This window comes from Panthera pardus, unplaced genomic scaffold, assembly GCF_024362965.1.
Source record: "Panthera pardus isolate Hobbes unplaced genomic scaffold, ASM2436296v1 HiC_scaffold_6, whole genome shotgun sequence".
Lineage (NCBI taxonomy): Eukaryota > Metazoa > Chordata > Mammalia > Carnivora > Felidae > Panthera > Panthera pardus.
Window position 1 is genome coordinate 6,803,540 of NW_026526991.1, and position 53,977 is coordinate 6,857,516.

Here is a 53,977-nt window from a genome sequence, read left to right on the forward strand (position 1 = left end):
ACTGGGGCCACCCTAGGAGCTGTCCGCGCCCGAGTAGGAAGGAACGGGCTTGGGCTGCAAGTCCAGGGTGTTTTCCGTCGGCCTCCCAGTCTCCACGCCCCACAGGAACACGTCCTTCTCGGAAAGCCCACTTGGTGGCCTCTCCACTGGGATCCGGGGCCAGGGCCAGGCTCCGTGGGTGCCCTGGCGGGCACAGCGTGGAAGGGGCTTGTTTGGTCAGCGGTTCCGCCCGATGCCAGGCTGCTGGGACAGCGGGCAGCGGCCAAACCGGCCCCGCCGCATGCCTTCCGGCCCTCGGCAGGAATGCCATTCATCCCTCCGGTGCTCGCACGGTTACCGCAGTGTTGAGGCCCGGTGGCACCCGGGCCTCTAGGGAGAAGCAGCAGAGCCTGGTGGCCAGCCAGGGGCTGCCGGGGGCCTCGGGCCACCTGCCCGTGACCGGAGAGGGCGGGGAGCACCCCACGGGGGGCACCTGAACCAAACCCCACCAGACACAACTGACGCATCCATAGGGGTCCTGAGGCCGGCTGGGGTCAGAAGAAAAGACACACAGGGGGAGACACATGGGGCCAGGGCCTCCTGGCTGTGGGTCCTCCACTCCTAAGCGCCCACCCTCCCCCCCGGGGTTCTCCTAAGAACAGCCCCCACCCAGATCCATGAGTTGGCTCTGGCACCAGACCCATGGCCTCCTGACCTCACATCCTGAGCCCGGACTGTCCAGAGAGGCCTCGGGTCTATGTCCGGTCACCACCAGTGGCCCTTGCTGGGTGTGGTGGCCCCAAAGGTGCCCGGAGGCCGGCGCGACTCAAGGCCTCGCTTGGGACCTGGGCAAAGGTGTTGAGAATGGAGACACGTGGGCATCGTGCCAGCCCAGCCTGCAAAAAGGGGTAAGGAATCAGAAGGGTGGGGGCACCTGAGGGCCAAGGGGGCTTAAGGCTCAGGGCCGGTCCTCAATGGACAGCACACGCATCCCCACCCCCCGGGGACAAGAGCTGCAGGGGCGTCGCACGGGCTCCACGCACACTCACTTCTGATTCCAGCTTTATTAGAGCTGGGCGCTCCCCTCCAGGGAAGGCAAGACACAGCCCGTCGGAAACCCAGCAGCTCTCCCGAAGTGGGAGGCGCTACGGGGACACGCAGTGCCCAGACCGCCACCGCCCCACGCGGGCCGCGCCGACCCCCGTTCACCCAAGGGAAGGGTCGCTGCTGACAGTTAAGGAGGGCGGGGTCTCAGCGGAGGTGCCTGGACAGTGCGCGTGACTCAATGGCATCAGGAAGCCCCAAGAGTCTGTTTCAAGCAGGAGGAGGAGCCTGGCTCCGGGGAATGCTTGAGGCTGTCCCCTCCCTCCAGTACCCAGTGTAGGTCACAATAATTTAAAAGACATGATAGACACTTTAACGCTATATAACAATATAAGTTAACCAGGTTCCTTGGCAGAAGGTGCTGGGCCTGTGGACTCAGTGGTGTCCCGGGACCCGGGGAGGCAGGGCGGGGGAGGGGGTGCTGCGCAGGTCGGGGGCATTCACGGCAGCCTGGAAGTACCCAGAACAGCAGCCGATGGCGTGTCCTGGCATCATCAGGGGCACCACAGGGTAGACGCCAGGGCCCAGACAGTGTCACTCACCCCTGGCCAATGTCTCGCCCACTTGGCCGGGCAGCTGCCTGAGGACACATTTCCACAGGTTTCTACAAGTAAATACCCTATATTTGGGTGGGGGAGGGCACAGGAGCAGAGGTGGGCACACCGGGAGCCAGCTGCACTCCACCCTTGCTGGCAGGTTCACCTCCTCTGGGCTTCAGACTCCCCAGGGGAGGGTGGGAATGTTCGCAGAGGATGCATCGCCCCAAGTCCCGGGGTTTGGGCCCCTCCCCACCCTGCCCGTGGTTCAGAACTGAGCGGGACCCTTCTCGTCCTCCTCTCCCAGGTTTCAGGGAGAGTTGAACTTTAAGAGGAGGGTGTGCATGGGGGGACCCTGGGGGAGGTGTCTGGAGGGCAGCAGGTGGGGAGCTCCGGCCAAGTGTCCTCGTGGATCCAAGTTTTCTCAGCATTGGGATCAGGGCCAAAGGAGTAGGACTGGGCACGGGGCCACTAGAGAAATCCCAGCAGGCACCTCTGAGGGTGCAGGTCCCAGTGTGGCTGGCAGCAGGGGATGAGGGGAGCAGCCAGATTTCACAAAACATGGGGTCAGTCTCATGCCAACCTGGATGTCCCCAGAGTAGGTCTTCCAGGGTCAGGAGCCCTGGCCTGGGGGGTCAGGATGCCCGAGCCAAGGCAGGAGCCTCCACTCACGGCCTCGGGGCCTCTGGCTAATTCTTGAGCCGTTCTGGGCCTCAGTGTCCGCATCTGCCAAAGGCAGCACCCCACCCCCCCCTGCCCCGAACCACCCCCACCCCACCAGACCGCCACCAGCACACTGCTGTCCTAGGGTTTCAGCTGGCTCCAGGGGGGCAGGGGGCTCTGTAAACTGGGTGCCAGGCTGGAGGGGGGACCGGGAGGGTGACAGCATCGGGGAGGGAACACAGCACTCCTGGAACCTGACATAGGTGACAGTTTGATTTGTTTGATGTGATTTTTTAAAAAGAAGGATCCCTGCCGGTGGCTCCCCTCAGAGGCCCCCTCGGGGCAGGGCCAGGAGGGAGCTGGGCACGGAGATGCTCCCTGGGGTCTAGAGAGGCGGGGACAGGGAGCAGAGGGCCACAAGGGAATGCGCTAACACGGAGTACAGAGTTAGGACTGGCTATGCCTTAGTGCTAAGAATCCTTTTCTGATACTAAGAAAACATAAATAAAATGTGTCAGCATCTGCCCAGACCACCCGGGGGGTGGGGGGAAGCCCTGTGGCTGATGCGGCCAGGGAAAAAGTCCCGCGGGGAGGGGGCGGGGGTGGTCAGCCGGCATGGCACATCCATGTCCGTGCCACAAGGTGGGGGAGGGGGACACTCAGAGTCTTGTGGTCACTTCGCTTTCCAGGACGTGTGTCCTTGGGGTTCAATTCCCCAGAGAAAAGAGCAAGAATTCGCTGGGCGCCCCACCAGGGACACCGGTGCCATCGGCCTTGCCCTCTGGGCATCGCTCGACCACAGGAAGTGACGAGAAAGGCGGGAAGGAGCCCCTGAGGGCAGCGAGGGGGCGCCGGTGGGAGCAGCCCTCCCGCGCCCTGAGCTCCCCGCCGCCCCCGACCCCGCAGCCAGCAGGGCAGGGGGGGCGGGGGCGCGCGCGTGCCGGCGGCGGGGGGGGGGGGCGCGCGCGCGCGCGCGCTCACTTGCAGGTGAAGACCTCGGTGCGCTCGCTGCAGGTGTTGCACTTGACAAAGCAGCACCAGTGGAACTTGCAGTTGCACTGCCACACCTTGGTGTACTGGTGGGTGTTGTAGCCACGGCCGCAGCACATGGTGTCGCAGCCGTCCGCGCCCGGCGACGTGCGGTTGCACAGGCGGCCCTGAGTGCCCACGCTGCCCGTGGCCGCGTCCTCCTCGCAGTAGTTGGGCGACTTCTCGATGTACACCAGGTCCGTCTCCATGGGCTTCTGGTAGCTGCGCAGCTGCTTGATCCGCAGGAAGGTGGGCTGCCGCAGGCGGCTGGCCCGCACCACCTCCACCTGCACCGCGGCGTTGTACTTCTCCTTGAGCAGGTGGCCCACCTCGCGGAACTTGGGCAGCGTGGTCCAGCACGTCTTGGTGGTGCACGAGCCCGACACGCCGTGGCACTTGCACTCCAGCTTCATGCGCTCCTCCAGGACCTGCGGGCGACAGGGCGGGGCTCAGCGTGGGCGTGGCCGGGCCCGGGCGCCCCGCCCCCAGCCCTGCGGCACCTGCGGGCGACCGGGCGGGGCTTGGTGCGGGCGTGACCGGGAGCCCCGCCCCCAGCCCTGCGGCACCTGCGGGCGACCGGGCGGGGCTTGGTGTGGGCGTGGCCGGGAGCCCCGCCCCCAGCCCTCCCGGACCTGCGGGCGACGGGGCGGGGCTTGGTGCGGGCGTGGCCGGGAGCCCCGCCCCCAGCCCTCCCGGACCTGCGGGCGACCGGGCGGGGGCCCAGTGTGCTCACCCGCAGGGCCTGGGCGTCCCCGCTCCCACTTGCCCCCGTCCTCCAGGGCTCCCCCACTTCCCGCTGTACGACTACACCTAAGTGCCTCCCCTTCCTGAGCCTCCGTCTCCTCGTCCGTTTAATGGGGCTGCTGACCGTAGGTCCCTACTGCAGAGGACCTTATGAGGGTCCAGTGAGAGTGTCCAGAACGTGGCAGAACACGGCGGATGTTTATCAAACGTGGTTCACTAAAGCCTCACAACCCTTCAGGTCAACGCGCGGAGGAGGAAGCCGAGGCCCAGCCGCGCGGCCGGCCGCGTGCAGGTCACAGGGCAGCATGTGGCCAAGCTGGTATTGCACCCAGCCCGGCGGTGATCCAGGCCCAGCAACAGTAGGTGCTTATTAATTGCAGATCCCCACCCTTCCATCTCTCCACGCCCTGCCCTCATGCCTGGGGTAGGGCCTGGCACGTAGTTGGTGCTTAATAAATGGCTGGCTGTTCAACGAAAGCCTGGGGCTCGCACCCAGCTCTGCGCGTGTTTGCTGAAGGGCGGAGGGGGTGGACGAGCAGGAGGTGAGTGCACGGGTCAGCGAGGCCCAGGCGTGCCATCTGCTGGGAAGCCGGCCCCCGGCTGGTGTTGTTCTTTCTCCCCAGCTCCCCGAGGGCCCACAATGGGTGCAGGGTGTGTTTTCCTTGGGCCTCCCTCCGTGGTCCCGGAAGGCCGGTTCCCAGAGCCAGCCCTGACCCCAGGTACTCATTTACCTGGATCGAAAGGACCCTGCCAGCCGGCCTGATTAAAGATGGGGAATCATTAGCTGCCGCCCCACCGTTGCAGAAGGGCCATTTGTCAGCTGTCCGGGCTCTGGTGGCCTCACTTCAGCAGCCCAGCCCTGAAGGAACTTGGCCACTCTCTGCTTCCTGGGCTGGAACCCCAGCCCTGGCCCAGACCAGGAGACCCATAGTGAATGAATGAATGAATGAAACATCCCACAGGGCCAGCTACCATCCCACTTTCCCCACCCTGGCTACCTGGGGCTCCGGTCCTCGGCAAGGACCTGGGGGCTCCCAGCCCGGTGTGGGCGGGAAGAGGAAGCCGACACAAACGGGCGCTCTGAGAGCCTACCCCTGCCGTGGTAAGAGGGCTTCCTGGAGGAGGGGTGCCCGCATGGGGTGTGGATGCAGGAGCAGAAGCTCTTTAGGCGGAGGGGAAGGTGTTCCCGGAACGGGCAGCGCAAGGTCTGCAGAGGAAAAGCTCAGCCCACGTGAGCATCACGTGGTTGCTGGGTGGGCCCTGAGGCTGGTGTCTAGGACCTGGGGGTGGGTGGGATTCCCTCCTGTGGATGATGTCCGGGGGCTGGAGGCCCGGGAGGCTGGGAGGAGGAGGGGGCTAGGGGGAGGGGGAGGGGGAGGCTGATGTCCTACCAGGGGAGGGCTGAGTGGGGGAGGGCCCCGGCACGCGGGGGAAGGAATATTCAGAACTGGAATTGCGGGACAAGGGGTGTCTGGGTTGAGGGCACGAACCAGAAGTCAGCTCTGGGGGTCTAGGTGAAGGGCGGGTTGCCCCCCACCAAGGGAACGCATATCTGGACCTCCTGCCTGCCTCCTTTACCCTTCTCTCCACACTTCTGTTCATCCTGGCCAGACCTCTCTTTCCCCTCCCTCACCCTTACCCCGTGCTCATTTTTGCATCAATCCTCCCCCACTAACCTGCCCAGGAAGCCTCTCTTGCCCTGTCCACACCGCCCTGCCACGTATGCCCCTCGGCCTAAGAGTGGCCAGATGGATGCCTCTCTCAGAGTCCCCAGCCTGGGGGGCAGTGCCCCCTACCCCGGGCTGCGGGCCCAGGAGATGCCTCCTGAGGCCGTGATGGCCTGAGACCTGGCAGGGGTATCCAGGCCAGCCGGCCCAGCCTCATTGCCGCAGCCTGCGGGACGGCTGCCCCCTCCCTCCCCCTGCCCCCCCGCCCATCTCCCCGTCCTCTTCAAGGCCAGGCAGCCCAGCCTCCACCGCCTGCCCTCCTGCCCACCCGCCCAGGCACGTTCGGACCCTGCACGGCCAGGCCGGTGACGGTGGGCAGATGGAGCCGATTGGGCAGCTGTTTGCAAAGCAAGGAGACGCATCCTCGCTTGGCTGGGTCCCCGGGGCCTGAGCCTCTCCTGGGAAGTGATCACAGGATTCAAGAATGTGCCGTTTCCGTCTCCAGTGGCCTCAAGATAAGAGTCACAGGGATGGTGGCGCCAGCCCTGCTGCCCCAGGAGACCACCTGGGAGGGCGTGGGGTGACCTGGCCTCGCCCAGACGAGCGGGGCCTCGGTTTCCCCGGACCCAGGCCGTGTGTGGGTGGGGTGGGGGCCTCCGGGAAAAGGCCAGGCTGGTGTTCTTTCTGCAATAAGGGTGCGGCCTGTGCTCCGGGAACAGCTGTGGCCAGGCTGGGGGGGGGGGGGGGGGTCCCGGCATCCTAGCGAAGGCGCTTCAACTCCACTCTGGCAACAGCCGCGGGCAGGCGGCTCTGAGCCTGGGGCCACAGAGGGACGTGACACGTTTGTTTCTGGGCCCTCACTGGTGGCCTGACCCTCCGGGGGCCTGCGAGACCCCGGGGGACGAGGCCCACATCTGCTTCGCCCTCTGACCTGGGCGTAGGCATCAGGTGAAGCTGTCTGCTCAGTGCCCGGGCCGTGAAGGAGAGGGGTGGCCACACGGTCCGGCCAGCCTGGGGGCCTGGCGTGGCCGGCAGCTTCCCAGCTGGGGACTTCGCAGAAGTCACCCCTCCCTGGACCTGGGTTTTCACCCAGATGATGGGAAGGACGTGCCCCCTGGGGCAGGACCGGCATCGATCCTAGATGAGGTCGGGTAGGGGCTGTGCCCAGCTGACGGGGGTCCTGCCCCAGCTCCCGGTGCCATCACTGACTTCAGACCTCCGTCACCCACGAGAGGAGTCCAAAGCCATCCTGATAACAGTGCCCAGGACTGGCCCACTGAGGATGTGGTGAACTGAATAGTGTCTCCCCGAAATTTACGTCCACTCAGAACCTCAGTATGTGACCTATTTCCTTATTTGGAAAATAGGTCTTTCCAGGTGTAATTAAGGCTCGAGATGAGGCCATCCTGGACCAGGGTGGGCCCTAACTCCGAGGACACCTGTCCTTGTAAGGGACAGAAGGGAAAAAACAGACCCAGAGGTTGGGGACCATGTGCAGAGGGGGGCAGCCAAGATAATGAGGCCACAAGCCGAGGAGCGCCTGGGGCCGCAGGGAGAGGCAGGCAGGGTCCTACTCCAGAGCCATCACGGGGAACGGTGGCCCGGCTGGCACCTGGATTTAGGACTTCCGGCTCTAGAACTAGGAGAATAAATCTCTGTCGCTCTGAGCCACCCAGGCCGTGGGACTTCATGTGGTACCAGTCAGCTTGTTTCCCACCCGCCTTGCTGACCTCCGGGGCCCTGAGCAAGTGGGAGGGGGCGGGGTGGCCTGGACAAACTAGGGTGGGGACCAGGGCACCCCAGCACTGGGGGGGGGACCTGTGAAGATCCAGACCCAGTTGTTGTGGAAACCTCAAAAGCTACAGCTCCCCCTCACTGACACCCCCAAGCTCCGTGCTAGCGGGAGCAGGAGGATCCCCGCCCCCCAGGGTCACGGCCTTTGCCAAAGGCTCAGACCACACGTGTGCTCCCCAGCTCAGGGTCAGGGGCGGTTGGAAGGGCAGTGGGGGAGGGGCACAAGGTTCGCTGTGTCCGCTGCGCAGACGAGCAGACCGAGGCTCCAAGGAAGACTCACGCGAAGTCAGGGGCAGCACCGGCCGGCACCAGAATCCTGGCCGCTGAGCCCTGTGGAGCCCTTTCCTGTGACCGCCCTGCCCTGATGGGCCCTCCCCTCCTACTCCTCATCTCAGTTTACGGCTTCACGGTTCAAGACCCCACGCGCTGACCTGCCTCCACCCAGGCCCCTCGGCCCTCAGGCTGCTGGGATCACTGTCTCAGGGACCTGTCCCACGGCACCTGTCGCCCAGAGGCCAGAATCCGGCCCGGCCCTCGTGGCCCTGCACAAGGGGCCCGTCCCACACGCCGCCACCCTAAGCTGGCCCAGAGGCCTCACTGCCCCGCACCTGTGACCGGAATCCCACCCCCCCCCCCCACGTCCCGGCCTTGGTTGTGCTGGTCCCTGTGCCTGGAGTGCCCTTCCCTGCATCTCTGCTGCTTATTCGGACGCTTCTCCACCAAGCACTAACCAGGGCCCAGGCCTCCGGGGACGCCAGTGTCTCTGTTGCCCACCCGGGGCCTCACTGTCCTCGTGCAGAAAAGGGGGATATGGTGAGACCTTCCTCCCAGGGCTGTTGGAAAGCCCTTCCTCGGGACCTAAGAGGAACCTCCTCCTCCAGGGAGTCCTCCCCATGCCTCCAGGTAAACGAACCTTGCCTGCCTCTGCCTGCCAGGGCACAGGTGGGGATGTGTCCGTGCCTGAAGAATGGAGCCTCCGTGCCGTGTGTGAGCTCCTTGGAGGCAAAGACTGTGTCCCTCTTTCCTTCATTCGTCCACCCGTGCACTCATTGGACGCCAAGCTAATAACCACGTCTACAAGATCAAGTCAGTCCCTGGGCCTGGCATTCAAGGCCTGCTCCGGGCAGCCGGCCCCTGCTCCCAGTGTCACCTCCCTCTGCCTGTGCTCTTTTCTGGCCTGCTGGGACAGCACCTCCTCCGGAGAGCTTCTGCTCCGCCCCCCCATCCGCCCCCGCCCCATCTCCAAGCTCTCACTGCTCCTGGATCTGTCCTCTGCACCCCTGAGTGGACCCACTTGGCACCACGGGGGCTCCCATGACCACGGCCACTCTTACTCCTTGTCTCCCGTGCCCAGCCTAGCTAATGCCAGGCACAAAGAAGGGGCAGGGAATGTTCGTCGAGTGAGTGAGCAAGCAGCTGGTGGCCTTAGCTGTGGTCCCCGCGGCAGAGGGCGGGCAAGTCTGTCCCCGTGCCTGCAGAGACCCGCAGGCCCTGGTGCCCCGGGTGCAGCCCCTGGGGCCGGGGAACCAGACCTGGAGAGGCGTTCCGCTCGGCTGGCGCTCTATCTCGGGCCATCTCGCCGCCATGGTGGCCGCTCCTCCCGGCCCAGTATCTGGGGCCCTCATCTCCCTGAGGCGGGGCCGGGCTCACCCTGACTTCTGCCCCAGTGTGGCCCTGCCTGAACGTCCTCCATGATTGCCCCACACCGCTGCACCCGCCCCCTGTGTGAAGCTGGCTGCTCCTCAAGACCTCCCAACTTGCAGTCTCCACCCTTCCTCAGGCTGCTCTCTCAGGGCGATCTGAGCCAAAGGCCACCTCCTCCGGGAAGCGTTCCTGGTGTGCTGGTACGACCCCTCTGGGACCGGGGCAGGGACATGGGACCGTGGCCCCCACGCTGGGCCCTGGTCCCGGCCCTGCCATCCCCCAGCTGCTGGCCATGAGCACATCACTTCCTGACTCCCAGCCTCAGTCTTCATACCTCCCAAATGGGAACAGTAAGGCCTCTGGGAGGGTCAGAGGGGCCGACCAGGCCCAGCGCCACCCACCACACACCTTGGGGGTTCAGATCCCCAAGGACCCCCTCCACCCCACCCCAGGAGAGGCTCAGGGCCGGGGGTGGGGGCGGGGAGCCCCGGTGAGGCGGCAGCCACCCCGCCCGCCCCCTCCCCGGACGCGCCCGCCTTACCTTCCTGCCGGCCTCGTTGTTGTGCAGGTTCATGAGGCGCCGCGCGTTTTTCTTGATCTCACGGGCGTCCACGAAGCGCCGGGAGAAGTCGATGCCGTAGCGCACGTCGGCGGAGCAGCCGCCCCACTTCCAGCCCTCCGCCTGGTTGTAGTAGCCCTGCTTCTCTCGGTCGCACCCGCAGTTGCTCAGGTTCCCCTGGCTGCAGGCGGCCGTGACCGCGTGGGCCACCCCGGCCGCGGTGATGGCGTAGGTGAAGGCGGCCTCCCGGCTCCCTGCGGGGGTGGGGGGATGGGGTGCGCGCGGTGAGGACCCGCGCGCGGTGAGGACCCGCGCGCGTCTCCGCCCGCCCTGCACCGGGCCACCCTGGCCTCTGCGCTCGCCCTCTCTGAGTTCCGGGCTCAGCAAAGTGGGGCGGGCGGAACCCCTCTAGCAGGGCTGTGGTGAGGACAGTGGCAGGCACGTGGCAGTCGAGACCACTGTCACCTCCTTTCCCTGTCCCAAGCGCCCCAACCCTGGGGGGGAGCAGGGGCGGGCTCTGCGAGGGGGCACGTGGGGTCTGTGCCCCGCCCCCTCCACTCGGCCAGCCTCCCAGCACCCACCCACCACCCTGTTCCAGGCTCTTTGCTGCTGCCTCCCTGTCTTTGACCACCCCCTGTCCCCTCATCACCAGGCCCCGGCTTCCTGGGGCTCTCCTCTCTCTCAACACCCCTGCCTGGCTCAGATGCCCCCCTGAACTGCGCAGACTTTGGATGCCCGTCCTCCTTGCCTCCCCCACCCCCAGCCACCAACCAAGGGGCCCACGGTACAGTCTGGGCACCTCTACCCTGCACCCTCACTGGGTCTCCTCTGCCCGAGCAGGAAAGGCCCTCAGTCCGAGCCCAGCTGGCTTCCCCATCCTCCTTTTTCCATCCCCTGCCCAAAACAACGTCTCTTTCCTTCCGGAAAGAGCTGCTCCTGTGCTCCTGGGGTTTCCTGGTCTTTCCAGGGGAATGTCCTTGCCCTCCTTGTCCAAAGCCTCATGATTTTCCAAGACCGGTTCCAATGCCTCTTCTTCCAGGCAGCCTTTCCAGACTGCCAGCCAGAAGGGGGCCTGGGCTACCTACCACCCCCAGTCACGGATCTGACTCTCATCGCACCTGATGCTGTCTACCCAGTTAGCCCTGTAGCTGAGCCATCCCGGCTCCACGGGGGCCCACAGCCCCCTGGATGGAAGGGTCCAGAGCCGATTCATCTTTCTTTTCCACAGGCTCCGGCTGGGCCCTGGGCATCCCGCCATCCTGGCCCGGCCTCTCCTGCCCCTGAGCCCCGAGGCTCGCTGCAGGCCACGGCCCGGTCTGTGAGGTCCTCAGCAGCTGGCACTGTGGGCCTGGAGCTCGGTGACGCCCCTGTAGTTGCACAGAGCCTGTGCCTGTGATCGGAAAGGCCCCTCAGGGTGCCTGACCGCTGTCCCTGCGAGTGGGGGCTAGAGTGATGGCCCCAGAGGGTCGAAGGTCAAGTCCTTTCCATGAACATCCACTAAGCACCACCCCGCATGCCAGCTGTGTGATCGGCCTTGAATGTGTGCTCTGGGGTCCCCTCCTCACCTACCAACCTGCTGGGGGGAGCTCGCCTCGGTGGGCTTCCTGTTCCCTGGGGGTCCTCCCATCGGGGCTGAGGACCTGTTGGTCTTAGAGACCCAGTGCCGAGGAAGCTTTGGTCGACCTCTGCCACCAAGGAGGAGGCACAGCTTCCTGAAAACGTCCGTCCTCTGAGAAGAGCTAAGGGAGGGTGGTGTTGGGCAAGACCGAGGTCTGCAAAGGACACAGGGCCGCCTCTGCCTTCCCGTCCAGCCCCTGCTCCTCTCCGGGCCCTTCCTGCCCACACCGCTCCCCCCACCACACCTGCCACCACCTGGGACCTGCCAACCAGCGGCATAGGGCGCTGTCCCCAGCACCACTCCTGTGGGAAGCGTCTGTCAGCACAGTTGCCCTTCGAGGGGCACCGAGGAGCCCCCAGCCCTGCAGCGTCGAGGCGGGCCAGCTGGGGGCTCCCAGGCAGACGCAGGGTCAAGGGAGAATATGGGGCTCTCCCTCCCCAGCTCTAAATCAGGTCGAGGCTACCTGAAGGGAAGGGTGTCAGGTACGAACTGGTTACCAAACTCCCTGCTATTGGTGATAGTGTTGCCCAAGCCCAGCAGGCCTGCCGACGAGGTCACGCGCACGGGCACACAGGTGCACGCCGCGGGGGAGGGTGCACGAAAGCATTTCGGGGGCTCCGTGAGGGGAGGTGACCGTAGAGCTTTGTAAGAAAGGGCACGGGGGGGGGGGGGATCACGGAACCTCAGAGGACGTCCCCACCTGCCTCTGTGAGGGGTGGAGTCAAGGAAGGCTTCCTGGAGGAGGGGACACCTTAAGTAAGGTGTGTGTTGTGTGTGGATATGAGCGGATGTGTGCACGTGGGTGTGTGTGCTCCTGGCGGTGGGCACAGCAGGAGCAAAGGTCCAAGGTGCAAAACAGTTTGCTGAGGGCGCCTGGGTGACTCGGTCAGTTGAGGTCTGACTCTTGAGTTCAGCTCAGGCCATGATCTCTCAATCATGAGACCAAGCCTCCTGTCAGGCTCCAATCTGAGCATGCAGCCTGCCTAGAATTCTCTCTCTCTCCTTCTGCCCCTCCCCCACCAAAAATAGATAAATAAACATTAAAAAAAAAAGGAGGGGGGGAAACCTGGGCGGCTCAGTCGGTTAAGCATCCAGCTTCGGCTCAGGTCGTGATCTCATGGTTTGTGAGTTGGAGCCCCGAGTGTCGCCGGGATGGAACCTGTTTGGGATTCTCTCTCTCCCTCTCTCTCTGCCCCTCTCCTCCTCTCTCTCTCTCTCTCTCTCTCCAAATAAACAAATAAAAACTTAAAAAAAGAAGAAATCGTTTGCTGGTCTGATGCTAGAAGTGTGAGCTCAAGAGTAAGGAGAAAAGAGGCCGTCGAGGCCCGGGGGAGCCAGGTGAGGGCGGCCAGAGCCTGCTCTGGCTACTGGAACCGTTCAGCAAAGCGGGTCAGCGGAGCCAGGCCTCCTTCATCCCCGCTGTCACCTGCCAGCTCCCGCCGCCTACCAAACACCCTCACCCCCACGTATGTCCTCCCTGAGCTCCCAGACAGTCGTGCGAGGCAGGCTCGTCACGGGCCCATCCCACGGGTGAGCAGACCGAGGCACAGAGAGGCTGTTGAACTAGGGCTTAGCGGCCGGAGCAGGGTCTGAACGCAGGCAGTAGCATCAAAGCCCCGAGGGGCAGAGGGAGGGACGTGGGGCCTGGGGCTCAGCCTGGTCTCTTTGCCGCTGAGGGACTTGGGGCGGAAGAGGCACACGCAGCCCCCGGGGCGAGGCGTTTGGACCCTCCGTGGCCCTTGGGACTCAGCGTGTGGCCGGCAGGTGAACGCGGGGCGGGAGCTGGCCTCGCAGAGGGCACGTCGAGAGCGAGGCGCCCAGGAGGTGGGGGTGAAAGGACTGTTCAGTCGCACCAGGAGGCCTGCGGATGGAGTCCCAAGTCCCACAGCCAGGCCTTGCCCGAGCCAGGATGGCGTGGGCGCTCCCCGCCGAGGCCCCGGAACCTGCCACCCGGCCCTCCCCTGCGCAAAATGCGACACGTCCTGCTGTCCTGAAGTCCCCAAGCAGGCAAGCAGGCATGGAGGCCGGGCCCGTGCACCTGGAGGACATTTCTCGAAAGCCTCCCTTCCGTCCTTTGTGCCAGCTCCTGGCGTCACCTGCTTTAGGCCCCTCGGGGCGGCCACTCCCGCTAATTCCTTTTTTATTTGGTTCTAATGGGCCAAACCCTGTCTCGCCACGAAGGCAAGGGGAGGCGATCGGGGGCGGGGCGGGGGGGCCAGGCGAGGGGTAGTTTGGGGAGAATCGCGGAGGGTGACGTTGGGTCTTGGATCGGGGGCTTTGTGGCACCCGTGTTCTGCACGCACACACCTCGTGTCATTCCCACGCGGCCCCACGGGGGTGGGGGCATCACCGCGCTATTCTGCAGACCCGGATGGGGGGGCAGCCCCCTCCCGAGGTCACTCCCGGGGCCATCCCGCGAGCCCCAGGGGCACTGCCTGCAGTCCTCCTTCAGGGTGAGAACAGGTGGGGGACAAGCCCCTCAAACCTGTGGGCCCAGCTCAGGTACCACTGGTGGCTCCCCAGACTTGTGAGATGACCTCAAGCCCCCGGGGCCTGACCCCACCCATCCCCGCCTACCATTCCCCGAAGGCTCGCTGGGCCCAGGGCCAAATGACCCCCCCACCTGGGGACACGCGCGACTCACTGCACTCACCACCCGCGCCCTGGTTCGTGATGCCCACCCAGCTGGGCGCCCGCCCACTCCTGCCCGGAGCGCCCACCCCGGTTCCCCTGGGTCCGCACGCAGCTTCCGGCGCTCTGGACACGGCTGGGATGCCCCTGCTGCCTAGACCCCGTCAGGGTGAGTCGCCCTCACCCTCCTCTGGGCTCTTGCCAGGCGCCCTTGGGCTGTCGGGACGGTGGGCGGGACCCATGTCTGATTACTTTGCGTACCCCCAGCCTTGTCCCCGGGCCCCGCACACCAGCAGGTCTGGGGCTGGGTGCCTTGCATCCTTGCCTTCTCTTATCCCCGCAGCTGCCCCGTGAAATCAGTGCCCTTGCTCAGACCATCTCAAGGGTGGCGACACGGAGCCAGCGTCGGGGCGGGAAGCACTCCGCTCCAGGTGATGGCGGCAGTGGCCGTCTGAGCTCAGTTGTGTCCCGTGATGGAGACCTGGTCTCCTTGGGTCCGGCACACTTCAGTCTCGGGAGGCCTGGGGGGCCCTCCGGGGGTCCAGAGCCCACCCCAGCATGGATCTGCACCCTCAGACACTGGAGCCAGCATCGGCATCCAGCAGTATCCCTGGAAAACGCCGGAGACAGGCAGGCGGCACATCGGCCACCCCCCACCCCAGTCGGGGCCTCATGAGCCCCGGGTGGGTCCCTGCGCGCACAGCCCCTGACGCAGGGCCCGCTGTTTCCTGGCCAGTCCGTTCTTGGGGCCTGGAAGGTCAAGGCAAGAACCGTTAGCCCCGTAGGGCCCAAGGTTTCAGCAAAGCAGGACATGGAGGGTGGAACAGGCAGGAGGGCACTGGACCTGAAGCCATATCTGCTGTGTGGCTCCAGGCCAGTCACAAACCCTCTCTGAGCCTGTGTCCCCATTTACCAAGTGGGGCTTACAGTTCTCACCCGCTCCACGCCCTGGCCCCTAGAGCAAATAGGACAAACGGCCATTGCCCTCACGTCACCAAACGGTGAGCAGGACTCAGGCGGCGGGGTTGAGCAGGGAAAGCCCAGGGCTCCCAGGATGGGCCCAGGCATCACTCTGGCTTCCTCCCTGGGGCCGACCCAGCCGGGCCTGCCCAGCTGCTCCCTCCACGCATATTCTGGATAAATCCCCAATGTCCAGAGCAGCACAGCCTTCAGAAACCGCTGCCACGTGGGCAAACTGAGGCACCGGGCCCCTCGGGGACTACGCACCTCTATGCCTTCTTTCCTATAGGTTGTTCAAGGTCAAGCCCTCCCTGACCCTGCTGGGCGCCAGGCTCAGAGAGAGCAGAAGCAGCCTCCTGCCTGCCCCATGCCCTCACGGTGCCAGCCAGACCACCAGGCCCAGGGCCTAGCAGACTTAGTCCCTCCCGTCAATCCTCGCCCTGACCCAGAGGAGGACACTGGACACCAGGCAGATCTTTGCGAGCAGCTCCTGGAGGGGACGGATGTCCCCTCCTGAGCAAATCGGGAAGGCGGGCAGAACAGAGCTACCCCACCCTCCAGGGGAGAGCAGGGCTAAACCCCTCCTCCATATGCCCCGTGCGTTCCCCTCGCTGTCCCCTCAAAGCTACTTGCCAGTTCCTGGCGTCCCCAGGGCCCTGGCGTACTATTTTTTGAAGACCACAATTGAGCTCATAATGACCTGATTGACTGCAGGCCGGGGGAAGCAGGTAGGAAATGCACTTGGCTCCTTCTGAGAAGGGAAGCCGAGACTCTGGGACCTCAGAGCTAAGACCCCTCCAGCACTATCTGTCTGTCCCCAGCAAGGAACCTGAGGCCCAGCCAGGGACAGTGTGCTGTCCCGTGTCACCCAGCAGCTCAGGGAGTGGAGCCCATACTGGATGTTCTGAAGTGACTGAGGTGAGGCCAAAAGTCTGGGGCCACACACAGCCCCAGAGGGGAGGCTCAGAGTCTGGCACCTGGAGTCCAAGTCTGGACCCTAAGATTGGCCAGTTGGGGGGCCTTGGACCAGTCAAGGAGACCAGTCCCTGTCTCCACTTCCTCACCTGCAAAATGAAGATAATTGCTCCAAAACGGCCAAGTGGCTGAGCCAGAGGCGTGCCACACGTGGAATCTCCGTGTGCGTGTGCGCACACGCGTGTGGCCGTGGGCATACACCCAGGCTTACACGTGAATGCGGTTCCCGTGGGTGTGAGCGAGCGTGTGCACCTGTGCACGTCCCGTGCTCGTGGCCAACACGGTTCAGATCACCTTGCCTGTCGGCCCACCTGTACTTGGCCTTCATAAAACAATATGGCGTTTTCTACGACACAAGAGTAAAACGGGCCAATAGCCCAAGTCACAACGGGCGAAGGATCGGAAGAGACATTTCTCCAAAGACGATATAAAACCAGCCAATAACACGCGAAAAGACGCTCCACATCGTCAGCCGTCACGGAAATGCAGGTCAAAACCACAGCGAGGTGCCAGGCCACCCCCGCCAGGATGGCGAAAATAAAGACAAACAGAAGTCAGCGAGGATGAGGACACATCGACCCTCACACGCTGCCACGGGGAGCGAAGAACACGGCAGCCCCTGTGGAGAACCGTCTGCCGGCTCCTCAAAAGCGGGGTGGGGGCTGGGCGGCTGTCGGTTGAGCGCCCCACTCTCGGTCTCACGGTTCGTGGGATCCAACCTCGCATCGGGCTCTGCTCTGGCAGCACGGAGCTTGCTTGGGATTCTCTCCCCGTCTCTCTGCCGCTCCCCTGCGTGCCTTCTCCCCCCCCGCCCCCCCCCCCCCCTCAAAATAAATAAATAAACTTTACAAAAGATGAAAGTTAATCATAGAATTACTACAGAACCAGAAATTCCCCTGCAGGGTACCAAGAGAAGTGAACACGTGTGTCCACACAGCAGCTTTTACGTAAACACGGCAGGGTTATTTATGACAGCCCCGGAGCGGGAGTGACCCCAACGTCCAGCGGCGACGAATGGATGAGCAAGAGGTGGTCCAGCCACGTGACGGAATAGTCCTCAGCCACGAAAAGACTCAAACCCCGACAACACGGAGGAGCCTTGAAAACACGTACTGAGTGAAAGACACCAGCCACAAAAGGCCACGTATTTATTGCATGATCCCGGGGATATGAAATGGCCAGCATAGGTCAGTCCATGGGGACAGGAAGCAGATGAGTGTTGGTCAAAGGCCGGGGGCTTGGAGGGTGATCGCTGAGGGGTGCACGGCTTCCTTTTGGGGTGCTAAAAATGTTCTACGATTGTGCACAACTCTGCATTCAGACTAGAAACCACGGAATGGGACACTTACGTGGATGAATTGTGGGCTCCGTGAATTCTACCTCAACAGGCTGTCGTAAAAACATACAGCACTTGATGGGTTTTAGCGGACTGCATACAACCTGTCCTCTGCTTTAACACTCTCAGGATGCTGGGCTCAGAGGAGGCAGGTGACTGGCCCAAGGTCACACAGCAGGCCAGCTACAGAGCTGAGATCTCACTCGGGACCCCACAGTCATGCTCAGACTAGTCCCCATCTGCCAGGCAGCGACGTGCTCTGTCCTGCCTCGCGTCCTGCCGACAGTGCCTGGGACCCGGGCTGGCCAACGTCAGCCCTTGCTTTCTCTGTTACCATCCGGCACCCTCAACACTGACCACAGCCTGCCCTCCTGGCCAAACCCCCAGAGCCCTGGAGGCGAGGCCTTCAGCCCCCACCCATCCCCCGGCCCAAGACCAAGTGCACAGCCAGGGGGCCGACAATCTGGGAGGGGGTTCCCTGAGAGTATGGGCTGGAGCCCAGGGTCAGAACCATGGAGGGTCAGCAGGACAGGTGACTGGGGGGTGACCGGGGAGGGCGTGGCAAGAGACATGAGCCACACACACACACAACAGGGAACAGTGTGCAGGTAGAGGACACTGCAATGCTAAGTCCCTGAGAAAGGAACGAGGAGAGCATGAGTGGTCCAACCCCACAGAGAGTGTGAAGCATGAGGTTGCACTGCGTCGACTTGGGGAGCCCTTGGGGAGGGGGCTGGACTTTAAGAAGAGGAGGAGCCCCTGGAGGGTGACCCTACGAACGACTTTTTAAAAGGCCCCTCCGGCTGACTGTGGGCAGCACGGTGGGAGCAGGGCACAAGGGGCGGGGTAAGAAACACTGGTGGCCTGCCAGGCGGAGGAGGTGACGGTGGCCGGGCTTGGTTGGGACACAGTCTAAGGGTAGAACCAACAGGTCTAGCAGGTGGAAAGTCTCCCGATGTGGGGCCCGGGCATCTGGCGGGGCTGTTACCAAGAGAGTGGTGGAAAGGATCAGGTTTGGGGGAAATCGAGGCACTGCCTTTGGCCACAGGCAGTTTGGGGTTCCCCGGGGCACAGCAGAAGGGAGGCAGGGGACGCCGGGCACTCAGGCCCTGCCTGGGAGTCCCCCGGCCCTGCTGATCACCATCACGGGGGCCAACCCAGACGGGACCGGGGTCCCGGGTGACCCTCCCCAGTCCTCCGTTCTCCTAGCCTCAGTTTCCCCATGTAACACGAAAGTGAGGCCAGTGCCGTGGGTTCTAAACCTCAGAACAGGGCTGCTGGGGCTGAGGTGGGGAAAGGACGTGGGATGGAGTGGTCCCCAAGTCCGCCAGACCTGAGGCCTGGCCAGTGGGACGCTGCCAACTGGTGAGGGCATCTGAGTTCCCACTCCCACCCCAACCCGCCCGCAGCCCCTCATAAGCCTAGAAGTGGGGTGAAAGCATTGCCCCCCCACACACACCCAATTTATGGGTGGAGAGATTGAGGCCCGGGAGGCGAGAAGACACCCTAAGCCAAACTGGGAGCTCCCGGCGTCACTCAGGCAAGCAGGTGCACTGCCCATGTCCAGGTTTTAGGGAGCATAGGAACTGGGGGGCAGGGGGGGAAGCCCAGGGACCGGGGTGGGGCTGGTGAGCCTCCCTGGTCCCTTGGCCCCAGACCGTGCTCAGCCACCGGCCCTGAGCATCTAACTCCCTGCCTGAGGTGTATCCCGGCCCGGCTGGGGGGCGGGGAGGTGGTTCCTGCAGGAAGCAGGGACAGCGGGTGTCAGGCGAGCCCAGAGATGCCTCCAAGCCCAGCGAGGTCCCGAACCCTATTTGTGCACTTGAAGAACGGGAAGCCCAGAACCCTGGCCCACCAGCCTCCCCTCCCCCGGCCCGGCCTGGGGTTTCCGTGGGGGCCCGGCCTGGACCACCCGGGCGGGATCCGGGCTCTGCCCCGTGACGGCCAGGCAGGTGCCTGTTTCTGCGCCTGTTAAGGGGAGGTGAGGAGGCCTCCACCTTGCAGGGTCCAGGCAGCGGGAGTGAGTGAGTGCCACGGAGGGAGGGCTCAGAGCAGCTGGGACGCAGGAAGGGCCCAACGCACGTGGGCTGCTTTTATGATTCATGTCAGGATGGGCCTAGACCCCGGGCCTGGCACGGCTGCGTGGGTGGGTGCAGCCTGTGTTGAAGCCGTGGGCGGGCGCGCGTTCTCTGTGTGTGTTTCTGTGGCCCTCTCTCTGTCCCTCTTTCTGTATGTCTGTCTGTCTTTCTCTGTTCCTCTCTCTCTCTCTCTCTCTCCTCCTCTGTCCCCATCTGTCCCTCTGTCTCCTTCTGGCCCCGCCCCGGCCCCCACCCCAGCTCACCTGTGGCTGAGTCAGTGTCTCCGCACTAAGCTCTTCTCTGCCGTTGTCATAAACAGAGCACTGGAAAACGTCCTGCCAGGTCCGAACACGCCGGGCCTTTGTTCTGACCCAGTGAGGCCCTCGCACGCCACGCAGCAGCCCTGCGGTGGGTCACGCTCCAGCTGGGCAGGGGGTCGCCAGGCCCAGAGTGGGCAGAGCCTGGCTTAGGGCCAGCATGAGCCCGAGCCCCGGGATCCGTGTCCCAAGCTGGGATGGCCTTCCAGGAGCTTCTACCCCCCCACTCAGAGCTCTGGGGACGCTGGGACGGCCTCTCCTGCAGCCCTGGCTTCTGGTAGCCCCTCTCGTTAGGGAGGTCAGCCTCAGACAGACTGCCCTCGAAAGTTCCTTGGTCCTTTGCTTGGGGCAAATCAACAATGGCTTATGCGTGGGGACACCGTGGAATGAGAGCCCCTGCCCCTCTGGGCTATGCTACGGCCCCCTGGCAACTGGACCCCTGCTGGTGCACAGTGCTGGACTGCTGAATCACATCTCTAGGCCTGGGGCGCCCGGGGGGCTCAGTCAGTTAAGCATCCCGCCTGACTTCAGCTCAGGTCACGATCTCTGGGTCTGTGAGTTCGAGCCCCACGTCGGGCTCTGTGCTGACAGCTCAGAGCCTGGAGCCCGCTTCGGATTCCGCGTCTCCCTCTCGCTCTGCCCCTCCCCTGCTCGCACTCTGTCTCTTTCAAAATTAAATAAACATCAAAAAGAATTTTTTTAATTAATAAATCTCTAGGCCTTAGCGGTGTGTGACCTTGGGTGAGACATTAGCCTCCTGGGAGCCTCAGTGTCCCCGTCTATGGTGCACGGACAGTAGAACAGAAGTGATTCTCCTCGGCAGCAGGAAGCTTGGAGACCTGCTGAGGTCCGGCCAGGCCATGTCCCTCGGAGGCCAAGGGTGAAGGCCCCCCCACCCTGTTATCTGTGTCCTGCCTCAGTGGGCCAGAGCCCTGGATTCCCTGTCCACAAGACCCTTGGGCAGAACCCCAGCATGAGCATTGAGGAAGTAGAGGGTTTTCCTGCCCCCCGTTCTGAAGAGAGACCCTAAGTCTTGGCAGAGGCCTGACCCCAGCCTCAGCCCCTGGAATGGGCAGGTAAACAGACCTAGAGAGCGCGAGTCTGTGCCCCAGGTTGCACCACGGGACCCGAGAAGCAGCCTGGGCACGAGTTTCCAGGAGCGGGGCTGGTGGCCTTCACTGTGCCTCCCGGCGCCCCGCCCCAGAAGTGGCATACAGCAGGCACTCAATGCATGCAGGCTCAACACCAGGGGCTGCCAACCTCACACTCCTGCACCACCCTAGGAAGCAGGTGACGAGTGACCTTCTGCCCTCGGACCACCACCACCCCCCGGGCTCCCCCCTCCCCCACCCCGAGATGAAGGACACTCTCCTGGGAGGAGACGGTCAGATCTGGGTTCACCTGTCCGGGCCTGCCCCGCTGACCCCGGGGACTGTCGTGCCGCTGACAGGCGTGCGGTCGAGAGCAGGGCCGCCCAGCAGAAATCTCCCGGAAGCCCCACAGGACATTTAAGAAGAGTGAGAATACCGGGGTGAACTTCGTTTTAGTGACGAGTTTATTTAGCCAATATATCCAAGGATCACCACTGTATCATGTGATCATTGCAGAGAGTATTAAAGAGGTATTTTACTCGCTTTTTCTGTTGAAGCCTCCAAAATCTGTCGTGTATCTCACACGTATGGCACATCGCGGTTGGCACGCACCCTATTTCCAGGGCTCCCGGCCAGCGGCGGCCCGGGAGCCCTCGTCCCTCCTGGGAACCAATGTCACATCTCCCCCTGGGCCTGGTCAGCAGCACCCCAGGCAAGGGGGGGCCTGGAGGTCAGCCTCTTCTCCAAGGATCCCGCCGGTGGCTGATTTGGAAGCCTAGAGACCCTCATCTGTCAGAGGTAAGTCACTTCGCCCCCTCGGACTGTCCAGGAGCCGACGGCCTTTGCTGAGTCCCTACCGCAAAGCAAGCTGCCAGCCCCAGGCAGCACGTGAGCCAGGATTAGGGGCGGCCCCTATGCCTGGTCATGTCTGAGGCTGCACACGATGGGCGCGATTCAGTGTTCCATGGCAGCTGGGGGGGTGGGGTGCGGGGGCTGGAGTGCACACAGCCGCGGCCACCATGCCCTGTGCCCGCGGGTCCCGAGGGGCTCCGGGCTCAGGCTGGGGGTGGGGCAGTGGCTGGAGGGAGCCAGGGTTCGAGGGAAGTCCCTCTCCTGCTCAGAGACTTCCGTGCCTTCTGTGGGGCCCTCGGGTTCACTGCGCCCCACCCAGCCTGTCCCCTCCTTTAGCCTCAGGTCTCCCCCCCCTCTGGTTCACCCTCCCGGCGTCCCTGGGAAATACCATCCCCTTTGTGGCCTCTGTGCCTTGGCACTTGCTGTTCCCTCCGCCCGGAACCGCCTTCCCCGTGCTCACCCCAGGCCAGTCTGGGTCACTCTGATTCTCTCCTGGGTCTCAGCTTACCGTCACCCTGTCAGGGGAGCCCTTGTCAACAGTCCCGACTCGACTACGGTGCTTGCCTGTGAGAGAGGCCCTGCCTTGCCCGGGGTCACCAGGAGCCCAAGTTTCTAACAAGCATCCCCGGAATACAAGGCTCCCCCCACAACTCTCGCGTGGTGTCCCCTACCCCATCCGCACCACCCCCCAAGCTCATTGCCAGTTAACAGAAGAGACCAGGCCACAAGCATCGCTTAATCACTGAGGAAATAGGCCTGGGGTGGGCTTGGGCTGCCAGAGGGTGGAGGCCCCCAGACATGAGGTGACACCACGTGTGGGTCCTGACTCCCTGAAGGGAGCAGAGCAACAGAGGCACCTGGAGGGTCCCAGGGTGAAACCAGGGCAGTGGCATCGTAAGAAAGACCTATCTAGTAGCGAGTAGTGAGCTCCTCGTCCCTGGAGGTATACAAGCAACGGCACCAGGTGCCGGAGAAGGGATGGGACCTTGGCACAGGGGTTCATTTGCCTATTAAGGGGTTTCCCTTCAGCTCTCAAGATTTAGGCATGGCCCAAGGTCACAGGCAAGGCCTGAAGGGGGCCGTCCCACCCACCCAGGCCATTCCCCCTCTCGGGGCCAATCATTAATTGGCACCGCTTGAGTGGCTGCTCCCACGAGTGCCCCCGGCTGCCTGCCAACTCATGGCCCGTCTCCCATCTCGTGCCCGGGGCAGCCGCATGCCTCTGACATGGGCTGGCTTTGCCACCCGGCCCCGCTTCCTGCTCGTGACTCCCAGCAGCCGAGCCCTCCTGGCTGAAAAGGGAGCTGGGCCTTCGCAAGGCGCAGCCTGGAGCCGGGGAGGGCGAGAGGCCTCAGCCCCGCCGGTAGGAAGCCCACCCCTCCCACCCCTGGGGCAGAGCGAAGGGAGAGCCTGAGGCAGGTGCTGAGCGGGCCCAGGGCTGACAGGCTCTGAGGACAAAGCCCCAGGACGTGAGCGTGGCCGGGCTGTGGACAGGAAAAGCCAGGGAGGGGTGAGAGGGCGTTCTCCAGGGAAACCAGATGCAAGCAGAGCAGAGGGGAAGGGCCTTCCAGGGCTACGGGCAGTGGGGGCAAAGTCCCAGAGGAGGAAAGGGTTGGCACGCTCTGGGAAGAGGAGGAAGTGAGCCAGGCTGAAGCTCTGGTTTCTAGAAGGGATGCGGAGAGGTGAGGGTGATGTAAGACAGGGGCCACTCAGACTCCAAGCTAAGGAGTTAATTTTATCCTGGGGCAATAGGGAGCTACTGCAGGTTTTGGAGGAAGGGAGTGACATGGCATGACCAGGGCTGGAAGGGAGGCAGGAGGAGGCACTGACGGTTGCCGGGGGAGGGCCAGCGAGGCAGGCCCCACAGTGGCCGTGGGGCAGGGTGGAGGGATGGACGAGGAAACAACGCCAGGTTTCTGCAGAAGACGACAGGTGCACAGGTCAGGGGGAAGGCTGGGGACGGCAGACTTAAGCAACAAGATGCTGAGCATGTCGGGCCAGAGGTTCCCATGGGTCCCCCTTGCTGGATGGCCCCCCGTGAGCAGCCCCAGGGGCGAAGTGACTGCAAACCCTCGCGGGCTCCTGTTGGACCAAGGGCTGGTCTCCGAGAAGGAACAGCTATGAGCTGTTAGCCGTGATCCAGGGGACATGTGACGGCCAGTAAAGGTCACCCGGGTGGGCACTGACAGTGTGCGCCATGGGGGGGGGGGGGGGCCCGGGTCACTGCTGGGGCCAACGTCGCTCCCCGTGGCCTTTTTATGGGCATTTGTAGTGCATCGCCAGGCACTGCCCTGGCACCTGACCTGAGAAGAAGCCACGTGCCCGTCACCGCCCGTGTCTGGTGGCCCCAAAGGAAGTCCAAGCCCCAGGAACATCTCCTGTGCCCGTCTCTGCACAGTGAAGAAGTGAGGATTAACAGGGTGGCGGATGAGAACCTGGCTGAACCCAGCTCTGCCGAGTGCAGACCGTGTGGCCGCAGGCAACCACCCAGCTGGCTGTGCGGGGAGGGGGCGGTGCTCACAGCCACCTTGGAGCCTGGAGTCTCGGGGAGGGGGGTGGGGGGCCAAATAGGCAAGGAGGCACCTGGTGGGGGGGCAGAGGGGGCCAGATAGGCAAGCGGGCACCTGGTGGGGGGATGGGGGGCCAGATGGGCAAGCGGGCACCTGGGGGGGGCACAAGGGCCAGATAGGCAAGAGTGCACCTGGGGGGGCACAGGGGGCCAGATAGGCAAGCAGGCACCTGGCGGGGGGATGGGGGGCCAGATAGGCAAGGAGGCACCTGGGGGGGCATGGGGGGGCCAGATAGGCAAGGAGGCACCTATGGGGGGGTGGGGGGCCAGATAGGCAAGGAGGCACCTGGGGGGGGCAGAGGGGGCCAGATAGGCAAGCGGGCACCTGGTGGGGGGATGGGGGGCCAGATGAGCAAGCGGGCACCTGGGGGGTGGGGGGCCAGATAGGCAAGCAGGCACCTCGGGGGGGTGGGGGCCAAATAGGCAAGGAGGCACCTGGGGGGGGCACAGGGGGCCAGATAGGCAAGTGGGCACCTGGCGGGGGGGTGGGGGGGCCAGATGGGCAAGCGGGCACCTGGGGGGGTGGGGGGCCAGATAGGCAAGCAGGTACGTGGGTGGGGGGGGTGGGGGGCCAGATAGGCAAGCAGGCACCTGGCGGGGGGATGGGGGGCCAGATAGGCAAGCGGGCACCTGGGGGGGGCACAGGGGGCCAGATAGGCAAGAGTGCACCTGGGGGGGCACAGGGGGCCAGATAGGCAAGCAGGCACCTGGCGGGGGGATGGGGGGCCAGATAGGCAAGGAGGCACCTATGGGGGGGTGGGGGGCCAGAGAGGCAAGCGGGCACCTAGCACAAAGCAGGTCCCGGGCCGACGCCCTCCCCACTGCGGGGGATGGGCCGGGCACTCCTCCCTCCCCAACGGGCCGGGAGCTGCACTTGGGTGGTGGGGCCCCAGGGAGGGGGTGGTGCCACCCTCCTGCCTGTGCCAGGTGCCACCCACAGGCTGCTCACCACAAAGGGGCCCCGGGGGCTTTCCCCTGCGCCACCCCCAGCCCTACGCCAGGCGCTCCAAGCCCTGCACAGCTTGGCTCTGGCCCGGGTCCCGGCAGCTGTGGCTCCTCGGCCCACTGGGATCGGAAGGACGTGCTGAGCCTGCAGGCTGGGGTCTGAAACAACAGGGCCCCCCTGCATGTCTGGCGCTGTGCCCCCCAAGTTATCGCTCCCCCATCTGCCCCTCCTGGAAGGCAGGTTGCATCACCTCCGCACCCTCGCCTGTTCGACAGCTGTGTATCGAACCCACGGGACGCAGGCCCCGGAGGGGTGCTAGGGACCCAGGGGAGGGCCCGCCCGCTCGGAGCTCGTGTCGCAAATAAGGGCTCTGAGGTCCCGAGCGCCAGGCCCAGGGTCACACAGCCGGTTTCCGATCTAGGTCGAGCTCTGGAGGTCCCACGTCTCCCTTTAAGCCCTTCCCTGGGCCTCAGTCTCCTTCCCTGGAAGATGGTCACCACAGAGCCTCCCTCGGGGCTGTGAGGACGTGAGATGGCACCCGTGGGACTGCCCACAGACTTGGGAGGCACAACCCCTTCCCCAGCCCGACTCCACCCGCCCTGCCCGCCCAGCCTCCCCCGCAGCCTGGCAGACTCCCTCGGTGCTCCCACACGTGCCTGTACAGCATCCTCTGCCCGAAATTCCTTCCGCACAAACGGTACCATTCGCCTCAGCCCCCTGCCCCCAGACGCCACGCGGGAACTCCTGCTGTCCCATTCCAGATGGGACAGAACCGAGGCAGGGGTGTGCCTAGGTCCACACAGCGTCCACACGAGCGGGATGCGGCTCTAACCGCTTGCACTGCCTGCCACGGCCGGCCGGCTCACAGCTTCGCGGGAACGACGCCCTCCGGCCCCACAGCCCAGCGAGGGGTCCCTCACCCGCGCACAGGGGACCCTGGGGTCCCGAGCCCCTGCCCCCCAGGCCAGGCGCAGAGCAGGGCGCAGAGGGAGCTCCCGTCGCAAAGACACCGGCCGGCCTCCCCTGGCCTTGGGTGGCCCTGAAGCCCTGACGGTGGGGGGGGGGGGTCCCCGCAAGCCCGGAGGCGCCCTTACCTACTCGGAGCTCTTGCCCGAAGACAGTCTTCTCGCCCAGGGCGGAGCAGTTCCAGCGTCCGAAGCGGAATTGGTACTGACACTCGTTGATGCCCATCTGCGCCCCCTCCCCGATCACGATGATGGCATCGGGCCGGCTCTGGCAGATGGCACGCTGCCGTGGGGCCAAGCCAGGAATCTTGTTGCAGATGATGTTGGCTCCCAGGGCCACGACGGACGACAGCGCTCTGCGGAGACGGGAGAGGACACGGGCAGGTGAGTGGCTGCGCGGGGCCCCGAGCCCTCTGCCTGCCGCCCCGCCTCCCTTAGTCTCTGCCACCAGCCGGTGGGTTCCGGGCGCCCACCATGGGCCAAGGTCTGCCCACCGGGCAGCCAAACACAGATCCCTGCCCCGGACGAGCCATTTCCCGTTGACCACAAGGCGTGATCCCAGCCTGAAAAGGCGCTCGCGCCCATGCCTTCTCAGCCTCAGGACCACAAGAACCAGGGTCACAAATCCAGGAACCAACGGTCACCCAGAACGTAAGAACCACAGCGCCCCCACGCCTCTGAACCAGACACACAGACCCTTCGGGTCCGAGAACTTCACGCTTGAGATTTGACAGCCATCAGCTCCGAACTGTCCGCAGCCTCCCCAACTGCTGACCATCAGACTTCCCCACTACTCGCACGCCCCGGGCTCCCCCTGGGGTTCCTGGCCCAGGCAGGCTGCTGAGCCGGCTGGCCCTGCTGGAAGCCAAACCCCTAGGCTCCTGACTCCATTTACAGCCCATCTATAGCCCTGGGAAGGCACGCCGCCTCTCTGAGCCTCAGTATCCACGTCCATGAAATGGGAGTATAAAGCATCCACTCCTCCCAGCCCACCACCACCACAGGGGCTCAGACCAGACGGCCTCAGGGAGAAAGACTGTCCCCTCGCTTCTGGATCACTGGGTAGATTCAGGAGAGGGACCAGGAGCTGATGTGAATTGAGCCGCTATCGTGTGCTGGGCTGGGTGGGGCTGTTTTACTGCAACATCGTATCCCCCCCGGTGGCCCCCTGAGGCTGCTGTGGAATTAACCTGGCACCCGCCAGGAACTGAGGTCCGGGGCAGGAGGGCACTTGCCGGGCTCACTGTCTCCTAACTTGAGGCGTTTATCCGCGTGTTTGTTGTAGGAGGTGGCACCCACACCACATAACGTTGCCCATTTAAAAAAAATTGTTTTAATGTTTATTTATTTTTGAAGGAGGGAGAGACAGGGTGTGGTGGTGGGGGGGGGTGGGCAGAGAGAGAGGGAGACACAGAATCCGAAGCAGGCTCCGGGCTCCGAGCCGTCCGCACAGAGCCCGACGCGGGACTCGAACCCACAGGCCGCGAGATCGTGACCCCAGCCGAAGTCGGACGCCCAACTGACTGAGGCCCCCCAGGCGCCAACGTTACCCATTTTAAAGTGTGCAGTCAGTTCAGCAGCGGTGAGCCATGCAGGCACCTCCCTACCGTGTTCCCAGACGTTTTCACCGCCCCCAAAGAGAAACCCCAAGTCCCCTGGGCAGTCACTCCTTATTCTATTCTCCCAGGCTCTGAAACCACCAATCTGTCTTCGGTGCCTGTGGATTTGCATATTCTGGACTTTTCATATCGATGGCATCACACGCTGTGTGACCTTTTGTGGCTGGTTCCTTTCACTTAGCATCCCGTTTCCCGGCTTCAGCCCCTTGCAGCAGGTGCCAGTGCCCTTTTACAGCTGAATCCTTCTCCATCGTAAGCAGGGACCACCTTGCACGGATCCAGGCACCAGGTAGCGGACGCGGGGCTCCTCCCCACCTCTCGGCAACCGCGAACAGCACCGCCACGAACATGGGCGTGTAAGCTTTGGTCTGAGCCCCTGTCCCGCTTCTCTGGGGCACAGTCTTAGGAGTGGAATTGCTGGGTCACGTGGTAGTCTGTATAGCTTTCGGAGCGGCCCCCGAACTGTTCTTCCGCAGAGGCTGGAAAACTCATTATTTGGTTTCGAGCGCCCGGAGGAGGAGGGCGGGCAAGCTGGAAGGAGGTGGGGGTGATCTTGGCAGACCTTTGGGCAACGGCTGAGTTTCAAAGTGGCATCCAGCTTCCAGACGGCAGACCAGGCCTGCTTAGCGAGGGGCAAAGTGTGGGAATGAGGGAGACCACCAGGGGCTCCCCAAAGCTGATGTCCCTGGCCTTGGCCTCCCAGCGCCACTGAGTTCCCTCCTCCTCCCCACTGGCTGCCGGCCCCTTTCTTGAGAGAAACGAGTCAGTGTTTTTCCAGGGCAGCCAGGCACCCACAGCCAGCTGGGAAAGTCCCCGTGTGGCATGAGTCCGCAGCACGTGCTGTAGCCAGAGTGCCCCGGCGACACTCAATCCCCACGGCCCGCCCGCCCCACTCACTAATCTGGCCAAGACCCCCCTGGGTCTCCCACGGGCACAATGGGCAGAAATGCCCGAGGCTGGCATGGAGGAAGATCATCTGGGCGGGTTGGGCTGGGAGCGGGCTGGAATCCGGGGAATTCAGCCCAAAGTAATTGTAGATGCTCAGAAAACCGACCCGGGGAAATGAGATGGATGGGAACCAGCCTCCAGGCCTCGGGCAGGAGCCCGCTCTGGATCCCGGACGCTAAAAGCCAGCTCCCCAATCCCAAAGTCTTCCAGCAGACTCCAGGCTGCAAAGCTCACTGCCTGGGGTAAGAACCCTGCTGGGGGTAGGAGCTTGGACAAATGGGTTCTGAATTGGAGGGGGAGGATCCCCAGTGGGCGGAGGGGGGGATCCCAGGGGCCGACGCAGATGTTGCAGCCCTGGTCTCCCATCTCCAGGAGCCCCCAAAGCCCCCTGCCAGCACCCAGGTCTGGCCATGTCACTCCCCTGCTCAGAGACCATCCATAGCTCCCTAGGCTCCTTGGTGTAGAATCAGAGGCCCCCCCGGGATCCGACCTCCGACCACCCTGCCACGCCTGCCTGTGCCGGTCTCTCTGCCTTTTTCTTTCTGGCAAACTCTGCTAGCCTTGTGCCCAAGTGGAAAAGCCCCCTGAGCTCACACCCCTTGGCCCCCAGGCGCTGAGAAAGCAGGTGGTGGGCATTGTCTCTCGAGTAACAACCCCCCACCCGCCCCCCACGGGCTCACAGTGGCTGGTTCCACAGCCAGCCTTCCCAGCAGACCACAAGCAGGGCCAGGTCAGAGCTAAATCTGGGGCTTGGTGGGCCGGGGGGAGGGGGCAGGGGGCTCCCCCTGTAGCTGTCCCTGAGTGTTTGCAGAATGGCAAAATGGATGAACAAATGAGTGAATACTCAAAGATTACATCTAAAAGAGCTTCTCCACCTTAATAACAGAAAGGCAATCCAAGTCCAAAATGCTCAAGGGACTCGAATAGCTATTTCTCCAAAGAGCCATAAACGGCCAACCAGCACACGAGGAGGTTCTAACTCCCGCTCGCTCGCGAGAGAAACGCACACCGAAGCCAGTGACGTGCCACCACACGGCCGCTGAGATGGCTTCAGTCACAACAACAGAAAATGACAGGTGTTGGCAGGATGTGGGGAAACTGTGTGCCACCGACGGGAACGTAAGAGGCGGCGGCCACGTGGGCAGCCGTCAGGAAGAGCCTCAAAAATCCCCTCGGACCCAACAATTCCACTGCTTGGTATTTGCCCCCAAGACCTGAAGACAGGTGTAAATCCCCAGGGACAGAAAATAGACCAGTGGTCGCCCGGGGCTGCAGGGAGGGGGATGATCGGCTGACTGAGCCACCCAGGCTGCCCCTATGTTATGTGGACTTTGAACACAAGCTTTAAAAACCCTACGTATATGCGGGACTTCTGCACCCTTGGACAGGTGGGATGGGTAGAAGGGGACGAGAGGGGCCTTGCCTGGCTGATCCCCGCCTGTACGCTTCCCAGGACGTGAGTAGGGGACACGAGAGCCCCCAGCCACCCCCCAGCAGCCAGCGCATGGGTCAAAGGCGGAGCAAAGGCATCAGGGAATCTATTTTGTGCCAGGAGCATAAACAATCAGATGTGGTTGCTAATTCAGAAATCGTTTCTCCACTAACAGTAGTAAATACACTTACTCCGAACGCCCATCTTGGGCAACACGGGCCTCTGCTGGGTCTCAGTGCCCTCCCAGCGTCCCCGTGTCACAGATGTGCAGACCGCAGCTCAGAGAGGCTGGGGGCCGTGCCTGAGGCTGCACAGCCAGGCTCAGAGCCCGGTGTCTGCTTCCAGAACTCAGGGGAAGGCGGCGCTGGGGTCCAGAGCCCCGCACACGGCAGGTGCACGACAAGTGCCGGTCCCCAAACACAGCTTCACGTCCTTCCCTTGCTTGAAATCCTCCAAGGTCACTCATTAATCACTCCAGGTTTACGGACGGCTTCCGTTGCTGGTGTCGGCCGTCTCAGCCGCGCTGTCCCTTCCCCACCAGCTACGGCCCACACGTTCACCGCGAGTCTGAGCACTGCCCTCCCTGGGAAGGCCTGGCCCTGTCACACTCCGACCCTCAGCCATGCTCCTGCCACCTGGAGGGACAGGGGCTGCAGCCCTGGGCCACCGGCCCTCATCAGGAAACCGCCAGAGCGGCAAGAGGCAAAATTACGTGATAACTGAAAACTGGTGACCTGGAGGAGAGGGGAAGGGGGGGATGGGAAGGGGGAAGAGGGGAGAAGAGGGGAAGAAAGGGGGGAGGAGGGAGGGAAGGGTGAAGGGAAAGGGGAGGAGGGGCAGTGGGGAGGAGGAGGAAGGAGGGGGGAAGGGGCAGGGGGGAAGAGAGGGAGGAAGGGGGAAGGGAAGAGGGAGGAGGGTGGGCGCAGGCCGCATCCTGGAATAATCTGGAATAATCGGCAGTTTGGGAGTGAGGGCAGGCTGTGAGCACCCTGGTCCCGCCCACAGGATGGGCCTGCCTCTCACCCCCAAGCAGCAAGATCCCCACCCTGGGCGGCTTCTCAGCCCACAGCCGCCCACCCAGGTGCCCTGGGAGGGCTGGCAGGGCCGTTCTGAGTGGCCCCGAGCACAGAGAAGCTGGGCTGGCCGCTCGCGTTTCAGTCATACCCTGGCGCTGTTCAGGGGCCTCGGGACGAAGGCAGGAAGCCAGGACGAGTCCTGCAGGGACGCGCCTCCCTGCGGGTTCCCGGCTCTGGGCTCCATCAAGGGTGCCAAGGGACAATAGGAGATCTTCCTACCTTGCCAGAGGTCCCAAGGGGCCGGGGCTGCCTCTGGGACTAGGGGACGCCAGAGGGCGAGGGGCAAGGTGGCCACTGCCAGGTAGCAGGTGGTGCAGAACTGGCCAAGGGGGTGGGACGCTGGCTATGGCCTTGGGCAGGTCACCCAGCTGGCAGCCGGTGGGGCAGAGGTTAGGACACGAGCACCGGTGTGGGCCAGCTTGGTTGGAACCCTGGCTCTGACTCCTCGTAGCTGTGAGACCTTCTTAACTTTTCCGTGCCTCGGTTTCCACACCTGTGAAGTGGGGTGTGTCACAGCGGCTCCGAGGAGGACACGATTCTGGCCTGTGGTGAGTGGTCCTCAAGGCTGGCCATTGTCGACCCTCCCTGGGGACCCGTCCTGATCTCCATGCACCGAGCCACCGGGACCCAGTCCCTCGTGGGGATCAGGGACCAGCTGTGTTGATCGGGAGGCCCAGCGCTCAAACTGGCAATTCTGGAGCTGGCGGGTGTCCACACCCACCGCCACACCCGCCGCGACTGGGTCCATTCGTGGATCGGCCCTTCCCTCGGACGCAGCAGATTCAGTCTGGGGCCTACGCACCCAAGTGAAGCAAACCCTCACAGTTACCACGGGACGAGCACAGGTGTCCCCAGCGCAAACCGGGAACCACAACCCCGGTGTCCGTCCGTCCGTCACCAGCAGAAGGACGCAGTTTGGCACGTGCACAGGGCGGGAGGCTTTAGCAGTGACAAAGGGCAAACAGCTTACGCGTGAGCCAGACGGGAGAAATGGCCCAGACCACGCAAAACGCACCTTCAACATAGAGGCCAGGAGTTACCCTTAGCTGGGGCGGGGGGGGAGGGGACGCACGGACCGGGAGGGGCCCACGGGAGCCTTCTGGGTTCCAGACTGTTCCCTCTCCCAAGCTGACAAATGGATTACATGAGCACCCGCATATGTAAAAACGCACCAAGCTGTCCACTCGAGATGTCTGTACGTTATGCACGTTATATCTCAACCAAAAAGCAAAATATTGCAATACAAACTTCATAGTGAGAATGCAGTACAAACTCAGAGTGAAAACTCCAAGTTTTCTCACAGAAATTAAAGAAAATACACTTAAATACAATACGGGGGCGTCTGGCGGGGGTGCTCAGTCGGTTAAGCATCCGACTCTTGGTTTCGGCTCAGGTCGCGATCTCACGGTTTGGGAGATCGAGCCCCGCGTGGGACTCCGTGCCGACAGTGCCGAGCCTGCTTGGGATCCTCTCTCTCCTCCCCTCCCCATTTGCACACACAGGCACGCGTGTGCTCGCTCACTTTCTCAAAATAAATACACATTTTTTTTTAAAAAAAAGAAATACAACATGAGCATTACATATCAACCCCTTATGCCCTGCCTGTGTGTCCCCTGAGGGGTGCCAGCCCCTCCTGAAGCAGCTTGTGGAGGCCACTGCCCGCCCAGCCAGACGGTGCCCTCCCGCTCTCAGCCTGCACCTGGCCCAGTGCTCTCGGCCATCCCTGCTGGCCAGCCCTGTGCCCTGAGGGGCTGGGCCCGCCAGTGGGGCCAGGTCCGGCCAGGCAGCCTCCCAGTGCTGTCCGAGGCTGGGAGAGGACAGAGCTCCGGGCCTCGGCCACTCTAGCTAAGACCCCATCTTGGTCTGGCCCCACTCCTGCCAAAGCCCAGCCTGGGGGCCTCCTGGGGGCAGCCTCCCTCCCCCAGCTTCCTCGGGTAACAACGTCTGGGGCACCTCACCGCCAGGGAGCCTGAGGCCCAGAGAGGAGTCAGATGGGGGCGTCAGTGGGGAGCCCGGGATCAGAGCCATGCTGTCCAGCCACCTGCTGAGTAGCTCAGGGAGGGTGGGAGGGAACAGGGGTTGGGACCCACCCTTCCTGCCCCCCGACTGGTCAATGCCTCATCATCCCTGTCCCTGACCCCCAAGACAGTTGGGGGGTGGTCACTTGTCTACCTGGAGAGCCTTCCGCTTCCATCCTCCAAAGGGCTTTGATCCCTTGTGCGTTGCCAGTGGTGGGACAAGCTCTGCCTTTTTTGTTCAAGAGCCAGAGAGAGGGGCACTTGGGGGGCTCGGTCGGTCAAGCGCCTGACTCTTGGTTTCGGCTCAGGTCATATCTCACGGTTCATGAGCTCGGGCCCCAGGTCGGGCTCCACACTGACAGTGGGGAGCCTGCTTGGGATTCTCAGTCTCTCTCTCTCTCTCTCTGCCCCTCCCCTGCTTGCACTCTCTCTCTTTCTCTCTCAAAAAAAAAAAAAAAAAAAAAAAAAGCCAGAGAGAAATCGCGTCATTGCGAGCCCAGGACCGTGTGGCAGACGGGCCTCTCAGATCCCAAGGAAGCCTCGAGCCGTCTGATCCGTGCACAGGGCCCTAAAACTATGGCCACTGATGTGGCCGAGTGTCCTGAGGAGGCCGCAGGACCCAGGCACCTCGACCTCAGTATCCCGTTTCTCCTACAAATTCCCCAGCAACCGACCCCACAAACCACAGCCCAAGCTCGGGATGCCCCAGTAGAGGGGACCCAGCCCCACCACGGCGGGGACCCCGTGCCAGGCCGGCCACCATCCTCTGTACCCTCTCTCTGGCCTGAGCAGCAGCCGCATTGCAGCCCACCCCCCACCCCAGGCTCCTGGGTCGGAGGAGCCCCTGCCCCGAACCGACCACAGAATCCTGGGAATGTTCCCTAGGCTGGGACCAGGACAGCACGCCATGACACAGACGCAGCATCCAAGTACTTCCCAGAACTCAGACCTCATGACGGAGCTGGACCTCAACATCCCAGACTCACCACCCCCCACAAGCCGCAGGAGCCGGAGGGGGAGACGTCTCCCCCTCCCTGGGTCCTCCCGGTCTCCCCCCGTCCTCAGGTGGTAGGCACCACTCTTAGGAAGGTCAGCCGTGATAAGAAAGGGTTTCCCCACCCTCTGCCCTCCGGGGCCGCCCACCTCCCTGCCCAACACAGCGGGACGGCGGCCTCGGAGCCTGAGCGGGGCCTCTGGGTGCTGAGCTGCCCCGGCTGCGGGTGTCAGCCACGAGGGTGGCCCCAGGCACCCCCTTATCGCTCACTCTCCACCCACATCACTCCGTACCCCGCCGCCCCTGCACCTTCCTTCTCCTTCCAGAGCCCTTCCTCCACAGACCTTTTTGCCCGCCTGCCCCCCCAGGGGGCCAGGGGGTGCTTGACCCCCTCAGGCTTTTCCGAAAGCTATCTGGGGTAGGGTTTGTCCACCCCCACCGGCTGTGAGCTCCCCAGCGCAGGGATCCCCGCACACGGCCTAGCACCCTCCCCAGCCGTGAGCCGGCCTTGACCGTGAGCCCCCACCCCGCCCCAGCTCCCCGGGAGGTGGGGACAGGCTGGCCGGGCCTGGGCCGGATCCCCGGTCTCCCTCTGGGGCCCCATCCCTGGCCCTGGCCTGGCTGCCCACAGCTCCTGCAGCCCACGCTCCTGGCCCGGGGCGCTTTATAACTCTTCCTTCTCGGGCATCCTCCGGCAAAATATTTGAAGAATGTTCTAATTATCTGCGATCAGCCAGGGAGGCGGGCCTGGGTCCACTTGTCCAGGAAGTAACTTGGCAAATACCTGGGAAGATGGCAGCCGGCCCCCATGCCCACCTAAAGTGGGTCCCCACCAGCGTCTCCCTCAGGTGGGCAGGGGTCGGCCCAGCCCTTCCCGGAAGAGGCTCTTCTCCGGCTCCGGAGCCCAGCAGTCCCGCGGGGCAGCGGCCGGTGTGGCCTCAGTGCTCCCACACGTCAAACGGGGATAAGAATGTCTGCCAGGTCTGGGGTCACTCTGCAGACCATGCCCCCCTCCAAGCCACCATCACAGTGCCAGAGCTTGGGACCAGCAGGGTCCCCGCAGCCTTCCCCTGTGGGGAGGAGCGGGACGGATTGGAACGGCCGGGGCCGAGCTGGACACAGCTGGTGCAAAGGCCCGGTGGTGTTCAGCCCACCTGTCCTGGCGTTCCTTACACCTGCTCGCCTGCTCGTCTTCCCCTGCTGGGGCTCTAGGCTCAGTTCAGTGGGAGACATGGGGCTTGGGGACCTTCCCGGACCTCACTGCTCTGAGGCTCAGTGTTCCAATCTGAAAATAGGGCCTAACAGCCCTGTCTTGGCAAATGGCTTCTCCCCCTACTGGCCTGGGTGGGAAGAACTTCGAAGGGGGTGGGGGGGCCCTGCAGGGGAGGGACAAGCCAACATGACCACCCTTCCTGAGTGGCGTCCCCCACACTGTCCCACCTCACCCCCACTGCACCCTTTACAGATGAGGACACTGGGGCTCTGAGAGAGCGCCCCGAAGGGAGCTTCATGGGTGGTGGGCAGGGGGGGTGTCCCAGAGAGAGGGCTGAGCCCAGGCTCAGCTGGGAAAGAAAGCCATCCCTCTGCCCCTTCCTGCCCTGCCCAGGCCTCAGTTTCCCATCTGCGCGTGTGGTGAGGGAGTGAGGCGACAATCTAGGTACCTGTGGCTGCATCCTAAAGAGGGTTCTCTGGGCTTGGGGTCCTGGGTTGGAGGTCTGCTCGGCCGCCGACTCTCACTGGCCTCAGTCTGCCCATCTGTCCGATGGGCAGAACAGCCCCTGCTCGAAGGTGGGGCGCGTGCAGGCCGGCTCCCTCCGTGGGTCCTGCCTGCTGCAATCTTTCCAGCCCACTGCCCGGCTCAGCTCACTGCCCGCAGTGTTCCCGGGGAAGAGAGCGGAGCGTCTGCCTGCTCCCTCGCGCCCCCGGCGGGCGGCTGCCCGCCCGCCCTCCCCGCATAGCTGGCATTCCTGGCCTGGCATTCTGGGACCCCACCCTGGAGAGAAACCAGGCATCCTGGGAGAAAGCAGGCGGTGGACGGGGGTCTCGGGCGGGGCCGAGGCTGCCAGAGGTGGGCCAGCACAGCCCGGGGGTTCTGTCTATCCTGTGCCCGGTTCGGGGAGCTTACGGATGAAAGGGCATAGGGTCTGGAGGGTCCATCCAGCCCCCATACCTGCTAAGTCAGTGAAATCAGAACCTCATTCACTCACCGTGACCCCAAAACCCCAGGTCATTGACCTCCGGCCTCAGATCCTTCCAGATCTCTGTTGGGCAGGCGGGACCCGTCGTGACACTCCTGGGCTCAGGTCATACTCACCAGCAAGGCTAGAGGCACCCAGACCCTCCCAGCAGCCAGGTCCAGCTTGGTGCCTCTTCCTCCGAGAAGCCTGCCCCGGTGTCTCCTCTGTCCTCCCTCCCCACGTGCTCACATCTACACCAGCCTCCTGAGGGGGCTGCTGGGGGCTGACCTTCAGGGACACCTGTCTAGGCCATGGACACACTTCCAGCTCTTTCTGCTATACTCTGGACCTTCCCAGGCCTTGACCCTGACCTGTGTCCTCATTTTCCACGGTGCAGATGGGGACACCGACCCACGGCAATGGAAGCCACGTCGTGAGCTGAGGCCCAAGCAGGGACGAGACCCCTAGCCCTGGCCTTGGCCTAGGCCCTAATACCCCAGATCTGTCAGACCCTGGGGCACCCTGCAGGCCTGGGTGATCGGGATGTCAACCTGAAGCCTCAGGACAGGTGGATGGACAGCCAGGCAAGGGGAACAGGTGGGAGGGAGCTGGCAGGGAGTCTGGCCCATGGCCAGGCTGGCAGTCTGGGCGCCTGATGGGTCAGCCAGCACCTCAGCCTTCCTGGCTGCTACAGACATGGTCTGAGCAGTGGGTTCAGGGGCTGAGTCCCCACAGGTAGAGGACACTGAGAAGTCTCCTCTGTGCAGACGCCAGGGCAGGGCTGAGCTCCCGGTCCTGGGCTGTGCCTCCAGCCAGCGCCCCGGAGGGGCCCCCTTCTGGGACTGGATGACGGCAGGGGCCTGCCTGGGCCACACAGCACCGCAGAGCAGAGAACGAGCCCGGCCCCACCCAGGCTCTCCCCAGTTCCACTGCCCTGCCATCTGCTCTCGCCAAAACCGGGGACCCCTCTGGGCCAGGACACCCCAGACGTGGCTCACTCACCACCCACCTCCCTTTCTGAGCATCCCACTGCTCCCTCTGAGAATTCTGGGCCACCGGGGCCACCCCAGCCAACCGCCTCAGCTTGGATGCCTCACGGGACAGGGTGCTCACCCCTGCCCCGGAGCAGCCCACTGCACCCCTCACCAGCCTCGCACCCCCAGTACACCTCCTCGGGGCCCAGCAGCCCCCCACCCATGCCCTGACTTAAGTGAGTGGCCTGGAGTCCTGCCCCACCCCTCCTTTCCACACCCTCCACCTCTGTCTGACACAGATGATACGCTGGGGCCTTGGGGCAGCTCTCAGCCCTCGGCCCAGCACCCCTTCCCAGATGCTGACCAACAGCAGTCTCCACCTGGCATCTCCAGGGCCCGTGCCCTCGGGGTCCCCCACGCCCTGCGCGTCGGGCCAAGCCTGAGTGCCCTGAGCTACTGGGGACAGGGTGAGCCACCGGAGCCAGGCTGCCACCTCCCTGTCCGGTGCTCCCGTGACACTAGCCCACCCTGCCACCCCGCACACATCCTCCCTGGGCACCCTCCGCAGGCCGGCCGCTGGCACCCTAGCCTATCCCACGAGCCTGGGCCGTGCCCGCAGGTGACTCTGCCGGGGCTGTGAGGGGGGCTTGGCCTCCAGGTGCGGCCAGCTGGCACCTCAGCCCACCAGAGGGCCTCACATGGGTGGATGGGCACGCAGGACGGGCCCCCAGGGAACACGGGGATGGCAAGTGATAGAAGCGGCTGCTTCCAAAGGGGGGGGCGTGTCGGCAGCACCTGGAAATTCCCCGTGTTCCCCGCCAGTGATGCAGTCACCCTGGGAAGACGTGAGTCAGGGAGCCAGGAAGTCCCCCCCCCACCGGCCCATCCCCCCCAGCCCCCCCGCCGTGCCTGCCCACAAGCACTGGGGGCCAGCACACCTGGGGCCCGGAGGCCTCTGCCATCCACTGGGCAAGAGGATCCTGACCGGGTCAATGGGTCTTGCCGGGACGCAGACACGGGAGCAGCCATCTGACCATTCACGGTGTTTATTGGGCACCGACTTAGCACCAAGTGCTGTGCGGGGCCCTGGGTGCTGGGGTGGGGGTGGGGCGGGGGCCAACCCGAAACCGAAACCGTTTGTGGGCAGAGGGCCCCTCACCGCACTCTGCCCCCAATTCACCCCCTAGGCCCTGCCTTGGGGAGTCTTGTCCCTCTCCTCTGCCCCACCTGCATCAGATGGTGGGGGGTGGGGGACAGGGGCAGGACCAGCCCCCTCCCAACTTCCCTGGCTTGGTCCACCCACGCCCGTGGTCCTTCCTGAGCTCAGGATGAAACTGCTCATCCCTGCCCTGCTTAAAACCTTCCCTCCCATGGCTCCCCGCACCCGGGGCTGCCCCCCACCCCAGCGCTGTGACCCCACTCCCCGTTCCCCCTGCCCGCCCCACAGCCATCCATCCCTCGGCCAAGAATGCCACTCTCCCCAGCCCGTTCTTTAGGGCCCAGGTCTCCCCTGACCCACCCTCACTGCAGCTGGGATAGCGGGTTAGCGGCCCCTGCCGTGTAGGGCATCGCAGGGCTTTGGGTACATGACGGGGAAGGAAGGGAGCCTCCCAATTACACCTGCTTACACGGCCAGCCTTGTTCACCGGGCCCGGGGGCTGCCGGAACCGCTGTTGTGAAGGGCAAGTTGAAGGTGGAGGCAAGGGCTGGAGAGAAGGGGGGACGGGGAGAGCAGGGGCCCTGAAGCGTCCAGCCCCATCACCCTCATGGACAAGCCAAGGCAGAACAGGGCGGTGGTGTCCCCAAGGCTGCCCGAAGTCCATGGCATGTGGCAACGATTCACGTGCTGACCCAGCGGAGGCCATGAGCTGGCCAGCTGGGACCACCTTCTCTCTCCGCTCAAGCCGGCCTCAGAGCCCCTTGGGTTAGCAGCCCGGGGCAGAAATCTGAGGTGTTCTTGGTTCCCGCACACCGCCCCCCCTTCCCCCCCACGGAAAGCTGTCCCTCTGGCTCTGAATCTGAACGTGTAGAGGTAGGGACAGGGGAAGAAAGGGGGGGGGCAGAGACAGAGAGAGGGCCCTCGCTCAGCGCCTCATGATGCCTGGCCATTAGATAATTCTAACCAGCTGGATTAGTTGGTCTCTCTTCCCACTCGAGGTCACGGACAGTGAGCGAGAAGGAATCGGCAGCACGGCCCTGAGAGCCGGACAGACCTGGGTTCGAACCCAAGCTCAGCCCCCTTGCGTGCAACCTAGGGAGTTACTCAGCGCTCTGACCCTCGGACTCCCCCACTTCACCACCTCCCAAGTGGGTGGCCACCCCAGCTGGCGCGCACCCATCAGTCCGGTGACAGAAGGGCCCCTCCGCGAGGACCTGAGTCTTCCAGAAGTAGGATGCAGAGCCCTGGGCCCCCCGTCAGGAGTCTGCCGGGCGGGCAATCCTTCTGGAGGAGCGTTTCCTCTGGGCACCTAAGTCTCGGCGTGGCGGCCCCTGCACCCAGCAGCAGCACCAACACCCACTTCATCGGGAAGGGGGCAGGCGGGGGGGGGGTGGGGGGATGCAGATACCACCCACCTTGTCCCAAGGCTCCTTCCCTCAGGGGCCCTGCCTGTTCGCAGCTCCCGCTGGGCACAGGCTCCAGCCCAGGGAACCTCTCTGGAGGAGGGTCGGAAACCGGGGTGGCCTTGGGGGCGGGGTTCTGCCACAGGTGTTTTCGGGATGGGGCCACCAGGAGGGGCCGATGCCCGGGGAGCTGCGGCCGGGGAACGTGGAGCTGCTCCCGTCCCGCTCAGGGTCAGCGGGAGGACGGCCACTCGGGCTGCACGGCTTTACTGCATATGCCACACCCTCAGACGGAGCGTTTCGTGGCATCGTCGATGCTCAGAAGCCACCGGCTCCGGCGTGACCTCTCCGGGGCCTCCGCATCCTCGGTCACCGTGTGGGCCGACCCCACGGCCGCCTGGCACAGAGGCCCCGTGAGTGCTGGCTCCCTTCCAGGCTAACCCTGGCCCAGCATCTGCTTGTATGCTTCCAGCGCCGGGGAGCTCACCGCTTCCCTGCCAACCGCAGACTGGCCCAGGCCTGGGGCCCCCCGCTCGGAGGGCGAGGACACCCCGCATTGAGGGCAGGACTGGCAGGGGCCCCCAGGCAGGCTGAGCGGCTCCGGGGACGGAGGCCGGGAAGATGGAGAAGGGGAGGAGGGAGCGCACCTGTGCCCACCCCCACCCTGCTAGCCAGCCCAAGGGGAGGCCCCAGCCCCGCGCCAGGGAAGGAGGACAAACGGCCGTTTTGTCCTTGGCCAGCGGGCGGCCCGCACCACACAATGACCCTTTCATCAGGCTGAGGGAGCCCCGGGCCGAGGTTTCATCTGACAAGAGAGGGCTCCCGGCCTCTTGTCCCTTGCTGGGGGAGCAGGGGGCGGGGGTGCCGAGCCCTATCTGAGCCGGACCCAGGGCCAGGAAAAGTGGAGGCTCCGAGGCAGCTTGCTGAAGCCCCTCCATCTGCCCCGGGGCGAGACAGGCCCCGAGAGGGGCGCCGTTCAGGCACCCCCGAAGCCTGAGCCGACAGAGGGTCTGGGTCTCCACAATCAAGACCTCCCCTGCCACCACCCTCAGACTCTGCTCAGCCCAGTCTGATGACAGAGCCTTGGGCCAGGCCCCCAGTAGGGGTTCGGGGCTCCCCACAGGCTGCAGAGCCCCGGCCCCCTGCCCCCCCACCAAGGCTGGCGCGAGGCTCGGGGGGACATGGCGGGGGTGGAAAGGCAGGGGCAGGGAGTGTGATTTGCGAGGCTGTGGTCAGTGGCCCTGGAAGAGCCAAATGTGCAAATAATGTGCAGTGAGGGCCTCAAAAATGACCTCCCTTCGTGATGGTCTGCTCCCCGAAGAGCATCTCTCCCCGGAGGATGAGACCCAGGGATCGGGGGACGCCTTTCTCTGTCGGAGAATTTCTCCTCAGAGGCGGTGGCAGAGCGATTCTGGGATCGGGGGTGCGGGGGTTGGGGGCTGTTCCCCTGGGACCTGTGTGACCTCGACGGGGCCTCCCCGCGGGGCCCCCACAACCCGTCTGCCCGTCTCGGCAAGGTTCCGTGAGGCTCTCTCAGGAGGAACCCCGGGCGAATGCGTTCTTCCTTCTTCCAGAGTCTCTCTTGTGTTCCTGCTTACTGTCTCGGCAACTCCTCCCCTTATCTAGGCGCCGCCTCCTCCAGGAAGCCCTCTTAGATCCCCCCCCAGAGAACTCAGCACCCCCCCCCCGCACGCAGCCACCACACCTTCCGCCGCTTCATGGGTGGCCAGCCTCCCTGCTCCTCGTGGCTGAGCAGTGTCATCTCTTGAGCACTTACTGTGTACCCAGCACCCGGCTGAGCACGTCTCTGCATCGGCTTTCTGGATCCTCACAGCCACTCTAAGACGCCTGGGCTCCGGGACTGGGACACAGGGAGGCCACGGAAGGCACCCCGACAGTAGGAGGAGGAACAGGGATGGGACCCCGGATCAGGGAAGGTTCCAGGGAAACTCGGTGAGAAAATGAGCCACCCTCCTGCAGGCCTCCACGTGATGCCAGGCCACACCGAGACCCGGAAGAAGGGCACGGGGACCCGCCTTCCCCTCCTGGCCCTTCCTCCCCCAACACACACAGAGGGTCGAATGGGGTCATCTCCAGAGGCTACCCTCCCCCCTCCGATTAGCGGTCGCCGAGCTGTGCCCACGCGGCAAGGCTCCTGGGGCGCTTGTGATCGGACAAACTCCCATCTCTCCAGCCCGCGCCCTGGAGGTTCCTGGCGCTAACCACCCGCCCCCCCCCCAACCGCGTGCCCATGCCTTCCGATCCCAGCGGCTTGAGGGCCCAGCCAAGTGACGGATGAGGAGACTGTGGCCCAGAGAAGCCCGTGGACCTGCTCGAGGCCACACAGCAGAGCTCTCCTCCAACCTGGACAGACGCAGCCTGCAGGCGGGGAGCGGCCCCTCCCAAGACGACACCCGTCCACGCTAAGCCGGGCGGCCCCCGATCTGCTGCCACACAGGCCCCGATGCCAGGGGAGGGGGCCTGATTCAGCAATGCCCGCCCCCCAGGGTCCTGCCCACGGGGTTTCTGGGGCTGCGGCTGGCACCACCAATAAAGCCACAGCGGCAGAGCCGGGAAGAGGTCCAGCCTCGGCAGGGCAGTGGTGAGCGCCCCCCGCCCCCCCCACGGCCAGGTGGTCGGTGAGTAACCGCCCCGTCACCCATGACTCACTCAGCTCCCCAGAGCGGGCGGTCACCATGAGAGGCTCGCACCGGAAGACCTGGGGGCATCACTGCAGCCAGCCTCCACATCTGGGAGTGGAGGCCAAGACCGGAAGGGACCTGCCCAGGACAGCAGGCCAGCCCGGTCCTGGCACAAGGCCCCCACACCAGCTGACTGGCACCGCAGGCCCTCTTCTTGGCCTGCGGCCCCCCACCTGCCCTCCCTTGGGCCCTCACTGACCCCCCCCACCCCCACCCCCGGCCCCGGAAGCTTCTGCTCCGACAGCAGTGGCACAGAGAAGGGTGAGGCCGGCCAGAGCTGCCTCCCACCGCCAGCCAAGCTCAGCATCAGGCGGGAGGGCTCAGGGCCCTTCCAGGCCAGCACACCCGTCCGACCCAATCAGTGGCAGGGGCCCAGGCATGCATCTGGGATTCGCTATGCACGGACCACAGCCCGAGACAGGGAGCTGGGAGAGCAGCCCAGATGAAAGGGGCAGGATCAATTGTCCACCAGTGTCTGTGATCCCGGCAGTGGGATGCCTTCTGGAAAGTTCTCTGGAGCAGAAAGAAGCCTCCGCCCGGGGCCCCTCCTGCCCCTGGCATCCTCAGATCCCACGGGGCTGACCGTGCCAAGTATCCCTGCGGTACTGAGGTGGGCTTCCCGCTGACCCCGAGCCATTCTCTGAAGCACATCCGCGACGGCCACCTCACCTGCACCCAGGCCCCGGCTCGTAGCCACCCACGAGGTCCTTCTCACCGGTGCCGTTTGCACCGCAGGGGCTCTCTCCAGCCCACGGCATCCTCCACACCCAGCCAGCCCTGTGCCCACCCAAACAGGGCAGGGAGGGAGGCAAGGTGGAAATCCAAGAGATGTCATGGTCCCCTTCTCTTGCTCCTGGGGACACCTTACTTGGTCTCTGCTCAGGGACAGCCTGGCCTCAGCACTTCCTCCCTCCCTTCTCCCCACCCAGGGGGCTGAAGGGCAGGCGGGCTGGGGTTGGGGCAGGGGTGCTGAAGGTAGGGCCGGCTGGGGGGGGGGGGGCAGAGTCTGCTTTGCTGTCTCCCATCACCTACTCTGGACCCCAGCACTGCCCCGGGAACGTCTGGAAAACTGTCGCCTTCGGAGAATTTTCCCCAACAAAGCTGGCAGTGAACACGCAGGGAATGAGCCTGTGTGGGGACAGATAGCAGTCACTGCAGGCCTGGGTTGGGGGAGCCAACCCCGGAGGAAAACTTGGGGTCTACGGATACATACGGGCCACCACCTGTGGTACCCCTCACTGCTGCCTTGGTCTCGTCCTCTACAGCTCCTGAGCCCCCTGCCCACCTCCTCCTCTCAGATTCCTACTCCAGCCACCCCCCACCCCACCCCGGGATTCCTACCCCTGGCCACCTCCCCATAATGCCAAACCTCAGCCAGCTGCTTCCAAAAATGATTTCTTAAAGCATAATAGCTGCTGCTTCTCTAGTTTAAAGACTGAGATGCGGGGTTTTTAGGGGAGGGGGAGGCTTCCCGACCTCTGACCTCTGAGAACGGGAGGCGGGGATTCCAAGGCCCCCCCTTGGTTGATCCATTTCCCCAGGAGGGATGCCACAAAGCAGGACTCTCTGGCCCGCCACTTTGTTAGCCTGATTCCTCACCGATCAGGCGGTCCCCATCCGGCCCCTTGCCCTGCCTGGGGCGGCCTGCCCCCCCCCCCCCCACACTCCTCTCCCCAGGCGATGCTTCTGCAGCCGGGGCTGCCCGCCGGGCCTGGAGCGCTCTCTGCGCCTGGACCTTGTAATTATGTCCCACAGCCCGGGAAACCGCGGGCCTCGCAGCATCTGGCTGCGGTTGCGAACTTTTGTTTCAAGATGCGCGACTATTTATAGAAGGAAAACTGGTAGGATAGTAATTTCCTAGGAGCTGGAGCAGAAATTGGCTGCGCCTCTATTAAAAGGGGGTGGGGGCGCGGCGATTTATTAGGACTGCGGCCGCGAGGAGGCGGGGGTGGCGCAGGGAGCGGGAAGACAGCGCCTGCCCCCTCTGGCCGCGTTAGGCGACCCCGGACGTGGCCCGCGTGTAAAGGAGGGGGAGGAGGAGGGGAGCAGGGGAGGGGAGGGAGAGCTAGCTCTGAGGTTTAATCAGTAGCATCCAGCTTAAATTCCCCCAAACGGCGGTTCCATAAATCAAACTTCTTTTTAAATCGGAGGCCAGAGCATATGCGTCCCATTAGGAATCGGGCGAAGCCACTGCTGCGCCGACGCGCCCCCTCGGCTCCCGGGCCCGGCCGGGCCCTGCCTGGAGCTTCCCGGAGCCCGGTGGGCGCTGCCCGTCCCGACGCACACGCGCGCCCACGCTCCGCGCGCTGCCTTGGCCTGGACCCCAGGGCGCACCTCGGCCAGCGGCACGCGCGCTGCGTGTCCCCCTCGCCCCAGGTGAGGAGTCACCCGTCGCTGGGTCTGGCCGCTCAGCGCGGCAGGAAGGCGCGAGAAGCCGCAGTCACCACCACCGAGGACAGCTTGGGCGCTGTCTGGCGGGGCGCAGCGTGCACGTGTGCGCCTGTGGGTACGCGGGGGAGCGGGTGCGTGCGTGCGGCTCTCTCGAGTGCGGCGCAGCCGTGCGGGCCTCGTGGACTTATAAAGGAGAGGGGGCTGTCCCGCTGGTCCCGGACTCGGGTGGGACGCGCAGGGAATCCCCGCGCCGCCGCGCGCGCTCCGGCCCTCGCGCTCCGTGCGCGCAGTCTGGTCCACCCCGGCGCTAGGGCCTCTCGCGGGCCCCGCTCTCTCTGACCCCACAGCCGTCATTTCTCACTGCTGCAGCCGCCCCCCAAGCCCTCCACCTCGGCGGCTCAGGCCGAGGAGACGACCCAAAGTCCCCGGGCTGCCGAGCGCGTCGCGCACCCGGTGCCCCGCCCAGAGACTCCGCTGCCGAGCTTCCTGCCCGTCCGGCTCCAGCGCTGGAGGCCGAAGACGGGGCCCTCCCCACCCCGCCCACCCCGCGTGCGGCCCGCGGCACTCACAGGTAGCTGCCGCTGGACAGGATCAGAAAGATCTGCGGGCAATACACGGAGAGGAGCGCGCCGCGCGGAGACAGCAGGAGCATGGTGGGCCGGCGCTCCTGGAAGGGCTTGGCGGGCCCCGCGGGCAGCGCGCCTGGGCCAGCTGAGGCCGGGGTCTCCGCGGCCCTCCCCGAGGTGGGGCGGCGACACCAGGCGCTAGGCACCCGGGCGCGCGGGCCCCGGCGCAGGATTCGTCCGTGCCCCGCCGCCAGGGCCGAGCATCGCGTTGCAGCTGGGGCTGGGACGGCGGCGGGCGCTGGGGCTGGAGCGCGGGACCGGGGGACCGGCAAGTGGGTAGCGGGTGCGCCTCGGCGGCCGTCTAGCCCTCCGTCCGTCGATCGGTCGGAACCGGCTCTGTCGCTCGCTCTGGCTCAAGTCTCCAAGTCTCTCGAGGCGCGCAGCTGCCATTGGACGGGCCGCCCCTACATCCGCCTCCTCTGCGGGCGGGTTTTTTAAAGGGGAGGCTGACCGGAGCGTGCGACAGGAGCCGCCCCCAAGGCTTGCCCAAACTGCCTAGGCCCGTACCCCCCCCCCCCTCCCCGCCCAACTTCGGCGAACCACACAGCTCTGGCCGGTTCTGGAAGGTGCACCTGGGGGGGGGGGGGGAGGCACCAGCGGGATAACCGCGCGAGGGCGTGCGCTCCTCTTGGGGGGCTGTGCTCGGCAATCTGTTCTCGCGTTCGCATACATGTCCCTGCATGTGCCTGTGTGTGCCCGCGGGAGCGTGGGCGCGTCTGAGGGCGCAGGTGTGTGCTCACAGATGCACTGTGTGCGCTGTGCCTCTGCCCGCGCGCGCCCCTGGGTTTGGTTAGGCTGGTCGTGAGTCGCTCGCTCTCAGGCTAACCCACCAGGCCCCAGCCAGGCAGGGCTCACCTGTGCACATGCGCACTGGTGTTTCTGTAGGGTCCTGCCTCGGCGCCTCTTGGGAGGGGCCGAGAGCGAAGAAGGCACCCCTGGTTGGTGCACAGAGGCCCCCAGCTCTGGCTTCCCCATCTCACTTCTTTTGCTTTCTTTGGAAGGGTTGGTTGGAATAGGTATCGGGAGAAGCAGATCCCCAAGGATACACTTTCTAAACAATCCTCCTTCTTCCACTGAGTTTTGTTTTAAAGGCCAGAAACTCACCTCCTGTTTTGAGGTTTTGAGTCCCACCTCCTATCGTCTGCCAAGCCTGGCTACATATGAGTGATCTTCTGGATGCAGTGTAGACCCCATCAGCTGGGGCGAAAGCACCAGGCAGGGGAGGGCACAAGAAAAGAGAGGTCTATGTGATATGGCCAAGGACCCGGGGCTTCTAGACCTGGCCTGGAGATTCACCCCCGGCAGGCATCCAGAAGGAGGGGGCTGCCTCCTTCACCTCTTTCCACTGGGCCCCTCCCCCAGGGGGAGGAGGCAGGAACGGAGCTGGGCTGATCCTGGGACTTCCTGTGACCCCACTTTCAGTGGGCAGAGGGGTGCCCAGATTCCAACGGCTTGTCCCTGCCCCGGCCTGGCCTCCTCTAAGGGCTGCCGCTTGGAGCGGGCTCGGTCCCAGAGTGAGGAACCGTGACTCCCCAAAGCTGTTTGTTTCGAAATTGCTGAAAATCCAAGACAGAACTCCTCTTGGGGCCCGGATCCCCAAAGGGATTGTGAGGCCTGAGTTCTCCATTTCTGCTGGCCTGAACCCCCCCCCCGCCCCCCGGGGGCTGCACGTCAATGCGTGTGCCCAAGTGGGGGAGGTTCCCAGTATACATCGAAAACACACACACACAGGAGTGGGTGGGGGGGGGCTGTGATCACAGGATACCCCCCACACCCACTGCAGACAATCTCTGACATTTGGTTAGAACTTTTGGGGCCCTAATAGCCCAGCTCCTGGGATTCTGAGGCCCTGAAATACACTCTCTGGAGTCCCCAGGGCGCGGGCAGCGGCTCTGATCCCGAGGTCATTAACAGTAAGAAGAGCTTGACTGGTGAGCACAGGTGTTTATTGGGCCCCACCCCTACCCCCAGGGCACAGGCACCCAAGACTAATCTTCACGGTACGGTGAAGGAGGTGCTACTGTGACCCCATTTTGCAGATGAGGGAGGCAGACCCGGGGAGATTAGAGCGCTTACCCAAGGCCACCGATGAGTGAGGGGGAGGGGGGAGCCAAAACGTCACCCTTAATGCACTGGGCTCCCAAGTCATTAGCCCCTCAGGTCACATCTGGGCCCAGCTCCCGCCTCCTCCCGGCTTTGTGCAGCCAAGGTGGCTTGCAAAGAAAGCAAGCCCCCAGCTCCAGTTCGGGTGGGCAGGGGCTGCCCTACTGGCAGAGGCAGAGCTCCTCCCCTTAGCAGATCCCAGGGCGGCTCCCTGGCTTTCCTGGATGTGGTTCTGCAGGGGTGTGGGGACACTAGATTTTCTCCTCTCCCCCCAGGAGTGGGAGAGCGTGTGTTTCAGGGGGCACAGCAGAGGGAGAAGCTTCCCACTCCAGGGCTCCGGAGGGGGGTGGTGCAGAAGGCAGAGTCTGGCTCTCTTGCCCGCTCCCAGAGAGGCGGGCACAGTGCCTGGGCACACAGGCTGGTCTCTCTCTACTCAGACACCGGCCACCATCGTGTTCAGGATGGCCAGAGCTGAAGTCTTGTTCACAGAGGGCAAAGGGAGGCCCAGGAAAGTGGGGAGAGGGAAGCCACGGTCAGTCGGTAGCTGGACCCGGAGGTCTCAGAGCCCTGCAGCCAGCCCTGGGAGCCCAAGTCGGTGGCATCGGGACCTCCTTCCGCTGCCTGGGGTGGGGAGTGAGGGTCCTAGAGCCCACAAGCTGGGGGTGGATGTTCTTTGGGGTGGCTCCCGTTTAGGAACTGGTGTCAGGGTGCTAGGAGGAGTGGTCAGTGGTGGAGGCCAGAGCCAGTCCGAGCTCTGCCACTGACCCTTGGGGTCAAGCGACTCGGCCTCCCTTGCTCAGTTTCCTGATCCTTAAAACGGGAGCTTAATCTAGGATCGCCGGGAGCGGACGAGGCCTTAGAGCTGAGAACCGGGCAGCACAGAGAGAGGAACTGCGGGGGCTGCTGGGGATCCCCAAACCGGGCCTCCCTCCCAACCCCCACCCCCTAGCGGACTCGGTGCCGGCACCCTCACCGCCCATAAACAAACACCCAGGGACACAGCCGACACCCAGACCCACAACAAACAGAGCCACCAGCGGCCGCAGGCACGCCGGCCCAGGCCTGCAGAGCCGAGGCGAGGTCGGGGCCTTCCAGCCCTGCCCCTGCAGCCACCGGCCTCAGTTTGTCCATCTATAAAACGGCGGAGGGGGCGACAGAAGGACGGGCGATGGGCGGTAGACGAGACGATTCTCCGGTGGTGCCTTCACCTCTCCGCCTGGGAAGCCGCGTCTCCGCCTCCCGCCGGGCAGCCCGCCGCCCGTGCTCCGGCCGGGACCCGCCTGCCTCCCCGCGGCTGGCTGCGCACAGTAGGGGCGAAAGGCGCGGCGGGGCCCCGGAGCGCGGCGCACCGCACCCCCTCACGGCCACCTCGCCCCTCCACCCCCCACTTCGAGCGAGGCCGAGACAGATTCTGTCTAAAGGAGATCGCAGCTCAACAGGTAAGGACTCGGCTGGGTTCAGGAATGTGGAAATACGACTCGGGGCAGCTACTGCAGCGAGAGCAGCGAGCGCGGCGAGAGGGGGCCGGGCCGAGGGCCCAGGGCGGGCGGGGGCGCGGGCCCCGGACCGAGCCCGAGGCGGCCGGCCCGCCGCGCGGCCCATCCCGAGCCAGCCGGACGAGTTGTCAAGGCAATTTCAACACGTCCGGGTGATGGATAGGGTCGAAGGGCCCGGGCAGGTGCCCCGGCCTGCAGGCTCGCGGCCGGGGTGCTCGCCCCCCGCCCGCCCAGGCCTTTCCGGCCGCCCGACGCGCCCGGCTCCCGGCCCCGGCGCGCCCTCCAGACGGCGAGCGCTCGGCCCGGGCTCGGCGCCCAGCGCAGCCCGGGGGAGGGAAGGCGCGTCCCACCCCCAGGGCCTGGAGCCCAAACAGGTGAAAGTACGCGCCGGGCACGCTCGCCGCTACCCGCGAGCCTAGCCGCCGCCCGCGCGCCCTGCTTTCCTTCCAGCAGCCCCGGAGCCGGCGCGCTTCGGGAGTACCCGCCGCTCACGGGGCTCGGGGGCGTCCCTGCTGGGCCGGGGGAGGGGAGGGCCCGATACACGGGCCAGCCTTGGATCCCCGGGAGCCGGCTGTGCCCCCTCAGGCCCCACGTCTCCGCGGGGACCCTCTGGAACCGGTTCCTCCCGGCTGCCCCTGCCCGGGGCTGCGGCCCCTGCCCACGGGGCTACTCACCCGAGCTTCACGTAGAGGACGCCAAAGCAGAGAAACACGTAGAAAATCCACTTGCGAAAGTTTCTGTGCATGATCCAGGGAGGGGGGCTGCGCCATAGACAGCGGCGACCGGAGGGGACGCGCGGGCCGGGCGGGGAGCTGGCAAGGGCAGGGGGCTTCGGTGGACCGCTCTCAGCCGGCGCTGCGGCTCGGGCGGCCGGCGACGCGCGAGGACTCGGCGCGCGCTGCCACCATGGTGAGCTCGGGGCGCCGCCGCCGCCGCCGCCGCCGCCGCCGCGTGCGCCTGGGTAGTGACCTGGGCCGGGGACCGCGACCTCGGTGCTGGGCTGCGCGATCGCTGGGGCCTGCGAGCGCCGGCGGGGGCCGGGGCCCGAGCACGGCAGGCGGGCGGGAGCTGCCTCCACTGGGCGCAGCCGCCTGGGGCCGTGCGCGCCTCGCCGAGCGCCGCGGCGGCCAATGTGTCCGCACTTGTCCGCCTCCCCAGGTGACTCGCGGCCCCGGCAAGCGAGCTGCGAGCGAGCGAGCGCGCCCCAGGTAGGAGGATCCGCCTCCCGCCCGCCCTCCTCGCTCGCCGCGCGCTCTCTCTCCCTCGCTCCCGGGCTCTCCCCTCCCTTTTCTCCTCCCTCCCCCGTGACACACAAACACATCCACCACCCCCCCACCACCCCCCGGCCCAGGCTGGCTCCCTTCCGATCGCCCTCCTGGGCCTGGGCAGGGGGAGGGGGATTGGGTGCGCGGAGGGGGGGGGGGGGGCGGCCCGCAGGGGAGGGTGCGTCTGGGAAGAGACACCTGCGGTGGGGCTGGCCGAAAGGGTGGGGGTGGGGCGCGGAGGAACGTCCCGTACAGGTCTTGATGGCTGCTCCGCTTCCAGTCTCTGGTGGGGGGGGGGGGGGGGCGGGGGGGAGACCACCCAACCCATACCCTCTTTTGCACGCTTCCCCTCCCCCCCAGCAATTACACACTTGGGGGCCTCCTGGGCCACACCCTTAGCCCAAGCATCACTGCTTCTCTGGCAGACCTCGATCAGCCCTCCCCTGGCACCCAGGGTCACCCCCGCCTGTCAGCGCTGGTGCCAGAGAGACTAACTCGGAGGGGACCGGGAAGGGACGGACAGGCCCGGCCAGGTGCAGGCGGATGGCTTGGATGACCTCCTGCGGAAGCCATTGCGCTAAGCACCGTGATGGGGAGGGAGAGGAGGATGTGGAGGGGGCCCCCGCGTCCCATCTTGCACTGCCCGAGGTCCCCGAAGTCTGCTCAGTCCCCTCCGCAGTGCCCGGCTCAGTGTTCACGTTCAGAGCCCCGGAGCGCGAGGTCTAACCCGCGCCGGTGCCTCGCACATTCAGAACTGTCCGGTTTGGCACAGGCCGGGGGGAGGGGGGGCCGAGTGGGTGGCCAGCCCCGCAGACCCTGCTGCGCCGAAGCCCTGTCTGTCCTGAGGGGCGGAACGTCACCAGCCGCCTAACCGCTGTCCTGGCCAAGCCCTTGTTGCGCGCGCTCACAGCCCCGGGACGCCCTCGAGCGTGCCACCCTTGGGCGCGCGGACGGAGCTGGGAAGCGCTTCATTCCCGACGACCCGCTGGGACCCGAGACTCGCGGGGCTGGGAGGAGGGCGGCGGCGGTTGCTTCCAGACACCCTGGGTCCCACCTAGCCAAGCCCCGGGCGGGAACTCTAGCTACCTGACCTACCCGTGCCCCTGCAGTCCTGCTCAGATCGCTGCCCCATCCCCCGGTAATCCTCGCAGGTTCCCTAAACCTTCGCCACGACCGGGGCGCGGGCCCTTCGTCGGCCCGCCCCGTCGGTCAGAGGCCGCGCAGGTGCCGCTGTCCCGGGCCGGGCGCGTGGGGAGGGCCCCCAGAGGAAAAGGACGTTGGAGATTGAACACAGGCAGGGAAACTGAGGCTCAAAGAGAAGTGGAGTAACAGCGTCGCTCCCAGGTGTCCCCTGCGCCCCTCTCGGTGGGACGGGAAACTGAGCGCCGGACCCCGAGGGCCAGGGCCCAGCCCTACGCAGCAGCCGGAGGCGGGAGCGGGGCCGGCTGGGAGCGGGGAGCGGCGGGAGGAGGCGGGCGCGCGGGCCGATGCTGCCCCCCGGCGGCGACATCACGGACGCTCAGGCGCGGGCCCGCGGGCGCACTGGGGCCGGGGCGTCGCGGGCCGCGGGGCCACGCCGGGTCCGGGTCGGCGCGGTGAGCGGGGTCCCCGACCCTGTCACCGAGTCCGGGGACCACTCCGCGCCCCCCGCCGCCGCCAGCCTCAGTCTCAGCGACCGAGAATGGGGCGAATGGTCAGGAGCTGTTGGGCAGAGGCGGGGCTTGAATAACGACGGCCGCGATGGTGGCCCCTCCCCAGCTCCAGTCTGGGCGACCGCTCGAGACCCCCGGCCGCGCGGATCCCCCCCAGCCGCCCACCCCCGTCGGATCCCGAGCCTGACGTCCCGAGGGCGGGTCGGCTCCTGAAGCAGCCGGGCAGGGCGGGGCAGGGAGAGAGGAGAGGATTCCTGCGGGTGGGCGGGACGCCTGGGTCCCTTCTTGGTCTCCACCTGCCTCCCTGTGCCTCGGTTTCCCCGGGAGGGCAGGACGCAGAGCAGCGCCCCTCCGGACGCAGAGGGACAGCGGCGCGGCGTGGTGCTGCCCCCTGCCGGCCACGGGAGGGAGGCGGCGCGGCGGAGGAAGGTATCTCCGGGGTTGGAGACCTGTAAGTCCCTCCCGGGACAGTGTGGTTTCTCCTCGGCGGCGTCTGCAGGGGGATGGCTGGAGCTCTGAATGGCCTCAAGGTTGGGAGACATCTGGGGTGGGAAGAGCTCTATGCATCCCTTTCCCGTGTGTGTGTGTGTGTGTGTGCGTGCACGCACACACACACACTCGAGTCCATACCAAAACACGAAACTGGCTCCTGCCCCAGGGCCTTTGCACACACTGTCTCTGCTTCCAGTGCAGCGTTCTTCCCCTGGTTCTGTGTGGCTCCAGCATAAATGTCCCACATCGGAGGGGCCCACACATTCCTCCTCCTGAACACACTCACTGGTATTCCCTATCATAACATTCCATTGTTCCTTTTGTGACACTGAGGACAATATGCCATTCCTTGTTTCCTGTCTACCGCCAGCCTGTAAGCTCCATGGGGACCATGTCCACGTCTGCTTTGGTTCTTGCTCAGCAGGTGCTCAATAAACAACCGATGAATGAACAAACGACTTTCCAGGAGGGAGCCGGCAGCCAAGACCCAAGATGTTACAAGCCGTGGGGAGCAGGGACCTGACAGGGACTCTTTTCAACCTTGAGACTGAGCTCAGCCACCATGTCCAGCGCCGACCGCACCCCGTTCTCGCTGCCTTGCTCCTCGGCCGAGGTCGCGCGTTGGTGAAGCTGGGACTTGAACCCAGGCCCATCAGGCGCAGAGCTCGGGTTCCTTCCGCTGCGCGTCTCGGCCTCTAGGGAGACAGGGCCTGTGCCTCATGCACACGTCCACATCCTGATGCTGGAAGTCCCCAGCTCAAGGGGGGGCACAGTGTGGCAGGAGGCCATGAGGAGGGTGCCAATGGCACGGGACAAACCCCAGGGGTAGGGAGGTACATGAGAAGGGCCTGGAAAGGAGCAGATTTGTGGTGGCAGAATTCCTAACAGCCCCCCACCCCCCAAGATGTCCTGCCCTAATCCCAGAGACTGTGACTATGACAAGATAGCATGCCCGTTACGTTTCGTGGCAAAGGTGTGATAAGATCACTAATCGGTTGACTTTGAGTTCATCCAAAGGGGATCCCAAGTGCAACGGACCTAATCACGCCAGCGCTTTGCCAGCAGAGAATATTCTCTGGCTTGAGGCAGTCGGAGGGATTTGAAGCACGGGAAGGATGTGAGGCGCCATCACCAGCTTTGAAGATGAGGAGGCCTCGCGGCAAGGAATCTAGGAGCCCAGAGCAGCCCCTGGCTCACAGCCGCCGGGGACCCGCCACCTCGGTCCTACAGTGTCAGCACCTGAATTCTGCCACGAACTCCCCAGAGCCACCTGGGCTCCTGCCTGCCCTCACGTGGGCTCCCACGTTGTGAGGCCCTGAGCGGAGAACCAGCCGCGCCTTGCCGGACTTCCGCGCGCGCACAACCGTGGGATAACCACGGGGTGTTGTTTTAA

General features: G+C 64.8%; 1 protein-coding gene across 6 annotated transcripts; it reads right to left on the reverse strand.

The window, feature by feature from the left end:
* Positions 1-1,028: 1,028 nt before the first annotated feature.
* Positions 1,029-50,402, reverse strand: WNT7B (Wnt family member 7B). Of its 6 annotated transcripts, none has more exons than XM_019447203.2 (4): positions 35,806-36,014; positions 26,191-26,413; positions 9,702-9,973; positions 3,212-3,739 (listed from the first exon to the last, which is right to left on the reverse strand). In XM_019447203.2, exons 1-4 carry the CDS (start codon positions 35,815-35,817, stop codon positions 3,260-3,262), a joined length of 987 nt encoding a protein of 328 aa, XP_019302748.1. In that variant the 5' UTR covers positions 35,818-36,014; the 3' UTR covers positions 3,212-3,259. The 6 variants fall into 6 exon arrangements, with proteins under 6 accessions (XP_053751159.1, XP_019302747.2, XP_019302748.1 ...); XM_019447199.2 differs by lacking the exon at positions 35,806-36,014 and adding an exon at positions 49,850-50,400 and having other exon boundaries at positions 3,213-3,739; XM_019447200.2 differs by lacking the exon at positions 35,806-36,014 and adding an exon at positions 45,520-45,954 and having other exon boundaries at positions 3,213-3,739; positions 26,187-26,413.
* Positions 50,403-53,977: the final 3,575 nt, after the last annotated feature.

Bases quoted from the DNA above. Each gene is read 5' to 3' on its own strand.
- WNT7B (XM_019447202.2), bottom strand. From the start codon at position 45,602: ATGCTCCTGCTGTCTCCGCGCGGCGCGCTCCTCTCCGTGTATTGCCCG. The intron at 26,414-45,519 runs GTGAGTGCCGCG...CCGTCTCCGCAG, and splicing joins CTGTCCAGCGGCAGCTACCT to AGCGCTGTCGTCCGTCGTGG. The intron at 3,740-26,186 runs GTAAGGGCGCCT...TGTCGCCCGCAG, and splicing joins CGGGCAAGAGCTCCGAGTAG to GTCCTGGAGGAGCGCATGAA.